Raw genomic sequence first — 72,089 nt, 5'->3', positions numbered from 1 at the left:
ATGTACTTTCATGGTGTATGATCAAAATCCATAAAAAATGGTCAAGGCAAAAAGTCAATTTTCAAGTGGATTCATGTGTATTTTTGGCATGGCATAGTGAATTTGAGTTTTACAAGGCCAATGGACATGAAACCAATTCCAACACACTCCAAATGAAAAATAGAACTTGTGTGAACATTCATTTTACTGTTCCATTGGTTATTTGAAGAGGTCATTTTTGGACTTTCACATAAAACCATATTTTCACTAATCACATGATTTTTGTTAATTTGGATTAACAAGGTGATTAAGGAGTGAGTATATATCATTAATCATAACAGAATTTGTTAACAACATTTCATATTCCAAGAATTGCAACAAACTTTCCCTCCATTTTCTCTCAAATTCTCTCAAGAACTTCATCACTTTTTTCATCAAATCTTCATCAAATCTTCATCAAATTGAATGATTCTTCTTTGGTTCATCTTCTACAAGCCTTAATCCACATCTGTTTGCTGAATTCGTGGCCAAGACCATCAAGAATCACGACTGTTGGAAGTAAGCTCAACAATGGCAAATTGATGAATCTCGCAACTGGAGCATCCTCGAGCTAAGCTAGCTTCTCCATTCACCTTCCTCATCGTTGTGCTACTTCTGTTTTGGTGAATTACACGTGGAAACATCAAGATTCATCACTGCTTCATCATAAGGTGATTTTTTCGAATTTCACCATTGCTCAAATCATGATATGCGTTTTAAAGATCTTTCAATGTAGGTTAACGTGCAACTCGTAGTTTTTAATTTGGTTGAGAATTGAATGAGTAATTGTGATTTAAAGTTTGATGTGCACTTCTATTTTTGATCGATCTCGTTGCTATGCTTAGAGTTAGGTTGAATTGGTTACATATTCATGATCCTTGTTGGAAGACGGTTCTAATGGTTATAAGTTTGTCAATTTTGGTTGAGATTTTCGTTTTTTCATTTTTCTAGAAATTGGTTCGAAGAAGATGATGAGAAACGTGTGTTTGATCTTCAATTTCCCTTGCCTGAATTTGAAATGTGTTTACCGCGCGCCTGGACCAATGAGAGAGCGCCATGGCTTTTAATTAAAACTACGTCGTTTTGGCCGCGTGCTTTAGTATTGCAAAAATGCCACTGGTTCATTTAATTATATATTATTTCATTTCTTTTTCATTTTTATTTTACATTTTGATGCCATAACTTCAAAAAATCCTAGAGGATTCATTTTTCATCCAAATTGAGTGAGACTTTTTTCATGATGATCCTTATGATGTGTAGAATTTAATCATGATTTTTATTATTTTTGTGCATGTGTGGAAAATTAATTGGCTTAGGGATTGATTCAATGTGTCACATTTGAACATGTCTTACCATATCTTTCATGAAATGATGATGCCTTCAAAGAAATGGATGAAATTTTTTGTGCTTGTTTTGGACTCATTGATGGTGATTTTCATGTAGAGTTTGCTAATTTTGGATACTTGGTGGATGAGATATGAATTTTTGAATTGAGGTGTGACAATTTGTGTCACACCAAGCTAGGTCAACTTCATGATTTTATTTAAAATGCTTAGGGATGTTGAATTGAGCTGAAATTTTGCATGTTTGAGCATTGATATGTTGAGATCACATGTGATTTTTTCTGGATTTTTTGATGACATTTTCTAATTGATTTGGATTTTCTCTTCTGTTGGCTCATTTGGTGACATTGTGTGACACATGTTGGCATGTTGCTTGTGAAATTCTCATAGTGTATTGGATGAATGTGAAATTTGGTATGAGCATTGTAGACACATTATAGGTCATTTGGTTTTGATCCCATTCATTTATCTTGTTGTGTCACTGTTTTATGATTTTTGGAAGTTGGTGCTTGTGTTGATTCCTTGTGTTGGCTTGTTTGAAATTGTCTGAACTTCTTGATTTTCATTGACCTACTTCCTTTTGTCCAATTGAGCTGAAATTTGATATGCTATTCATTGAATGTGCCCTGTTTAGGTGTGAATTTGTGTGGAATTAATTGAATTGTTTTGGTATGGATTTGATGTTGATCATTCTGTTTGGTCATTTGAGGTTGCAAGTTGCATGTTTGATACTAAATTATGCATAAAATGATAATGGTGATTGATATGAGCATGGGACCAATTGCATTTGCTTTTGATTTGTTTGAATGTGATTTTGGATAATTTTCACTTGCTGTTTTGATTTTTTCATCTCCTTTGGACCCTAGGCTTGGCCTAGTGGTCTAGTTTCTCATGTTTGGTTTGGATTTTCAGGTTGAAATGCAAAAGGCTTAAGGAGAACAATGCAAGTTGTAAATTGACTTGTGAATTGATGTTATGAACTAACATTGACTTTGTGTTGTAGGGTTTGATGCTTGAGTTTGAGCTCATGGCTTGCACTTGTGTGCATTAACTTGTGTTTGACTGTACAGATTAACATTTGTTGTTTACTGTTGGTTTGTCTGAGTACTGATGATACTTGATTGATTTCAGGTACATTTAGTTGCTTACAGTTCCTTGAGAACTTGCTTGCTGTTGCTTGGTTATTAAACCAATTGAGGTAGAATTCCTATTCTCCATGTAGTCTGGAAGACCTGGCCTGTTACTTGGCCAGGCAATTGTCTGAAGTCCTCCTTAAGAGGCGATGTTTGTGATTGTTTAACTTTGTCCCCAAGCAGGTGAAGACCTTGATTAAGGTAATCGGTGGATCATAGAGATATGCAGTCTATCTCCCACTATTCTGTTGAGTCGTCCCTCTGCTCACACCACTGTGTTGATGCATTGGGACACAAACCCAAGATCTTGTACATTGTACAGTTGTGTCAGAGTCTTGAGTGTAGAAGGGTTCGTCCTTTCTGAACCCACACTCCTTTGTCTGAAGCTCTCCCTGGACAGGGATAAGAGCTGTGAAGTCTAATCTTCACTCACCTTTCATCTGGCTTCACCCTGACTCTCAATGTCAGGGTTAAGAGCTAACACTACCCTTGTACAGATGACTTGCCTTGGCAGTCGAACCCTTTGTTTGAGCTTCACTTGACTGGATATAGTGTGTGCTATCTGAAATGTGAATGTTTGCTTTGTTTATGCTTGCATGCTTGCTTTCTTCCTGGATAGGATTAGCTTGCTGTTGTGCAAGTAGGTAGAAACCATAACATAGGGCAATGATGCAGGATAACACTAGGCTCGAGTACAGCTCCCTGGTAGTGTATCTTCCCTTGGTTTCTGGCTAGTCTTTCTCCCCTGTTGGGGGGAACTACGTCGCCCTGATCCTCATACCAGATGAGGTACGTAGGCAGGAGACCGTGCGAGGTCTCTCCGGGCACTTTTTTCCTTTTTGTGTGTGTTTGTCTGACAATTGCTAGGCTCGAGTTCCCGACTCCTTAGCAACTTGTTGTTTGTTTGTTCTTGTTGTGTGCTTGGAAGCCGGTGTAAGTCCATCAAGTGGCATCTGGGTTCCAGTTTGTGTTTGTTTGGTTCGGAAGCCGATGTAAGTCCATCGAGTGGCATTCGGGTTCCATGTTTGCTTGAGTTTGTGTGTGTCTTGTTTGGCGTGCGTGAGCCGAACTACAGTAGCTCTGATTCTCGTTCCAGACGAGATATGTAGGCATAGGATGCGATGTCCTAGCGAGCCCTCTTCCTCTTAACCCCACCCGTGTTCCTTGTGTGTATGTGATGTTTTAGCAACCTGTTCTTTCTTTTAGAACGTGGATCCCGTCGAGTGCGACGGACGTGAGGGGTGCTAATACCTTCCCCTTGCGTAACCGACTCCCTTACCCTTTCTCTTTGGTCGCGAGACCATGCTTTTTCCAGGTTTCTCTGAGCGTTTCCTTTCCCTATTTTGGGATAAATAACGCGCAGTGGCGGCTCTGTTTGTTTTTGTTTTAGCCCGCCGGTTGTTTTTCGCGGATGCGACAATAATCATGGCCTGAATGCCGCTCATCAGTCTGAATACTGGAAATGACTTCAATCTGAACATCGGAAGATATGAGATTATTAATATCGGTCTGAACACCGAGAGGTTGGCCTGAAAGCCACAACTTGCGTCGACCTGAATGTCGGAAACTTCTTCGATCTGAACATCGGAAAACTGACCCGAATGCCACTTCGATCTGAATATCGGAAAATTGGCCTGAATGCCACTTCGATCTGAATATTGGAAAATTGGCCTGAATGCCACAAGTTGCATCGACCTGAACGTCGGAAACTTCTTTGATCTGAACATCAGAAAACTGGCCTGAACGCCACTCCGGTCTGAATACCGGAAACTGGCCTGAATGCCACTTCGGTCTGAATACCGGAAAACTGGCATGAACGCCACTCCGATCTGAATATCGGAAAACTGGCCTGAACGCCACTTCGGTCTGAATACCGAAAAAACTTCATGCCTGTCAGCATCGGCAGAAATAGGGAAAGATAATAGAGGCGGCGCATGGGCCAATGACACTTGTTGGGGATAATAAAGGTAAGTCATGAACAATCTTTAGTCTGAGTACTGGAAACAACTTCTGGCTTATCACTTGAGATACCGAGAATGTTTTATGCTTTACATGCGTATGTTTGAATTTTTCAATGGCGTAATGCTCCATGAAAATGGAAATGCTACGCGATTTGGGAGGATGCAATGCAATATGATTCTACATGCAGGGATGCGAAATGCTGGGTAGAATGCCAAGCCGAGGCAAGGGAATCTGCTGGGGAAATGATCACCATCTTCTAGACCCTGACAAGGTTGTTGGAGATGCACAGCGCAAAGAACTCTGTGGGGAAATGACCCGCCACACGGTGTTCTAGCAATGACGAAATACCGAGACTCTGACTGGGGAGAGAACGGCACTGAAAACCTGCTGTTGGGGAAGCGACGGTGGCTCTGGCAACCATAATCTGCGAGAGAGACGACTCAGCAGGGGAAGCTAACACCGATACGGTACCGATATTCTGCTTCAAGCAAAGAGACCATGGATTTGGCGTCGAGATCATCGATCTGGCATCGAACCCTGAGGAGCAGCCATTTCTGCTGGGAAGATACAGTCTGGCACTGTCAACTCCGTTGAGGATATACAGTCTGGCAATGGCAACTCTACTGGGGAGTGTATATTCTGAAACCATCGCTTGGGGGAGGTACAACAGTGAGAGCCTACTGGGGATCGAAGAATCCAATGCTCTGATCGCTCTGCAGGGATAAGATACCAACTTTGACTGTTGGGGTAAAACATTCGCGATCATCGGCTGAGAACCTTAAGGAAATGCCCCGAGGGTACCTGTTCTGAATAGACGATCTAAAGCACTTAACATTTACAGCAATTTTAAATGTTTATTAAGCATGTACCTGTAAAGCTCTTATGTTTCATGATGCAATGTTTATCAAAAATTCGGACGTCATTTTTGCAAACAAAACAGTAAAATGAAAATGAAAACAGAGATATACTGAATAACATGATTTTATTGATTGAATGGCCTCTGAATAGGCATTTACATCAGGAAGCAATCCCTGGAAAGAGGTAATCGCACAAAAGATAAAAACAGAAATTAATCTAATGACAATGTGAAATAGATTTCTATTGGGTTCCAATTCTGCTATGACTTGCTCGTCTTCAAGATCCTCCAGATGATCAGCTTTCTGAAAAGAGTGATTGGACTGTTTCCTATCCTTCAAAAGTTTCCAGTCATTGACACGAGATGAGATTCAGAACTACTCAGAACGCAGTCATTCGTTTAATCCCTAATTTTGCTTGGATCGCCCTTTTCGGGTTTTCAATCCACCGGGATACCCATTTTTGCCTAAGTTGCCTTTTCAGGTTTTCAACTTACCGGGTGTACGATCTTTTCATTTTTAATCCCTAATTTTTGCCCGAACCTTTTCATTTTCTTGGTTCGTCGGGATGCCCATTTTTGCCTGGACTATTCTTTTTACTGTCCAGCGGGTCTATTTTATGCGAAGTATTTTTTAACTGCGTCTGAGTTCACAGGGGAAGTGAAGTTTTCACCATCCATAGTTGCAAGCATTAAGGCCCCACCATCAAAAACCTTGGTGAAAATATACGGTCCATCATAGTTAGGAGTCCACTTGCCCCTGTGATCTGTCTGAGGAGGAAGGATCTTTTTCAACACCAAATCTCCGACCTGGAAGCATCGAGGACACATTTTCTGATCAAAGGCTCTCTTCATCCGACTTTGATACAACTGCCCATGACAAATGGCTGCCATTCGCTTCTCTTCGATAAGACTCAACTCATTGAACCTTGTCCGAATCCATTCAGCTTCGTCTAACTTGACATCCAACAGGACTCTTAGAGAAGGAATCTCCACTTCAACAGGTAGGATTGCTTCCATACCATACACAAGGCAGTAAGAGGTTGCCCCGGTCGACGTACGTACTGAAGTACGGTACCCATCCAAGGCGAAGGGTAGCATCTCATGCCAATCTCTGTATGTAACAACCATCTTCTGCACAATCTTCTTTATGTTCTTATTTGCCACCTCAACAACATCGTTCATCTTAGGGCGGTAAGGGGAAGAATTGTGATGCTGAATGTTGAAGTTCTGGCACAACTCCTTCATCATTTTGTTGTTGAGATTAGAACCATTATCAGTAATGATTCTTTCGGGAATCCCATAGCGACAAATGATTTCTTTCTTGATGAAACGGGCAACCACATGTCTGGTGACATTCGCGAATGATGCTGCTTCGACCCACTTGGTGAAATAGTCGATGGCAACAAGGATGAAGCGATGCCCATTGGAGGTGGTCGGCTCAATCTTTCCAATCATATTGATGCCCCACATAGCAAAAGGCCATGGCGAAGACATCATATTCAAAGGATTTGGCGGCACATGTACCTTATCAGCATAAATCTGGAATTTATGACACTTCCGAGCATATTTGAAACAATCAGATTCCATGGTCATCCAGTAATAACCCGCTCTCAACAATTTCTTAGCCATTGCATGTCCGCCGGCATGAGTACCGAAGGAGCCTTCGTGAACTTCCTGCATTAACATGTCTGCTTCGTGTCTATCCACGCATCTGAGCAAAACCATGTCGAAGTTCCTCTTATACAGCACATCGTCTTTGTTCAAGAAGAAACTGCCTGCCAATCTTCTCAAAGTCTTTCTATCATTGTTGGATGCCCTTGCAGGGTACTCTTGATTCTTCAGAAAGCGCTTGATGTCGTGATACCAGGGCTTGTCGTCAACTACCAGTTCAGCAGTAAACACATACGCGGCCCTGTCGAGGCGCATCACATCGATCCTGGAAGCGTGGTTCCACCGAATCACGTTGATCATGGAGGATATAGTGGCAAGAGCATCTGCCATCTGGTTCTCATCACGAGGTATGTGATACAGCTTTACTGTTGTGAAGAAAGTCAATAGTCTTCTCGTGTAATCTCTGTAAGGGACCAGATTGGGCTGGAGGGTGTTCCAATCACCATTCACTTGATTGATCACTAGAGCTGAATCTCCGAAGATGTCCAGAGTCTTGATTCTCAAATAAATGGCTTGCTCAATACCCAAGATACAGGCTTCATACTCAGCTTCATTATTGGTGCACTCAAAAGTTAGACGAGCGGTGAAAGGCATGTGGGCACCTTTCGGAGTAGTAATGACAACACCAATTCCACTTCCTTTGGCATTGACAGCCCCATTAAACAACAAAGTCCACTTTTCGTCTAGATCAGGTCCCTCCTCAACAACTGGCTCTTCACAGTCTTTCATCTTGAGGGACATGATGTCTTCGTCTGGAAAATCAAACTTCATCGGCTCATAATCTTCAACCGGCTGTTGAGCAAGATAGTCTGACAGAATACTCCCTTTGATGGCTTTCTGGGATGTATACTGGATATCGTACTCTGTCAGTACCATTTTCCAACGAGCAACCCTTCCGGTGAGAGCTGGCTTCTCGAATATGTATTTGACTGGATCCATCTTGGAGATCAGTAAGGTTGTGTGAGACAACATGTATTGTCTCAAACGCTTAGCAGCCCATGCAAGTGCACAACATGTCTTTTCAAGCATCGAGTATCTCGACTCACAATCTGTGAATTTCTTACTCAGGTAGTAGATGGCATGCTCTTTCCTACCTGTCTCGTCGTGTTGACCGAGAACACAACCCATGGAATTGTCTAGTACTGCCAAATACATAATCAGCGGTCTCCCTGGGACCGGAGGCACAAGGATATGAGGATTCTCCAAATACTCTTTTATCTTTTCAAAAGCCCTTTGACAATCATCATTCCACCTGATAGCCTGATCTTTTCTCAGCAATTTGAATATTGGCTCACACGTGGTTGTTAGGTGAGAGATGAACCTTGCAACGTAGTTCAACCTCCCTAAGAAACCACGGACTTGTTTCTCTGTTCTTGGCTCAGGCATTTCCTGTACCGCTTTCACTTTGGCAGGATCCACCTCAATCCCTTTTTCACTAACAATAAAACCCAGTAATTTTCCAGATCTCACCCCAAAAGTACACTTGTTCGGATTAAGCCTCAGCTTGAATTTTCTCAAACGCTCAAACAATTTCTGCAAATTCACCAAATGTTCTTCTTCCGTCTGAGATTTGGCAATCATAAAACATAAATCTCGATTTCATGATGAATCATATCATGGAAAAGAGTCATCATCGCTTGTTGATATGTTGCTCCGGCATTTTTCAGACCAAACGGCATCACCTTGTAGCAGAAGGTGCCCCATGGGGTTATGAATGTTGTCTTTTCCATGTCTTCTGGTGCCATCTTAATTTGATTATAGCCAGAAAAGCCATCCATGAAGGAGAATACCGAGAACTGAGCTGTGTTATCCACCAAAACGTCGATGTGAGGTAATGGGAAATCATCTTTACGACTAGCTCTGTTCAGATCCCGGTAGTCAACACACATTCGTACCTTTCCATCCTTCTTAGGTACTGGAACAATATTTGCAACCCATGGCGGATAATTTGTGACTGCTAGAAACCCTGCATCCAACTGTTTTTGCACTTCTTCCTTTATCTTGACAGCCATCTCTGGTCTTGTTCTTCTGAGCTTCTGCTTGACCTGAGGACAACTTTCTTTGAGAGGCAAACGGTGTACCAAAATATCTGTGTCAAGCCCTGGCATGTCTTGATAAGACCAAACGAAGATGTCAACATATTCTTGCAGCAATTCAATCAGCCCTTTCTTCACATTATCTTCCAAAGCAACCCCTATCTTGATTTCTCTCTTGGCGTCCTCGGTGCCGAGATTAATCACTTCAGTAGACTCTTGATGCGGTTGAATGACCCTTTCCTCCTGTTTTAATAACCTGGTAAGTTCTTCCAGGAGTTCACAGTCTTCATCACCCTCTTCTTCAGCTTGAAAGATTGAATTTTCAAAGTCGAAGCAAGCCATAGCAGAACCGTTATCAATAGGATCCGGTGATGTGCATCTGTATGAGTGATGGTATGTGCTTATGAGTGTGAAAAAAGTGAAAACTAAACAAAACATTGCCAAATATGTTTTGATTTTTGAAAACTGCAAAAATAGAAAGACAGTGAACGAAATATTTGAATGCAAAAAGACGTCTTTTATTGATGATAAAAAATGCAAGTATCCACATAGAGGAGCCCTACAATGAGTCATTACGCCCTGGGCGGAACGTAAGACTTGGACATGCATGAATAAACAAAGAAAATTACTCCTCTAGAAAAGTGACTTGGACAATCTCCTTAGAAGACCAATTGTTGATGACTTCACCCGGGATCCTCGGACGCACCCAGTTATCGATGTCGCAATCACTATCCCCATCTTCATCGTTGACCACAGAGACCTGACCATACTGAATAACGCCAGCGCTGGAGAAAGTAATCGGCCCCTGACGACGGGTACCGTATCGGTGAATGCCTAACTCAGCTATCTTGCTAGTGGAACACCAAATAATATAAGAACACCGCAGCGGTACCTGTTATGCAAGACATGCTAATGACTATGCAAATGCAATGACATGTTTATCAATTCCAAAAGGTATTCTACCCCCTTGATTCCAGTCTCACATCAGATAAAATATCCCTTTTCAAAAGTACCAGAAAACCCCGACTAGAATCAAGAAGAAGATATAAACCCCATAGAAATGGATAAACATGTGTTAAATGATATGAATGCAGAATGATGTGATGCAATGCAGTGATGTGCAAATCAAGGTTGCTGTATCTGCTTGAATATTTGTTGGGTTGCACTATCTGAAGAGAAACCCACTGAAGAATGTAATACGAGATCAAAACTCTGCTCCAGAAAACCGGGTTGGTTGTATATCACGAGGCACAGGACCAGAACTTCAGCATGAATTCGGAACCGAGAGCCATAGAACACAATCATCGACTTAGAACCCATACTTCAGAACCAACGGTCACCAACAAGAATCAAACAAAAGTCACCAACAAGACACGGTCACCAACAAAACAAGTCACCATCAGTACCTGTAAATGATCATTCCCGCCCCACTCACGGGTGTAATCTAGGCCAGGGTAAGGTCAAGAGAAACGCAGGATAAACAATCCTTTCAAGAATATCACCATATGCACACCAGGTGTATGCAACGATAATACCCCATCAGAATCTGAACTGCTCGTGATACCATGTTCCGCTAAGTGGCACCATACCACCCGCTTCCCATGAATCACTATTTTCCTAGGTGTCCTAAAGTTTACTCATAGCCTGTGTATTGGGCCTTTTACCTCTTGTGATTCCCACCCAACAGTGAAACAGATATACAGTCAGCACAGTATGCATGAGACAATAAAGCGCACATAGGATGCAATGCAAGCAGATAAGTATGCGAAGCAATAAATAAATAACACACAATAAACAATAACCAAACAAACGCTAGGAAAGGCCCACTAGGGAAAATAAATCCCCAGCAGAGTCGCCAGCTGTCACAACCTGAAAAAGGAGATGCGAAAAAACAACCGGCGAGAAAGAAATGACAGAAGAGTCGCCACCGTGCGTTATTTATCCCAAAGGAACGAAAGGAAACGCTCGAAGTAAACCTGGAAAAAGAAAGGAAAAGACAAGGTCTCGCAACCAAATCTCGGGTTCGGGAGTCGATTATGCGAAGGGAAGGTATTAGCACCCCTACGCATCCGTAGTACTCTACGGGATCCACGCTTGTTGTTCTTGTCTAAAGGGTGTGGGTTTATCTAATGTACTATTTACTAAAAGAGGGGTCAAAAGAAAATGACTCGCACGGATGTTGCATCCACTGCATACGTATCTCATCTGAATATGAGAATCAGAGTCTTCGTAGCTCGGCTACCTATGGGGTTAAAGAGGAGTGTGTTTTGGGCGAACGACGTTACTACGTAATCTACCGGATGCTCGACCTTTGGAGACTTACTCGCCTATAGTAGAAGGAGTTAACATGTTCTTAGGAGAAGAAAAATCAATGAGTTTCTTTGTGTTTTAGGAATGCTCATGCAAAAAGGAAGTCCTAGACGAAGGAACAATGCTACCTTAATTGACATGCAGACGGGAGACTATACGAAGCCTAGCATCCTATGGGGAGACGATCACACCACACAAAACATGTATCGTAAAAGTAAACGCGCCAACCAGGGGACTCAAACATACATGGGTAGGGCTTTAGTCAAGAGGGGTCATATCAACCTCGACAAACAAGCCATGAGAAAGGTAATCAAATGGGCTCTTAACCACTGACATTGAACGTTAGGGTGAGCAGATCAAAAGGGTAATGAGGATAAGACATCATAGCTCTTAACCCTGGCCAGGGTGAGCTCATGACAAAAAGTGGGGATTCAGAAAGGTGGAACCCTCTCCACTGACTGACCGGACAAAAGATCTTGGGCTTTTGCTCTGAAGCATCGACACGTAGTGTGATCTTAAAGAACGACGCACTGAATAACGGGGGATTGACTACTAATCCCTTTTATCCGTCAATTTCCTCTTCATGGAGGTCTTCAACAATGGTGCCTCTTCTGGGAGGTCTTTGGGCTCAAAAGTAAACACACAAAAACATTGCCTCCTATCGAGGTCTTCCAGCTAAGAAAGCGGTAAAATGAGGGAAAAATAAGGGGATCAAGAGATCTACCACACGGATAAAGATCCGAAGCAACAACAATTAAAGAAACAAGAAACCCAAAGATCTCTCAAGCTAGCACCATCAAAGAAAGCGAGTCAGTACAGGTAATCGAAATGAATCTCCCAATGGTATCCCACAAATAAAGTGGAATGCCAAGCAAGTTATCCTTTCAGGAGTCATGTGAGCCCTCACAAAAAAACTCAACAAACAGGTTAGAGTGACAAGATGGGGCGCAATCAAGAGTTGCCCCAAATCAAAATGTAACCACATGAATCATGCCATTAAAATTCACAAAAAGAGCTCACAAAAAGCAACCAAGTGTAGGAGGCCTAAACCTCTTGTCAAACACATGCATCAAAATGGTATCAAAATTCAAAGGTTGAAAGTATAAAGTAGTGGAAATAGGGCAAACCTGATTGGAGAGATCGAATGAAATTGAATTGCCCGGTTGGGTTTGCAAAGCAATCTGAGGGTTTATATGAGAGGGAATTGGTTCTTTGCAGATGAGTTCCCTTCAGTCTCTGGAGGTTACTCTGAACTCTGTTAGCTCTTCTCTCACTATCTTTTTCCCAGGGTTCTTTGGGAGATGGAAGTCTAGAATTTATAACTTGATTTTTGTGACTTTGTGGGCTCAAAAGAGAGAGGTCCAAGTCCAAGATTTTTCTGTTATATTTTATTTATTTATTTTTTTATTTTCGTTTTTTTTCGTTTTTTTTTTCGTTTTTTTTTTCGTTTTTTTTTTCGTTTTTTTTTCTTTTCAAAACGCGTGGGCTTCGCGTAGCGAGCATGACAACTCATGAACAAACTTTTGCTCCTTCAAGATTAACGTTTTGACTGATGAATAGACCCCATTTGAACATGTTGGAAGTATCTCAAGTCATTCCCTTGTGTTGATTGATCACCCAGATAGGACCCACAAAGTGTCTTGGATGATATTCAAGCTTCTTGGATCTAATTCCGATTGACATGATGAAATGCAATATGAAATGTTAAATGACCTAAAAATGAATGCATGAATGAGGGGGGCAAATTTTGAGGTATTACACCAAGCTCAAGTTCTTAGTCTCTCCATTTGCAGGTACACATATGTTACCATTTCTTCCCCATTTTTTCTATTTATGGAGATAATTAGGGATTTAGACGAGAGTGGCAACCAAGTGGAGTCTTTGACTAGTAATGAGAGTATATCCATGTGGAATCACTGATATAGACACGCCAAACATCCTGATGAGAGGGTTGACTAAAAATTAAGGAGATAGGCTTGTTTGATAGTTCTGAGAGTTCCACAAGCTCTGATAGTGATGATAACGATAGTGACTCCTTTTTCCCTATAGTTTTCTTAGGAAACAAGAAACTAATGGTCGCCTATGATCCCGAGCACAAGGGAGTCGAGGATTTTACCTATTATATTTGTGAGGATAGGATAACCTTATTTCAATAACATGTCAACCTTTCCTCCTTATGTGATAAGTAAGAAGTCATCCTGAAGGTGAGCTCTACGACAGAGAGAGCCAATATGGCACCTTTTGACGATCCTCGAGCACATATTTCTACATTTGCCTCCTTGTTGTCTGTTGTAATATCTAAGGCCAAATAGGGCGGAGAGTGGATGTAACACTCGAGGGCGAATAGGGTAGAGAGTGATCGTCGAATTCACATTGGAATGAGAGGGATCTTAAGGTTGTGCAGGGATGAGACTTCATGGTTGAAGGAAGGCTTATAAGGATTGATTGATATTACCTATACCAATAAGATGCATCTTCTTTTTGGTAGCCTAACAAATAAGAACCCCATAGGTAAGCGTACTTGACTTGGAGTAGTATTTGGATGGGTGGCCTTCTGGGAAGTTTCCAGGAAAACGTGTGAGTGAGGATAAAGTATGTTGAAAAGACCAGTATTAGTTTGTGGGGTCAGTCGGTAATCCTGAAAGCAGTCTGGGGCGTTACAAATGATATCAAATCCAGACCTCTCCCAGTACGATGTGGTTTAGGGATGAACTAAGCAGAAACTGGTGAGAATTTAACACCTGAGACCGAAAAGGGCGGGGAGTCGATGTAACACTCAAGGCTGAAGAGGGCAGAGAGTGGTCGCTGAATTCACATTGGAATGAGAGGGATCCTAAGGCTATGTATGGATGAGACTGCATGGTTGAATGACAACTTATAAGGATTAATTGGTATTACCTATACCAACAAGATGAATCTTCTTTTTGGTAGCCTAACATATAAGAAATTTATAGTTAAACGTGCTTGACTTTGAGTAGTATTTAGATGGGTGTCCTTCTGGGAAGTTTTTTGGAAAGCGTGTGAGGGAGGACAAAGCATGTTAAAAAGACCTGTGTTAGTTTGTAGGGTCATTCGGTAATCATGAAAGCAGTTTGGGGCATTACATTTGTGACCTAGGGGTTCTAGTTCCCTTTACCCCATTTGAGACGGAGGTTCTAAAGGTGATTAATGTTACCATATTCCAGATCTCGACCAATGGTTGGAACTTGATTCAGGTGTTTGGGATCATATGCCAACGAATGGCATTCCATCTTATCATATGAATGTTTTTTTCCTTCTATGGCACCAAGATTGACCTTAGAGGTAGTTGGGTGACCTTAGGCTCCATGAATGGAAGAGCCATGTTCAAACCATATTCTAATGATTACAAAAACTTGGAAATACAAGTTTGTGAGAGTGAGAGGGAGAGATGACACCTATATAGTTACTATTGGGACAAATGGTGTTCCTCGCTTTCCTCTAGCCTGGACCGAAAATCTAGTGGCGACCACTAGGTATGACTTTGACTACATCACACCTGATAAGGTGGGGGTGGTTCAGCTTTTGGATGAATTCGAAGTAATGGGTTCTCGTACCATGATCATCTTGGACTAGGGGAATGATGGTGACACAAACAAACATATAAGTAAATTTGATATCATAATGGCTCTTGTTTGGTTTTTTTACAGGTTGCTTATATTTGTCCTTCCTCTTTTCTGTAGAGAAAATGTCAAAAATCCCTTTGGCTGAAAGAAGGGAATGCATGACCAACTGATGGAGGAAGAAGAGATTCCACCCTCTAAGAAACTTGACACCTTCCATGATGAGGGTGATCATATTGAGCCTAAGGGAGACAAGGTATATGCAGAAGAAGCTCTCTAAGAGGATGCAACTCGCAATGAGGGTATTTCTGAGGAACGACTTGTTCCATAGAAGGGCTAGTGATTTTGATGGTTTTTACGTTTCCTTTTGGTGCTTTGTGGCTTATTTTGTAATCATTCCCTTAGAGGCTTATTTTGAATATGCCTTGAAGTGTGTTTTATGTAAAGATGAGTTGCACCCTTGAGGGCTTGCATGTCCTTGTTTATTTTTACGTGCATTATCAAAGAATATTTTTTGAACATGTTTCGGCCTTGTTGTGGTCTTTTAGGATGTCGATTCCCTCCTAATGATGATAATGTTGCCACTTAGGCACAAGGATTCCTCCATCAGGATCCAACATATGTGACCACCTTTATGGGCGACAAGGGTTCCTTCATGAGTATCTAACATGTGTGATCGCCTTGATGGGAGGTAAGGATTCCTCCATGAAGATTAAACATATGCCATCGCCTCTAAGGGAGGAAAGGGCTTATCCATGAGGATCCAACGTATGTGATAGATTTATGAGCAGTTTCGATAAGGTTTCCTTCAATATTCAGTTCATCCAAGACAAAGCGTTAGAATTCTAGAATATATAAGATAACATGAGACATCTCATTAAAAAATCTTGCGCCTTATTGCCAATGGAGGGAAAAAGAGTACTCCCTTCAAAACAAAATGTGTCACTTGAATTCGACCATACAAAAAACAAAGATGGTACATCGCCTTAAACAAAACAAACATGTATATTAAACTAAACTAAACATGGCTTAACGCCTACAATAATTAAAGGTTTGGAACATGTATCATCTTTTGCCACCTTTGTGCCCTCCTGGTTAGCAGAAAAATCTTAATCCTCAAGAGTTACCCCTTATGGCTTGACCCTTAATTTCATATATACAATTTTCACTCCCTGGGCATCCGCTTGTTAGGAATGGAACATGGACATAATCATCTTTAACTTCAGGCTCTCTATGTAACATTTCTTGGCAATCTCTTGGTTCCTTTAGATAAATCCAACTCGCCCATATGAGAGTGAGTATTTCCTAGATAGATACATTGTAGATATCGAGACCCCTAACTGATAGAAAATAGGTTGCACTACAATCATGTTATATGAGGGAGGTGTGACTATAACCATATATATTACCTTGATTAGTCCGACGTTCTCCTCAGCTTCAAATATGGTCTTCGTGGTAATACAACTTTTAACTTGCACTTACTCACCTGAGAATCCTACCAATGAGCCTTTGAAGGCTTTAAGTTCGTCTAGGTCTAGGTGAATCCTTTCAAAGGTGTCACGGTAAAGGATATATGCAAAGCTTCCTTGATAAATTAACACTCTTTTAATCTCTCACTCATCACACCTTGCCGTTATAACTATAGGGTCGTTATCATATGGATAGATGCCTGATAAGTCCCTTTCAGAGAAAGTGATCTCAGATTCATAACTCCTTTGTCACCTGGGTCAAGATTCACAGGTAAGCCCTAAATGGTCAGAATTTGGAAAGCATATCTCTTACGGGAAAAATCATTCTCCTCACCCTCGGAGAATCTTCTTGATATGGTATTAAGGGTGTGGTGCATAGTTATGTCTTTTCCCCCCTTGACGGGTTCCTTTGCCTTCTTACCCCTAACATATTTCTTCAAATGGCCCTCTTGGATGAAGAGTTATATCTTCTTCTTAACTTGATAGCAGAATTCAGTGTGGTGTCTCTCGACCTTGTGAAACATGCATCACCTACTGGACTCATGCCCCATGACATTTAACTTAGGTGATGGCGAAAGTAGAATGTCACGCGTATGGAGAACTTCACGACATATCTACTCACAAAGAGTGTTCATGCATGTGAAGCTCTTTATACTATGTTATATGAAGGCAACAATCTAGAGAGGGTGCATAGATCACAATAAAATTTTCTTTAATTACAATTTTTTTTTTAAAAACATTTACAATGGCAAGCAGAAGCAATTCTGAATCGACAATCGTCTATCCTGAACCGTTACTGGAAGAATCGGATATGTGTTTAAACCGTTACAAAATGTATACTAAAGATGAGAAAGAAAATCAATATGTTTTACAAAACAATCGTTTCAAGAATATCACACTTTGTAGTCAATTTCCAATGAATTAGGAAACAAAATTTGACACAAACAATTTATCAAACACTTGGTGTGCAATAATCACCAAGCTAATTTTCCTTTGTGTTGAAGATATGAAAAACCAATTGCAATTGTTTATATTGCAATTATCTTTACAAAACAGTTTGAATTACTTCAACAAACCCAGAAAATTCAGTTTATCAAATTGCATACTAAGAGTATTATCAAAATGTAAAGAGAGTGAAAGATATATATATATATATATATATATATATATATATATATATATATATATATATATATATATATATATATATATATATATATATATATATATATATAGAGAGAGAGAGAGAGAGAGAGAGAGAGAGAGAGAACACCAAGATTTGTTTAGGCAATTCCTGAATTGTTCTCGCTATGTGTAACACCCCGATAAAAATAAGATAATTATTTAATTTAAGTTAATATTATATTTATTAATTTAATTAAATAATTGAAATTTATTGGATTATTATTATTATTATTATTGGAATAATAATTATTGGAATAAAAGTTGGAATTTAGAAAAGGTCCCATTTGGTAAAAAAGTTTATTTCCACGTGAAAAGGAAAAAGAGACAGAAAAGTGGAAAAGGGCAAAGAGAACCAGAGGACAAGGGTTGAAGAGAGGAAGAGCTTGAAGCGGAAAGATTCGCCGGATTAACTCAGGTAAGGGGGGTTTATCGTCGATTAATGGGTATTATGGGATAACATGTCATGGGTAGTGATATACTATTGATTTGTCCCTGATTTGACTGATGCATGATGAAAATTGTAAAAGATTGGATGAATGAAAATTGAATTATGATTGAAAGGAATTCGTAGAAATTAGATGTAAAAGTGTTAGAATTGGTGAAATTGAATAGGGTATGATTCGTGTTAGAGGATGTGAACGATTATTGTGTAAAATTGGACTGAGGAAGGTTGAATCGGATAGATCTCGTAGCAGAGAAAGCCATTGCAGATCTGGAAATTCTGGTTTCTGGTCATACGCGTATGGCACTAGGCAATACGTGTATGAGATGGCATGGTACGCGTATGGCACTAGGCAATACGCGTATGGATGAGGAAGATGATGTTTTGAACGTAGTTTGGTCTCTGTTGGTACGCGTATGGGGAAGTGGTACGCGTAGCATACGCGTATGAGATGGTTTTACGCGTATGGGATTTTGCCAGGAGATGGGCCATACGCGTATGGGGTTAGGCAATACGCGTATGGGCAGGATTGTGATTTTCCTGAGCTGTTGTTGTGCAGTTTTTAACTGTTCAGCTGAGTAACGTAATTCAGATGATGTATGATATATTAGGGATCATTTCCCGTTGTTTTGAGTAGTATAGGTATTAGTAGAGTGTGCTAATACTGTGGTTGTTATTTGGCATGATATGATATGCTTATGTGATAAAATACTGATGATGTGTGATAGTATGCATGATGCTGTGAATGTATCAGTTATGTGTGCATTTGTGAATAGACTGTTTTATGGCTTAGAGTGTGAGCATATATCTATTCTTGAATTGTTGTTGATGATGTAGCATTGCTAGGTGATTAGCATGCATGTTGTGGCCTTTATGGTGGTAGCTAATTCCCATGGTGAGGAATTAGTGATGAGTTATTGTGGATTGTTGTTGATGTTTGCATGCTAGGTGATTTAGCGTGCATAGCATAGCCCTTGGGGTGGTAGCTAATTCCCATGGTGAGGAATTAGTGATGTGAGTCACTAGGTCTCAAATGAGTGGGACTAGTGAGCTTGGTAGCCGTACCTGGATTTGGTCGGTGAGGTTGAACTATATGTTCACGAGTAGTCGGTACCGCATGCATGGAGTCTCATTGCATAATATATGTGTGTATGGCGTATAATATGAATGGATGCATTCCAATATTATACGTGTGTTTTATGGTTGTTTTGAGTTTGAGTATGATGATGGTGATGATTATAAGTTGATATTGCCGTTGCTGAATATGTGTAATTTGATTAGGGTGATGATATGTGTTATATTACTTAGCATTACATGATATTTTATAATGCTTATTGTAACACCCCAAATAAAGTAAAAGAATTATTTAATTAAGTTAATAATATATTTAATAATTTAATTAAATAAATTGAATTATTGGATTATTATTATTATTATTATTTTGGAATAATAATTATTTGGAAAATATATATAAGTTGGAAATAAGAGAAAAAGTCTCATTTTGGAACAGAAGGGTTTTACGTGAAAAAGCAGAGAAGCATCGTGAAAGAGGAAAAGGGCAAGAGAAGGAGCAAGAGCAAAGGTTGGAGAACGGAAAAGCTTGAAGCTCGAAGAGTTGCCGGATTGTTAAGGTAAGGGGGGTTTATCGTCGTTTAATGGGTATTATCGATTAACATGTAATGGGTAGTGATAAGCCGTCGATTGACCCTAATTGGGATTTAGAATGCTGAGAAATTATGTCGAATAAGTTGTATTAAAGCTGAAATTGAATTTGTGTTTGAGTGTATTGTGAATTTCTGAGCGTATAGCTTTTTACGGAAGTTGAATCGGAGGTCCGGAAGTCCTCCAACGGCGGAAAATGCGGAAACTCTGCATTCTGCCTTGTGTTAGCGCAGGAACTGCTGTTTTGTCTGCGTTAACCGGTTAACCCAGGGCGTTAACCGGTTAACACTGTTATAAATTGTGAAAAATGTTGAGTTTTGCCTGCGTTAACCGGTTAACCTATAGCGTTAACCGGTTAACACTGTTGCGTTTTGCCTGGAAGTGTAATTTTCCTGCGTTAACCGGCTAACCTATAGCGTTAACCGGTTAACACTGTTGCAGTATGTAAAAATGGTTGATTTTTATGATGTAAGTGTAATTGGTGATTGACCTATTGTATCCAATTGTGATAAATAAATTCGTGGAGTCTATGTTGCGAAATGTTGATGCAAATATGTTGATAAGTTATTTTTGTGGAAAATATTAAATTGTAGGCTGATGAGCCAAAGTTGAATATAAGTTGTTTTGTTGAAAATGCTGAGTTGTAGGCTGATGAGCCAAAGTTGATTTTTTTAGTTGTTGTTGCTGAAAAAGCGGTTATGTTGTCGTTGTTATTATGTTGTGGAACTTTCAAGTCGTACATGCCATATACATTCATATGCATTAAGTCGGGGCTTTTGCTCACACCACGTTGGCCTGGATTGGCAAAATTATGGGGCTTTTGCTCACACCACGTTGGCCTGGATTGGCAAAATTATGGGGCTTTTGCTCACACCACGTTGGCCTGGATTGGCAAAAATTTTAAGTTGAAAGTTGAAGGCTTATGCCTTGATGCCCACTAAACTGGCAATGATTTTAAGTTGAGAGTTTTACTCCAAATGGTACCACATGCATGAAGAGTCGAGTCTCATTTTGAGTTGCATTTACGTTGTGTTTGAATATGATGTTGAGTTGCATATGCTGCTACCGAATGCATGATATGATGTGGGTGATTAACGTGTAAAGTTACTTAACATAACATGATGATTTATAATAATTGTTATATCGATTGAGGAACTCACCCTTACAGTTATATTTTTCAGGTAACGAGCAGTGAGTTGAGTAGAAGCTAGTGCTTGAAGTCTAGAGTGGTTTTAGTGGGTCATGCTCTGATAGATGTAACATCGGGACGGGATGTTTTATTTGTTGAATAAATGTTAATTTTAAGATATTACAGATGTTGAATGTTTCTATCCGCTGTGAATTTTTAAAGAAGTGTTTATGTTGGATTAAATAATGAGCATGACTGATTTTTACGGTGAATTATGTGAAGTATTATGTGACACCCTTGGTGCATGATTACTCTGATATTGATTTATATGCTGTTGTTTTAATTAAATATTTGGGGTATTTAGAAGGGTGTTACATTAGTGGTATCAGAGCAGGTCGGTCTGTCCGGCCAGTTGTCGTGTCGTTACTGTCTAACAATTGCGTAATTGTTATTAATCTAACGTTAAGTTGTGTTGTATTGATAAGTTGAAATGGCTGGAAGGAATGACGCTGCAATGGCTGCCGCAATGCAAGCAATGGCACAAGCGGTGCAGAACTTGCCAAATGCTGGTGGTGATGCTGGATCACGTAGCTTGGCGACTTTTCAGAGAGAGAATCCGCCGGTGTTTAAAGGGAAGCATGATCCAGATGCAGCCTTGGGATGGTTGAAAGAGATTGAGAGAATCTTCCGTGTTATGGATTGCACTCCAGCTCAGAAGGTTCGGTATGGTACTCACATGCTAGCAGTCGAAGCTGATGACTGGTGGCTAGAGACTCACGAGAGGTTGACCGTGGCAGGTGAAGTCATTACTTGGGATGTATTCCGTAGGGAATTTCTGAGGAAGTATTATCCGGAAGATGTCCGTGGTAAGAAGGAAATTGAATTCCTTGAGCTGAAGCAAGGAAACATGTCTGTCACTGATTATGCTGCGAAATTTGTGGAGTTGTCCAAATTTTATCCTTATTACACTGGTGGTGGTGCTGAATTTTCGAAGTGCATCAAGTTTGAGAACGGATTGCCCTCTGAAATTAAGAAGGCTGTTGGGTATCAGAAGATACGCATTTTTACTGATTTGGTTGATAGCTGCAGGATATTTGAAGAAGACAATAATGCTCATTACAAGATTGTCAGTGACCGCAGAGGCAGGCAACATCAAAACCGTGGCAAGCCGTATGATGTTCCAGCTGGAAAAGGGAGACAAAGAGCTGCTCCGGCTCAGAGAGCTAGTGGGGGAGGTGCTCCTACTGGTATAGTTTGCTTCAAGTGTGGTCAGGCTGGTCATAAGAGTAATGTATGCACTGCTGAAGTAAAGAGGTGTTTTCGCTGTGGTAAGATTGGCCATGCAATAGCTGATTGCAAGCACAAGGAAGTGATTTGTTTTAATTGCGGAGAAGAAGGGCATATTGGAAGTCAGTGTCAGAAGCCGAAGAAAGGGAATCAGTCAGGAGGCAAGGTCTTTGCTTTATCGGGTTCTGAGACTTCTGCAGATGATCGTTTGATCCGAGGTACGTGTTATATTAATGGCTTTCCTCTTGTAGCTATTATTGACACAGGTGCGACTCATTCCTTTATATCTTTGGATTGTGCTGTGAAACTTAAGTTAGAGATATCTGAGATGTTTGGTAGTATGGTGATTGATACTCCTGCGAAGGGTTCAGTGACTACTACTTTGGTTTGTTTAAACTGTCCTTTGAGTATTTTTGGTAGGGACTTTGGAATGGACCTGGTGTGTCTTCCACTAGTGCAGATTGATGTTATTCTGGGTATGAACTGGTTGGTGTTTAACCGAGTTTCTATCAATTGTTTTGATAAGACTGTGATATTTCCTGAGAGTGAGGAAGGAAAGAGTTTGTTTCTATCAGCAAGGCAAGTGAATGAAGAAGTAGCTGATGGGGCAGAGTTGTTTATGCTGTTAGCGACTTTGGAGGCTAAAGATAAACTGGTGATTTGCGATCTAGCTGTGGTGTGTGATTTTCCTGATGTGTTTCCGGAAGAAGTGAATGAATTGCCGCCAGAGCGTGAAGTGGAGTTCTCTATTGACTTGGTACCTGGTACTAGGCCGATATCGATGGCTCCGTACCGTATGTCTGCTGTTGAGTTGACTGAATTGAAGAGTCAGTTGGAAGACCTGTTGGATAAGAAATTTATTCGTCCGAGTGTGTCACCGTGGGGTGCACCAGTGCTATTGGTTAAGAAGAAAGAAGGTACTATGAGGTTGTGTGTGGACTACAGGCAACTGAATAAAGTGACGATCAAGAATCGGCATCCTTTGCCGAGGATTGATGATTTGATGGATCAGTTGGTTGGTGCAAGTGTGTTCAGTAAAATAGATTTGAGATCTGGGTATCATCAGATCCGTGTGAAAACAGAGGATATTCAGAAGACTACTTTCAGAACAAGATATGGACATTATGAGTATTCTATAATGCCTTTTGGTGTGACTAATGCACCTGGAGTATTTATGGAATATATGAATAGGATTTTCCATCCGTACCTAGACAAGTTTGTTGTGGTGTTTATTGATGATATTTTGGTGTATTCGAAATCTGAAGAAGAGCATGCTGAACATTTGAGAGTGGTTTTAGAAATTCTACGAGAAAAGAAGTTATTTGCTAAACTATCCAAATGTGAATTTTGGTTAGAAGAGGTTAGTTTTCTTGGTCATGTGATTTCAAGAGGTGGTGTTGCTGTTGATCCTTCTAAGATAGAAGCGGTATCTAAGTGGGAAGCTCCGAAGTCTGTTGCTGAGATTCGAAGTTTCCTTGGTTTGGCTGGTTATTATAGGAAGTTCATTGAGGGATTTTCTAAGTTGGCGCTACCGTTGACGATGTTGACTAGAAAGGGGCAAGCGTTTGTTTGGGACTCAAAATGTGAAGAAGGTTTCCAAGAGCTAAAGAGAAGGTTGACTACTGCTCCTATTCTGATATTACCGAGTTCGTCGGAATCATTTGAAGTTTATTGCGATGCTTCATTGTTGGGTTTGGGTGGCGTGTTGATGCAGAATAAGCAGGTTATAGCTTATGCTTCAAGACAGCTGAGGGTTCATGAGAGGAACTATCCGACGCACGATTTAGAGTTGGCAGCTGTGGTGTTTGTTCTGAAGTTATGGAGACATTACTTGTACGGGTCAAGATATGAGGTTTTCAGTGACCACAAAAGTTTAAAGTATTTGTTTGATCAGAAAGAGCTGAATATGAGGCAGAGAAGATGGTTAGAGTTTCTGAAGGATTATGACTTTGGGTTGAATTACCATCCGGGTAAAGCAAACGTAGTGGCTGATGCATTGAGTCGGAAATCATTACATATGTCTATGTTAATGGTTAAGGAATTGGATTTAATTGAACAGTTTAGAGACTTGAGTTTGGTGTGTGAGAGTACTCACAATAGTGTTAAATTGGGAATGTTGAAGTTGACGAGTGGTATTCTGGATGAGATCAGAGAGGGTCAGAAATCTGATATGCTTTTGGTTGATAAGTTGACTCTAGTGAATCAAGGTCAAGGTGGCGAATTCAGAGTTGATGAGAATGGTATTTTGAAGTTTGGTAGTCGGGTGTGTATTCCGGATGTTACCGAGCTTAAGAAGAGTATTCTTGAGGAAGGACATCGTAGTGGTCTGAGTATTCATCCTGGAGCTACGAAGATGTATCATGATTTGAAGAAGTTATTTTGGTGGCCGGGAATGAAAAGAGAAATTGCGAGTTTTGTCTATTCTTGTTTGACTTGTCAGAAGTCAAAGATTGAGCATCAGAAGCCGTCTGGGCTAATGCAACCGTTGGCTATTCCAGAGTGGAAGTGGGATAGTATCAGTATGGATTTTGTTTCTGGTTTACCGAGGACAAGTAAGAATTTTGAAGCTATTTGGGTGATTGTTGACAGATTAACAAAGTCGGCTCATTTCATTCCGATTAGAATGGATTATCCGTTAGAAAAATTGGCTGAGTTGTATATTGAGAAGATTGTAAGTTTGCATGGTATTCCGTCGAGTATTGTTTCGGACAGAGATCCTAGATTTACATCGAAGTTCTGGGAAGGTTTGCAGAGAGCTTTGGGAACTAAGCTGAGATTGAGTTCTGCATATCATCCGCAGACTGACGGTCAGACTGAGAGGACGATTCAGTCATTAGAAGATCTTTTGAGAGCTTGTGTTTTGGAAAAAGGAGGTGGTTGGGATTGTTATTTACCGTTGATTGAGTTTACCTACAACAATAGTTTTCATTCGAGCATTGGTATGGCGCCGTTTGAAGCTTTGTATGGTAGGAGATGTCGGACACCGTTATGTTGGTGTGAGTCCGGTGAGAGTGCTGTGGTCGGACCGGAAATTGTTCAACAGACTACAGAAAAGATTAAGATGATTCAGGAGAAGATGAGGATGGCTCAGAGTCGTCAGAAGAGTTATCATGACAAGAGGAGGAAGTCACTTGAGTTTCAAGAGGGAGATCATGTGTTTCTTCGTGTTACTCCGATAACAGGTGTTGGTCGGGCTTTGAAGTCGAAGAAGTTGACACCTCGATTTATTGGTCCTTATCAGATTTTAGAGAGGATAGGAGAGGTAGCCTATCGTATCGCTTTACCGCCGTCACTTGCGAATTTGCATGAGGTTTTTCATGTGTCTCAGTTGAGGAGGTACATTCATGATCCGTCGCATGTAGTCCAAGTGGATGATGTACAGGTGAGAGATAACCTGACTATTGAAACATCGCCTATGAGGATCGAGGATCGAGAGTTGAAGCAGTTGCGGGGTAAAGAGATTGCCTTAGTGAAGGTAGCTTGGGGAGGACCAGCAGGTGGCAATGTGACTTGGGAACGGGAGAGTCAGATGAAGGAGTCATATCCAGAGTTATTTGTTTGAGGTATGTTTTCGAGGACGAAAACTCTTTTAGTGGGGGAGAGTTGTAACACCCCAAATAAAGTAAAAGAATTATTTAATTAAGTTAATAATATATTTAATAATTTAATTAAATAAATTGAATTATTGGATTATTATTATTATTATTTTGGAATAATAATTATTTGGAAAATATATAAGTTGGAATAAGAGAAAGAGTCTCATTTTGGAACAGAAGGGTTTTACGTGAAAAAGCAGAGAAGCATCGTGAAAGAGGAAAAGGGCAAGAGAAGGAGCAAGAGCAAAGGTTGGAGAACGGAAAAGCTTGAAGCTCGAAGAGTTGCCGGATTGTTAAGGTAAGGGGGGTTTATCGTCGTTTAATGGGTATTATCGATTAACATGTAATGGGTAGTGATAAGCCGTCGATTGACCCTAATTGGGATTTAGAATGCTGAGAAATTATGTCGAATAAGTTGTATTAAAGCTGAAATTGAATTTGTGTTTGAGTGTATTGTGAATTTCTGAGCGTATAGCTTTTTACGGAAGTTGAATCGGAGGTCCGGAAGTCCTCCAACGGCGGAAAATGCGGAAACTCTGCATTCTGCCTTGTGTTAGCGCAGGAACTGCTGTTTTGTCTGCGTTAACCGGTTAACCCAGGGCGTTAACCGGTTAACACTGTTATAAATTGTGAAAAATGTTGAGTTTTGCCTGCGTTAACCGGTTAACCTATAGCGTTAACCGGTTAACACTGTTGCGTTTTGCCTGGAAGTGTAATTTTCCTGCGTTAACCGGCTAACCTATAGCGTTAACCGGTTAACACTGTTGCAGTATGTAAAAATGGTTGATTTTTATGATGTAAGTGTAATTGGTGATTGACCTATTGTATCCAATTGTGATAAATAAATTCGTGGAGTCTATGTTGCGAAATGTTGATGCAAATATGTTGATAAGTTGTTTTTGTGGAAAATATTAAATTGTAGGCTGATGAGCCAAAGTTGAATATAAGTTGTTTTGTTGAAAATGCTGAGTTGTAGGCTGATGAGCCAAAGTTGATTTTTTTAGTTGTTGTTGCTGAAAAAGCGGTTATGTTGTCGTTGTTATTATGTTGTGGAACTTTCAAGTCGTACATGCCATATACATTCATATGCATTAAGTCGGGGCTTTTGCTCACACCACGTTGGCCTGGATTGGCAAAATTATGGGGCTTTTGCTCACACCACGTTGGCCTGGATTGGCAAAAATTTTAAGTTGAAAGTTGAAGGCTTATGCCTTGATGCCCACTAAACTGGCAATGATTTTAAGTTGAGAGTTTTACTCCAAATGGTACCACATGCATGAAGAGTCGAGTCTCATTTGAGTTGCATTTACCTTGTGTTTGAATATGATGTTGAGTTGCATATGCTGCTACCGAATGCATGATATGATGTGGGTGATTAACGTGTAAAGTTACTTAACATAACATGATGATTTATAATAATTGTTATATCGATTGAGGAACTCACCCTTACAGTTATATTTTTCAGGTAACGAGCAGTGAGTTGAGTAGAAGCTAGTGCTTGAAGTCTAGAGTGGTTTTAGTGGGTCATGCTCTGATAGATGTAACATCGGGACGGGATGTTTTATTTGTTGAATAAATGTTAATTTTAAGATATTACAGATGTTGAATGTTTCTATCCGCTGTGAATTTTTAAAGAAGTGTTTATGTTGGATTAAATAATGAGCATGACTGATTTTTACGGTGAATTATGTGAAGTATTATGTCACACCCTTGGTGCATGATTACTCTGATATTGATTTATATGCTGTTGTTTTAATTAAATATTTGGGGTATTTAGAAGGGTGTTACACTTATTATATCGATTGAGGAACTCACCCTTACAACTATGTTTTCAGGTAACGAGCAGTGATTTAATAGAAGCTAGTCCTTGGCGTCTAGTGTAGTCCTTAGTGGGTCATGCTCTGGTAGATGTAACATCGGGATGGGATGTCTTACTATGTTTTCTTTCAGTTGTTGAACAACTTTACATGTAATGTAGTACATGATTTGGGTGTTGTTATTTTTGTATCCGCTGCGAATTATGCAAAAATGTCTTATTTAGATTAAATAAATGAGCATGACAGGATATTTTGATGATTGGTGTGAAATGATTGTGTGACACCCTTCAGGGCATAATTACTCTGATTGATATTTTATTATTTTAATTAAATATTTGGGGTATCTTTTAGAAGGGTGTTACATTAGTGGTATCAGAGCATAGTCGGTCGAGTCGAGTCGTAATTATTCTGTTTCCTTGTACGAGATAGGTGTTGTGTAACCCTATCAGTACTTATTGTTTTAGCTTGTTGGGTTTTCAGAATAGAGATGGCTGGAAGAGGTAGAGATGATGCTGCGATTGCTGAGGCTCTGGGTATGCTAGCTGGAGTACTTGGAGGGAATCCGAATGTTGTAGGAATGGGAGCTGCTCGTCAACTGAGTGAGTTCCAGAAGAACAATCCTCCAATGTTCAAGGGAGCATACGATCCAGATGGCGCTCAGAAGTGGTTGAAGGAGATCGAGAGAATCTTCCGAGTGCCTGAGTGTGCCGATAACCAGAAGGTCAGGTTCGGTACGCATATGCTGTCAGAGGAAGCAGATGACTGGTGGGTTGCTACCCGCACTGAGTTGGAATCTGCTGGGAATGCTGAGATCACTTGGGCTGTATTCAGAGAGAGATTTCTGAGGAAGTACTTTCCAGAGGATGTCAGAGGAAAGAAAGAGATAGAATTCTTGGAATTGAAGCAGGGTAACAGGTCTGTTACTGAGTATGCTGCTAAGTTCACAGAGCTGTCAAAGTATTATACTCCCTATAACGAGGCTACTGGGGAATTTTCAAAGTGTGTGAAGTTTGAGAACGGGTTGCGTCCCGAGATCAAGCAGGCTATTGGGTATCAGCGGATCAGAGTGTTTTCTGATTTGGTGGACTGTTGCAGAATTTTTGAACAGAATTCCAAGGCTAGAGCAGAGAGCTATCAGCAAAGGGTTGATAGGAAAGGCAAGAATCAGAATGATCGTGGGAAACCGTATGCAGCTGGCAAAGGTTTCCAGAGACAGAGTGGGATGAAGAGGCCTAGTGGGGGAGACTCCAGTGCCCCTGCTAAGTGTTACAGATGTGGTCAGGCTGGACATCGTTTCCATGAGTGTACCAGTGCTGAGAAGAAGTGTTTCAAGTGTGGCAAGGGTGGTCACTTGGCTGCAGAGTGCCGGTTGAAGACTATGACTTGTTTCAACTGTGGAGAGGTGGGTCATATCAGTCCGCAGTGTCCTAAGCCGAAGAAAGAGAACCAGTCGGGAGGCAAAGTCTTTGCTTTATCAGGTTCTGAGACTTTTGCAGATGATCGTTTGATCCGAGGTACGTGTTATATTAATGGCTTTCCTCTTGTAGCTATTATTGACACAGGTGCGACTCATTCCTTTATATCTTTGGATTGTGCTGTGAAACTTAAGTTAGAGATATCTGAGATGCTTGGAAGTATGGTGATTGATACTCCTGCGAAGGGTTCAGTGACTACTACTTCAGTTTGTTTAAATTGCCCTTTGAGTATTTTTGGTAGAGACTTTGGAATGGACCTAGTGTGTCTTCCATTAGTGCAGATTGATGTTATCTTGGGTATGAACTGGTTGGTGTTTAACCGAGTTTCTATCAACTGTTTTGATAAGACTGTGATAATTCCTGAGATTGAGGAAGGAAAGGATTTGTTTCTATCAGCAAGGCAGGTGAATGAGGAAGTAACAGATGGGGCAGAGTTGTTTATGCTGTTAGCGACTTTGGAGGCTAAAGATAAACTGGTGATTGGCGATCTAGCTGTGGTGTGTGATTTTCCTGATGTGTTTCCGGAAGAAGTGAATGAATTACCACCAGAGCGTGAAGTTGAGTTCTCGATTGATTTGGTACCTGGTACTAGGCCGATGTCGATGGCTCTGTACCGTATGTCTGCTGTTGAGTTAACTGAATTGAAGAGTCAGTTGGAAGATCTGTTAGATAAGAAATTTATTCGTCCGAGTGTGTCACCGTGGGGTGCACCAGTGTTGTTGGTTAAGAAGAAAGAAGGTACTATGAGGTTGTGTGTGGACTACATGCAACTGAATAAAGTGACGATCAAGAATCGGTATCCTTTGCCGAGGATTGATGATTTGATGGATCAGTTGGTTGGTGCGAGCGTGTTCAGTAAGATAGATTTGAGATCGGGATATCATCAGATACGTGTGAAAACTGAGGATATTCAGAAGACTGCTTTCAGAACAAGGTATGGACATTATGAGTATTCTGTAATGCCTTTTGGTGTGACTAATGCGCCTGGAGTATTTATGGAGTATATGAATAGGATTTTCCATCCGTATTTAGACAAGTTTGTTGTGGTGTTTATTGACGACATTTTGGTGTATTCGAAATCGGAAGAAGAGCATGCTGAACATTTGAGAGTGGTTTTAGAAGTTCTACGAGAAAAGAAGTTATTTGCTAAACTGTCTAAGTGTGAATTTTGGTTAGAAGAAGTTAGTTTTCTTGGTCACGTAATTTCAGGAGATGGTGTTGCTGTTGATCCTTCTAAGGTAGAAGCGGTATCTAAGTGGGAAGCTCCGAAGTCAGTTTCTGAGATAAGGAGTTTTCTTGGACTTGCAGGTTATTATAGGAAATTCATTGAGGGATTTTCTAAGTTGGCGTTACCGTTGACGATGTTGACTAGAAAGGGGCAAGCGTTTGTTTGGGACTCAAAATGTGAAGAAGGTTTCCAAGAGTTAAAGAGGAGGTTAACTACTGCTCCTATTCTGATATTACCGAGTCCATCGGAACTATTTGAGGTTTACTGTGATGCTTCATTATTGGGTTTGGGTGGTGTGTTGATGCAGAATAAGCAGGTTATAGCTTATGCTTCGAGACAACTGAGGGTTCATGAGAGGAACTACCCGACGCACGATTTAGAGTTGGCAGCTGTGGTATTTGTTCTGAAGTTATGGAGGCATTACTTGTATGGATCAAGATTTGAGGTTTTCAGTGATCATAAAAGTTTAAAGTATTTGTTTGATCAGAAAGAGCTGAATATGAGACAGAGGAGATGGTTAGAGTTTCTGAAGGATTATGACTTTGGTTTGAATTACCATCCGGGTAAAGCAAACGTAGTGGCTGATGCATTGAGTCGGAAATCATTGCATATGTCTATGTTAATGGTTAAGGAATTGGATTTAATTGAGCAGTTTAGAGACTTGAGTTTGGTGTGTGAGAGTACTCACAATAGTGTTAAATTGGGAATGTTGAAGTTAACGAGTGGTATTCTGGATGAGATCAGAGAGGGTCAGAAATCCGATGTGCTTTTGGTTGATAAGTTGACTTTAGTAAATCAAGGTCAAGGTGGTGAATTCAGAGTTGATGAGAATGGTGTTTTGAAATTTGGTAATCGGGTGTGTATTCCGGATGTTACCGAACTGAAGAAGAGTATTCTTGAGGAAGGACATCGTAGTGGCCTGAGTATTCATCCTGGAGCTACGAAGATGTACCATGATTTGAAAAAGTTATTTTGGTGGCCGGGAATGAAAAGAGAAATTGCGAGTTTTGTTTATTCTTGTTTGACTTGTCAGAAGTCAAAGATTGAGCATCAGAAGCCATCTGGGCTAATGCAACCGTTGACTATTCCAGAGTGGAAGTGGGATAGTATCAGTATGGATTTTGTTTCGGGTTTACCGAGGACAAGTAAGAATTTTGAAGCTATTTGGGTGATTGTTGACAGATTGACAAAATCGACTCATTTCATTCCGATCAGAATGGACTATCCATTGGTGAGATTAGCCGAGTTGTATATTGAGAAGATTGTAAGATTGCATGGTATTCCGTCGAGTATTGTTTCGGACAGAGATCCTAGATTTACATCGAAGTTCTGGGAAGGTTTGCAGAGGGCTTTGGGAACTAAGTTGAGATTGAGTTCTGCATATCATCCGCAGACTGATGGTCAGACTGAAAGGACGATTCAGTCACTAGAGGATCTTTTGAGGGCTTGTGTTTTGGAAAAGGGAGGTGCTTGGGATTGTTATTTACCTTTGATTGAGTTTACCTACAACAACAGTTTTCATTCGAGCATTGGTATGGCACCATTTGAAGCTTTGTATGGTAGGAGATGTCGGACGCCTTTATGTTGGTATGAGTCCGGTGAGAGTGCTGTGGTTGGACCGGAGATTGTTCAACAGACTACGGAAAAGATTAAGATGATTCAGGAGAAGATGAGGATTGCTCAGAGTCGTCAGAAGAGTTATCACGACAAGAGGAGGAAGTCACTTGAGTTTCAAGAGGGAGAACATGTGTTTCTTCGTGTTACTCCGATAACTGGGGTTGGTCGAGCTTTGAAGTCGAAGAAGTTGACACCTCGATTTATTGGTCCTTATCAGATTTTAGAGAGGATAGGGGAAGTAGCCTATCGTATCGCTTTACCGCCGTCACTTGCGAATTTGCATGAGGTTTTTCATGTGTCTCAGTTGAGGAGGTACATTCCTGATCCGTCGCATGTGGTCCAAGTAGATGATGTACAGGTGAGAGATAACCTGACTGTTGAAACATCACCTATGAGGATTGAGGATCGAGAGTTGAAGCAGTTGCGGGGTAAAGAGATTGCCTTGGTAAAGGTAGTTTGGGGGGGACCAGCAGGTGGCAATGTGACTTGGGAACTTGAGAGTCAGATGAAGGAGTCTTATCCTGAGATATTCACTTGAGGTATGTTTTCGAGGACGAAAACTCTTTTAGTGGGGGAGAGTTGTAACACCCCGATAAAAATAAGATAATTATTTAATTTAAGTTAATATTATATTTATTAATTTAATTAAATAATTGAAATTTATTGGATTATTATTATTATTATTATTATTATTGGAATAATAATTATTGGAATAAAAGTTGGAATTTAGAAAAGGTCCCATTTGGTAAAAAAGTTTATTTCCACGTGAAAAGGAAAAAGAGACAGAAAAGTGGAAAAGGGCAAAGAGAACCAGAGGACAAGGGTTGAAGAGAGGAAGAGCTTGAAGCGGAAAGATTCGCCGGATTAACTCAGGTAAGGGGGGTTTATCGTCGATTAATGGGTATTATGGGATAACATGTCATGGGTAGTGATATACTATTGATTTGTCCCTGATTTGAATGATGCATGATGAAAATTGTGAAAGATTGGATGAATGAAAATTGAATTATGATTGAAAGGAATTCGTAGAAATTAGATGTAAAAGTGTTAGAATTGGTGAAATTGAATAGGGTATGATTCGTGTTAGAGGATGTGAACGATTATTGTGTAAAATTGGACTGAGGAAGGTTGAATCGGATAGATCTCGTAGCAGAGAAAGCCATTGCAGATCTGGAAATTCTGGTTTCTGGTCATACGCGTATGGCACTAGGCAATACGCGTATGAGATGGCATGGTACGCGTATGGCACTAGGCAATACGCGTATGGATGAGGAAGATGATGTTTTGAACGTAGTTTGGTCTCTGTTGGTACGCGTATGGGGAAGTGGTACGCGTAGCATACGCGTATGAGATGGTTTTACGCGTATGGGATTTTGCCAGGAGATGGGCCATACGCGTATGGGGTTAGGCAATACGCGTATGGGCAGGATTGTGATTTTCCTGAGCTGTCGTTGTGCAGTTTTTAACTGTTCAGCTGAGTAACGTAATTCAGATGATGTATGATATATTAGGGATCATTTCCCGTTGTTTTGAGTAGTATAGGTATTAGTAGAGTGTGCTAATACTGTGGTTGTTATTTGGCATGATATGATATGCTTATGTGATAAAATACTGATGATGTGTGATAGTATGCATGATGCTGTGAATGTATCAGTTATGTGTGCATTTGTGAATAGACTGTTTTATGGCTTAGAGTGTGAGCATATATCTATTCTTGAATTGTTGTTGATGATGTAGCATTGCTAGGTGATTAGCATGCATGTTGTGGCCTTTATGGTGGTAGCTAATTCCCATGGTGAGGAATTAGTGATGAGTTATTGTGGATTGTTGTTGATGTTTGCATGCTAGGTGATTTAGCGTGCATAGTATAGCCCTTGGGGTGGTAGCTAATTCCCATGGTGAGGAATTAGTGATGTGAGGAATTAGTGATGTGAGTCACTAGGTCTCAAATGAGTGGGACTAGTGAGCTTGGTAGCCGTACCTGGATTTGGTCGGTGAGGTTGAACTATATGTTCACGAGTAGTCGGTACCGCATGCATGGAGTCTCATTGCATAATATATGTGTGTATGGCGTATAATATGAATGGATGCATTCCAATATTATACGTGTGTTTTATGGTTGTTTTGAGTTTGAGTATGATGATGGTGATGATTATAAGTTGATATTGCCGTTGCTGAATATGTGTAATTTGATTAGGGTGATGATATGTGTTATATTACTTAGCATTACATGATATTTTATAATGCTTATTATATCGATTGAGGAACTCACCCTTACAACTATGTTTTCAGGTAACGAGCAGTGATTTAATAGAAGCTAGTCCTTGGCGTCTAGTGTAGTCCTTAGTGGGTCATGCTCTGGTAGATGTAACATCGGGATGGGATGTCTTACTATGTTTTCTTTCAGTTGTTGAACAACTTTACATGTAATGTAGTACATGATTTGGGTGTTGTTATTTTTGTATCCGCTGCGAATTATGCAAAAATGTCTTATTTAGATTAAATAAATGAGCATGACAGGATATTTTGATGATTGGTGTGAAATGATTGTGTGACACCCTTCAGGGCATAATTACTCTGATTGATATTTTATTATTTTAATTAAATATTTGGGGTATCTTTTAGAAGGGTGTTACACTATGGATACGTCTGCCCCCAATTCCATAGAATTGAGATATGTGTAATTAAGCTTTACAAGAGTTGTTTACAAGAGAAAAAGTAGCAATCCAAACCCCCAAACCTTATGTTTGATGTTGATCCTAACTTCTTTTATCCCCTTGATATTAAGAAAGATCAAGTGACCCAAGACTTCCAAGTTGATCCTCTGGTTACTGCTACTCCTTTGACAGAACCTCGTTCTTCAAAGCCTTCACACAACTGAATCCTCATTGTGAAATCTTATACAAAAACCTCAAATCAATCCTTGATCTTTGAGGAAAACCCTTAACTTATTTTATCAAGGAAACCCCCAAATAATACTCAACCCAATTATGATTACAACAATCCTAAATTGGACTTTATCAATCTAATCTAGATGACACTAAAAAAATGATTATGTGTAGTTATTGAATGTATGAAGAGAAAGCTTGAAGATGAAGAGAAAATTATTTGTATGTTCTTGGTTTCTTTTTTAATAGAAATGATGCATGAATGTGTATTTATATGTATGTGTGTGTAGGAAAAATGACAAATAAAACAGATTTTTAGCCAACAAAAATTACAATAGAAGGCAAATTATTTGTATGTTCTTGGTTTCTTTTTTAATGGAATAATACATAGATAGGATGTAGTGCTACATAGATTTTATGTATCGACTCAAGTCTCCTATGTAGAGCTACATAGAAGGCATAATCTTTTGCTTGCAAAAACTCTTCAACATGAGCCACTACATATAACACAGATGTAACGCTACATAAGTTGTATGAATCAGCTCCAAGCTCTTATGTAGCGCTACGTAGAATAAAAGGCAAACAATTTGTTTTAATGATCATTCAATATGTATCAACTCATAGACTTAATGTATCAACTTATTCACCTATTTTTCATGAAAAAACATAATTTTGACTTATAATGGCCTATCTAAACTGATTTTAAGTGTCTTATTATGATAATGCACATCTAGACATAGACAATAAGATCCAATGTACACAAAATACTAAGTGACCTAGTTTTGACATCATTCAAAATATATCTAAGAGGATAGTGCAGTCACATACTACCTTTTTTTTTACAATGGCAAAACTTACGAAGCATTTGATGTCTTGATCATACCTCCCCCTGAATATGTGCATCATAACACCTTGTACTTATCCCTCTTTGACATCATCAAAAAGAGACAAAGATATGAAACGTGAAAAGTATCATCGAAAATACACAAAAACATATAAATCACTCAGAGGTGTTGCAAAGATTAAAAGATTCAGCTATAATGTGCACTCACATAGAATTACGTCAAATTGAAACAAAACATACACATAAATACACAACCAAATCATAAAAAATAGATGAAATGCATTACGTAATTTTCATAAGGTCACAATAGAATAAAACATTAAAAAAACATGAAAGCAGAAATGCATGCCTAAGAAATTGTGTCCACAAGTTCTTTTGCAACCGACCCCACCCTTGTGGGTATTCATGTTCATTTGTAACATGTTGCTAATCTTGATTATCATCATGGTGAGTATCAACCATGTATGCGTCCACATTGTGAGCTTGCTCTTTAACCTATTGCTCATCAATAAAAGTTGTACCAAATTCAGTCGGATCATCATAGTTATAGATGACCTTACTAGATCCCTTCATCTTATAGAAATAAACCTTGATCTTAGTGTCCCAATGGTAACCTAGGTGTCTCATGGTGGTCATGTTAAACTTCTGACTTTAACTGGGTGATATGCAAGGAATATTTGGCACAACAATACCAAAGTGCCTAAGAATCTTTGCAATCATCGAAGCATAACATAAGGAGGACCCTATGTTACACTCTCTAACAGAAAACACTCATGCCACAAAGTAGTTTGACCAATTTATTCTAAAGAAGGTACAAAAGATGAACCTCAGCTTGATCAAGTCGAGAATGACCTCCTTTCCTTGGACACAACACATGAGTTACAATCTAATAGAGAATACGAGGAATTCTCTTCAAAAATTCCATTGACATGATATCGACGCAGTCATCCGGCCTTTGTGATTTTAGACACAAGTTTAGGTAACTCTTCAAATCAAAATTAGGATGATAAGGATAATCAAAAGAAGTGGTATGCCAAGAGAGTATAGAAATACCAAACACTTCTCTCCACTGTCTTACATGGCATAGTAAGAGTCTTTGCCCATCTTGAAACGAAATAAATATTTTTCCCTTGATTGAAACCAACATAAAAGACTCGTATGATGTCTTCATTATAATTCATTATATGAGCCGTTACATACTGAAAATCGAATTTAACAAAATTGAATATTTATCTATGTATCAACTTCAAACCTCCATGTATCAACTTAAAACCTCTATGTATCAGCTCATACTGAGCAGAAAACAAACCAAAAAATAATGAACACATTTTTTAGACGTAAGATGAATTTAGTCAAGGCATGCATTATGGACCTAGTAGAATTTATGCAAAAATGACATTTTTCATGTAAGAATAAGTAAACAACATGCTCAAACACAAATATCATTAAAATACTTAAATATAAATAATTAATGACATGAAATACATATGATGAAGAAATCAAACATGATGTCACTATAAACATATAGATTGAGAACACTTAAGGGTTGTCAGTGAAATTTTTGGAAGTGAACAAACATAAAATTTTATCATACATCAAATATATCACATAATCTTGGATCATAAACATGCAATCCAATAAACGAGTCATAAATAAGTAACATATTACATAAAAACTTAAGAACAAAGAGATAATTTGAGAACGATATTACCTCGTAGGATGATAAACGGAGAATGCACTCACATGAAATAAAACTTTCGAATGAAGGTTAAAACAAATGTAAAGAGTGCATGCAACAAAATATATTAGAAAATATTTGAGATATTGAGAATTCCCAATTCCCGACGAATATTGAAAATGGCTCAGTCGCAAGAGGTTTTGTAAAAATATCGGCAAGTTGATATTTACTATCAACGTGTTCAAAAAAGACATCGCCGTTTTCAACATGGCCTCATAGGAAATGGTGACATGTCTCAATATTTTTCGTATGAGAATCAATCACTGGATTTTTGGTTAGGTTGGTTGCACTAGTACTATCGCGCATTATCGGAATACATTGAACTTTAATATAAAAGTAAAGTAGTTATTGTTTGAGCCATAAAATTTGAGCACAACAACTACCGACTGCAATGTATTCCGCCTCGGAAGTTGACAAAGCAACAAAGACTTGCTTCTTGCTATTCCAACTAACTAAGAAGTTTGAAAAGATGTGGCAAGTTCCAATAGTACTCTTCCTATCCGATTTGCTATCGGCAAAATCAGAATCAGAGTAACCAACCAAACTACAGTCACTACCCTTGGAAAACCAAAGCCCATACTTGGAAGTACCATGAAGGTATATAAGAATACATTTTACAACTTTTAAATGTGATTCCTTATAAGTGGATTGATATCGAGCACACATGCATACACTAAAATAATGTCAGGCCTAGATGTAGTAAGATATAAAAATGGTCAAATCATACCTTTATACCTTTTGACGTCAATATCCTTACCATTTTCATCCATGTCCAAGTTACCATTTATGGGCATTGGAGTTTCAATTAACTTTCCATCTACCATTCCGAAGCATTTAAGTAACTATTGGCAGTACTTAGTTTGACACATCCCTTATTTAAGTTGCATGATTTGAAGTATGAGAAAGTAATTCAACTCCCCCATTAGACTCATCTCAAATTCTCCATACATAAGCTTAGAAAACTCTTTGACTAATTGCATGTTAGTAGAACCAAATATGACGTCATCGACATAAATTTGAACTAGAAGAGAATGTTTTCCTTGATGTTTAATGAAACGTTTTGTATCTAACTTCCCTCTAGAGTATTATTGATCAAGTAAGAACTTACTAAGTCGCTCATACCAAGCCTTAGGGGCTTGTTTGAGACCATACAAAGCTCGTTTTAGTTTAAAAACACGATTAGGATACTCATCATTTTCAAAACCAATAGGTTGTGAAACATACATTTCGTCATTTATATAGCCATTAAGGAAAGCACTTTTCAAGTCCATTTGAAATAATTTTAAATCTTTAAAACATGAATATGCTAGTAAAAGGCATATATACTCGAGGTGCGAAACCGGAGCATAAGTTTCCTCATAATCTATGAGCTCCTCTTGGTTATATCTTTAAGCCACTAGTTGGGGCTTGTTCCTAGTTATCACTATGTTTTCGTCTAGTTTATTTCTAAAAATCCACTTGGTGCCAATGATTTGATGATCTCGCAGAGGTAGGACAAGGTCCCACACATCATTTCTTTTAAATTGATTTATCTCATCTTGCATGGCCATTAGCCGATGCTCATCAATCAAGCTTCTTTTGCATTCTTAGTTTCAACTTGTGAAATGAGTGCAAAGTGATAACAAAAATTACTTAGCTTAAAGCGTGTTATCACGCCTTTGGTGATGTCTCCAAGAATGTTGTCGATTGGATGGTCTTTGGAAGACCTCCAAGCCAAAGGAAGATAATTCACTTTAGTTTGACTCTCATCCTTCTCCTTTTCAAAATTGCCATTTTCCTCCTCCTCAGGTTTCACCGTTTCAGGCTGACCAATTCCTTTTTTGGTGTCTTTGAGTATGTCTTCTAAAGATTCATCTGCATCATGAAAAGAAATACATTTCCCAACATTTCTAGTAGGGGTGGCAAAACGGGTCGTGGCCTGCCGGCCCGACTCGCGCACCCGCCAAAAAATGGTGGGTTGGGTTGGGATTTTGTGTTCGCCTACCCGCTTTGTCCGCCTCTCTTTAGGCCCATCCCGTCTTAAGCCCGCCAAAAAAAGGAGCGGGTTGGCCCGCCATCCCGCCAACCTAGTTATCAATCACTCAAAATATTTATTTTCTTTGGTTTAAAGTTAATACTTGAACTATAGTTTTGGAATACTTGTTGATGATTCTGTTTCATACATTTATTTGTGAATATATGCAATACTTTTTAAAGTAAAATTTGTTAAAAAGATGCTTTATTAAAAACTGTTCTAAAAAATAAGTGAAAAATCCAATATAAATGAAAAAATAAGCCTATTAATAAATTAAAAAAAATGAAAAATAAATATATAAAAAATAGGCGGGCAAGCCCGCCGTCCACCAACCTGCCACCTTGGCAGGACGAGCTAGATTTTTAAGCCCAATTTCATTTGGCGGGCTTGCCCGTCCCGTCCCTTTTTTGGCGGGCTTAAGGCGGGGCAGAGCGGGCGACTCGTTTTTCCACCTCTAATTTCTAGGATAAGATTCATCAAAAGTGACATGGACAAACTCTTCAACATTAAGTAATCTCTTATTGTACACTCTGTAAAATCTGCTTGACTGAAAGTATCCAAGAAAGATACCTTCGCCAGCTTCTGCATCAAACTTTCCAAGGCTATCCTTTCCATTATTTAAGACAAAACATTTTCATCCGAAGACATGAAGATGTGATAAATTTGACTTTCTACCTTTTAAAAGTTCATAAGGTGTTTTATTCAAAATAGGACGAATAAGTATCCTATTTAAAACATAACATATTGTGATAATAGCATCAGCCTAAAAATATTTTGGTAGATTACTCTCATTGATCATAGTTCTTGTCAATTCCTCTAAAATTCCGTGTTTGTGCTCTACAACACCATTTTGTTATGAAGTTCTTGGAGCGGGAAAATTATATCCAATGCCATGTTTATCACAATAATCCTCAAAGAGGTGGTTTTCAAATTCACCTCCATGATCGCTTTGAATAGCAACTATGTTTGAACTTAGTTTATTTTGGGATAATTTTGCAAAAGATGTGAAAGGTGAAAAAGTCTCATCTTTACTATGCAAAAAGATAGTCCAATAAAATCTAGAATAATTGTCTAATATAACAAAACCATACTAATTACCACCTAAGCTTTTTGTCCTAGAAGGACCAAAAAGATCCATATGGAGAAGCTCAAGAGGTTTAGAAGTTAAAATAATATTTTTGGATTTAAAAGAGACCCTTGTTTGCTTTCCCATTTGGCATACATCGCATAGGTGGTCTTTTGAAAATTTAATTTTCAATGGACCGATAAATAGATCTTTTGAGACTACTTTATTGAGTAGATCAAAGTTAACATGTGCTAAGCATCTATGCCATAACCAAGAGTCTTCACTCATGGTTACTAAACACTTAGTACTTGTTAATAATACATCCTTCAATTTAAGCATATATATATATTGTTAACCCTTAATCCCTTAAACGAATAATATTTCTTCATTATGTTCAATTATGCAACAACTATTTAGAAAAGTTATTTTATAGCCTTTATCCCATATTTGACTAATGCTAAGCATATTATGTTTAAGACCATCAACAAGTATTAAGTTAGATATAGTAGTATAATAGGTATTATCTACACTACCTTTACCAAGTATTTCACCCTTGTTGGTGTCTTCGTAGGTCACAAAATCATTCTTCTTTGGTGTGAAGTCAATGAATAGGAAAATGTCACCCGTGATATACCTTGAGAAACCACTATAAAAAAACCACATTCTTTCCATGGAGCCAAGACATTCAACCTACAAGATGATAGGTACCCAATTTTCATTGGGTCCTTGAGAGTGAGTGGAAATATTGTTGCATTTGGACAACCATTGAAATACACCTTTAGGAACCAAATATCTCCTAAATTTGCATTTAGTAATGGTATGGCCTTTCTTAAAACAATAGTGACAAGTCAAATGATGATGTGAATGAATTTCGCTATTAGATTCCCTTACAATAAAATTGTACTTCTTGTACGACACATTTAAAGATCTTTTGAATTTTGTATGATTAATAGTGAAAGTGGCATTTGGTTCTAAAGCCTTATTTAATTTGGTTTTTATAGTATTAACCTCTTTTTTTCAAATGTGACAAGTTTCACAACCAAACCAAGAAGATTTCTCTTCCTCAACATCAACTTTTGAAGCATCTAACATGGATTGATTAAGAGCTTCCATTTGTTTTTCAGTTTCTAAAACTTTGGCTTCTAAGCATGAAAAAAGAATTATTTGAAGCCAACCTTTTAAAAGCATATATGGCTTCACCATATATATTTTCAAAAGTAATTTGTAATTCATTATAAGACATTTCATTAATAGGTTCATATTTAGAATGACTTACATTTTAATTCTTATAATGATGGGCTATGAGGCAAAAAAAATCCGCTTCATCACATTCACTTGTGCTACCTTCACTTGAGGATTCACTATAAATTTCCAAAGCAATGTATGCTATTATAGGCTTGATAGACTTCTTGTATTGAACCTTTCCTTTATCATTCTTAAGAAATGGAAAATTCGGCTTATAATGACCGACTTTTCTGCAATTGAAGCATGAACCCTTTGATTTTCCTTTCTTATTCTCATCTTGCTTTGAAGATTTTTTTTTGTATTTTATAGTTGATGAGATTCTTGTCGAAGTTCTTCACTCCATTTCTCTTAATGAACTTATGGTATAGTTTAACAAACAATCACATTTCCTCATCATTCATACATTAATCATCACCTATTCCACTATCATCTTGCTCATTTGTAGAGGACTTAAAACTAGAAGCCATTAGAGTAATTGGCTTCTTATCCACCTATTTCTCCTTGTTCTTTTCTTTCTTAACCTTCTTCTCATGCTTCTCTAAGAAAATGAGCTCTTGCTCATGTTTTTCAAGCTTACCAAACAAAGTAGTAGTGTCTAATGTCAATAGGTTGTTAGCTTCCTTGACGGCGGTGACCTTAGTTTTCCATTCCCTATTAAGACATCTCAAAATTTGTTAGTAGCAATTTCATTGGAAACCGGCTTACCAAGTGAATTCAAACGATTTATAAGATGAGTAAATCTCTTTGGCATATCAGCAATGGTTTCACCATGCTTCATATAAAAGAGTTCAAACTCTTGGTTTAAAGTATTGATTCTAGCTTGTTTGACCTCATTTGTACCCTCATGGGCAACTAGTAATGAGTCCCGGATAGCTTTAACGGTTTCGCAATGAGAAATACGATAATATTCATCAAATCCTAAAGTCGAGATTAGAATATTCCTTGCTTTCCAATCACAAGACCACCTTTTTTCATCATCCGCATTCCATTGTGGTTCTGGTTTAGCTACAACAACACCATCCGCATTGGTCATGGTAATCTCAAATGGACCATTTTGGATGGTGTTCCATACATTCATATCAATAGAATTGATATGGATATGCATATAATTCTTCCAATAACCATAGTTTTCACCATTAAAAACATGGACTTAATTATACGCCCCTTTAGGTTCAGAAGCCATAATCTAATAAGCGAATTTGAAGCACAAGATAAACTGGTGCTCGTGATATCACTTGTTAGACGAATGCAACGATCTAGAGGGGGTGAATATATCAAAATAAAATTTTCTTCGATTAAAATTTATATTTTTAAAATATTTACTATGGTAAGCAGAAGCAGTTCCGGATCGACACTCGTCTATCCCGAACCGTTATCGGAAGAATCAGATATTCATTTAAACCGTTACGAAATGTATACTAATGATGAGAAAGAAAATCAATATGTTTTACTAAATATTTGTTTCAATAATATCACATTTTGTAGTCAATTTCCAATGAATTAGGAAAAAAAATTGACATAAATAACTTATAAAACACTTGGTGTGCAATAATCACCAAACTAATTTTCCTTTGTGTTGAAGATATGAACAACCAATTGCAATTGTTTAGATTGCAATTATCTTTACAAAACTATTTCAATTACTTCAACACAACCAGAAAATTTAGTTTATCAAATTGCACAATAAGAGTATTATCAAGATGTTGAGAGAGAGAGAGAGAGAGAGAGAGAGAACACCAAGATTTTTTTATGAAGTTCCGTAATTATTCTCACTATGGGTATATCTGCCCTCAATTCTAGATAGAATTGAGATATGTATAATTAACCTTTGCAAGAGTTGTTTATAAGAGAAAAAATAGCAATTCAAACCCCTAAACCCTATGTTTGATGTTGATCCTAACTTATTCTATCCCCTTGATCTTAAGCAAGATCAAGTGACCCAAGTCTTCTAAGTCGATCCTCCGTTTATGGCTACTCCTTTGACAGAACCCCGTTCTTCAAAGCTTTCACTCGGTCGAACCCTCGTTGCAAAATCTTGTACAATACCCTCAAATCAATCTTTAATCGTGGAGTAAAAACCCTAACCAATTTTATCAAAGAAAACTCCAAAGAATACTCAACCCAATTATGATTACAAAAATCCTAAGTTAGACCTTATCAATCTAATCTAGATGACACTAAAAAAATGATTATGTGTAATTGTTGAATGTATGAAGAGAAAGGTTGAAGATGAAGAGAAAATTCTTTGTATGTTCTTGTTTTTTTTTGTTGAGAAATGATGCATGAATGTGTATTTATATGTATGTGTGTGTAGAAAGAATAACAAATAAAATAGATTTTTAGCCCAAAAAAATTACATTTTTTGTAAAATGGAACAATATGTATCGCTACATAGACAGGATGTAATGCTACATAGACAGGATGTAGCGCTACATATACTCTATATATCGACTCAATTCTCCTATGTAGCGCTACATAGAAGGCAAAATCTTTTGCTTGCAAAAACTCTTCAACATGAGTTGTAATACCCCGAATTTGATTAATTAATTTAGTTGAATTACTTAGAATTTTATTTGATTAATTGGTATTTTTAAATTATTGTTGTGGGATTGTGGGGGTAAGTATCCTTGGAGTAGAGGTATAGAGAGAGTAAGAGTTTAATATGGTGGTTTAGAATCAACTAGAATTCTAATTAATTATTAGAATAAATAGTATTTTATTCGAATTAATTAAATAAATAGTAAAATGATAGAATTAAGCCATTTGTGAGAATTGCTGGAAATAAGTGGTAAAAATAGAGATGCTATTTTTAAGTTGGGAAAACTTCATAATTAAAGAAAGTAGTGAGAGAGTATATATTCTAAAATTAGAGAAAGAGCTAGGTTTTTAGAGAAATATCAAATACGTAGTAAAGAGGCAAAAGGGAGAAAGAGCAAAAGCTAGGATTTTGAATAAGGAACCATAGAGATTGCTTGATTCATCATCGATTGTTGGAAATCCAAGGTAAGGGGGCGAAAGAGCATCCAATATAGGTGTATTGTATGATGGTGGTAGATATGAGAAGTACTGAATCTCATTAGGGTTCTAGGTTTTGGTTTGATAATGTGTTATATGATGAAATTATGAAAATTAGTTGGTTGATTTGTGTTTATATGTGTTGTTATACTTGAATCCATGTTTGAATAACCATGAGTATGTATGTATGAGGTTATTCCATTGATGAAGATATGAAAGCTTGAGTTTGGTTCATGATGATGAGAAAAATTATTGTTGAAATTAATGATGAAATTGCTATGAATTATGTTGAAATAAGTGATTTATATGTTAATGATTATGCTAGTATAGTTCACTGTTAAAATCATGTTTGGGTCTATTAAATTTGTGAGAAATAATTTGGAATGATGTATGAGGGTTTTGAAAGGAGAGCGATAAAGATCGTAGGAGAGAAACTAGAATTTTTGAGAAAAATTGTAGTGTCAATCGATTGCACCAGATTGCAATCAATTGCGTGCCTTAAAAAAAGTGAAAAATTAAGTTGTGCAATCGATTGCAGGGGGATTGCAATAGATTGCAATGCTTGGAAGTGTGATTTTTTCAAAGTCAGTAGCAAAATGTGATTCTGTGCAATCGATTCACCAATTGCAATCGATTGCACTAGGCCAAATAGTGAAAAATTAGGCTTTTGTTTTTGTTGCATTGTCCGACGATTTTGGCTGTATCTTTTGATTCATAGGTCTAAATGTCATGTCGTTTAAAGCGTTAGAAAGCTAATGAGCAGAGCTACCTCATGTTAGTATTGGGTAAAATGTTTGAGTTGTATTCAATCAACTATTCTGGGTATGTTTGTGATGATTTTTATTATTGGTTAGCGAACTGTTATGTTTATACGTTGATGAGTTGTTGTTTTGGTGAAGTAACATAAATGAAAGCCTATGAAGTCATGTTTGATAAGTTGCTACTGTTGTTGTTATTTATTAATGTTATAACATGAATTGATTGTTGCATATGTTGAATGATGTGATACATAAATGGTGAGATGTGTATGTGGATCCTTTTGGTGAACCTTTTTGTGATAATGCATGTTTGTTATCAATTTGATTTATTAAAGGTTTTGTCAGTGGTGACACCTTAGATTGTCGTGTAAAGCTTAATGTATAAGTTTTGGGGTTTAGAATGTTACATGAGTTGCTACATAACATGGATGCAGTGCTACATAAGTTGTATATATGAGCTCCAGAGTTTTATGTGGCGCTACAGGCATAATTCTTGTTTTAATAATCCTTCAATATGTATCTACTCATAGACTTAATGTATCAACTAACTCACCTGTTTTTCATAAAAAAATTATAATTTTGACTTGCAATGGCCTATTTGATTTTAAGTGTCCTATTATGATAATGCAGATCTAGACATAGACAATAAGATCCAATATACACAAAATACTAAGTGTCCTAGTCTTTACATCATTCAAAATATATCTAAGAGGATAGTTCACTCACATACTATAGTTCATCCTAAGTGCATCCAATCATGCCTTCATTTGTTTGTGATTGGATAATGGTTCATTTTGAGTATTAATTGATCTATTTCCTCTTTTTCTGGAACCACACTCAAATATTGCATTGAACTCAATCTGATTCATATTATCAATCAATTGTTTTACCACAATGGCAAACTTTGTTAGCATTGTGCATTTAGATGAATCATCCAAGAGTAGTTGCGACTCTTCATGAATTCCTTTTTAAAGTATTGTACATGCTTCAAATGATTAGTGTAATACGAATGACAGGGTTTAATAATTAATTTGTACATTTCCCATGCATCATATATAAATTCAGTATCTCCTTTCTTGAATCATGTGATGTCAGACATCAGATCTACAAAGTTGTTTATAGAGTAAAATCTTGATAAAAGACTTATCTAATTCCACCCATGTATTGATTGTTTTACTCAACATTGCTTCAAGCCAATCCTTAACTCCCCCGTTAAATTTTATTGGAAACAATCATAATATCTTGTCGCTTTCAAATACTTTGACCGAACTGCAAAAAAAACATGTCTTTTAACTTTGCCAAATGATCAATATGGATCTATCAGAGCACTTTCGTCAAATGGAATATCTCTCAAACTTAAAAGAACATAATCTTTAATTTCTAAATAAATTAGATTAGTTGTTTGCAATCCTTAAGTTAATTTTTCGTTAGTTGTTTGGAGTCCAAAGTCGCCTAGAGTATGAACAACTGGTTCAACCATCTTCTTTTCTCATTGTTTAGCTACTCATGTAGTTGGACGAATTTCTCTTATGGTTCTTTCGATTTTTTGATCAAACTGTAGATTTTCCAATCACGCATTATGCATAAACTAAAGAAACAAATACCTTGAGTAGTATATAATGAGATTAAATGAAATTAGAAAATAAAATAAAAACATAAAGTAAAGTACGCTATAACTCAATTACAATCACCTACTGTTACCTTGTTGAAATGATCAATAATCCATGTTAACAACATCATTTTGTTGGACTAAAAACATTTGTCATAGTAACTATGCCAACAAAAACCACAATGTGGCAAGTTAAATTATCGTATCCACAAGAATTGTGTTAACCTCGTACAAAGACAATATGGTCGCACTTGTGAATTCAATGCAATAAGTGTGTAACGATAACGGGGTGTTCGCAGAGTGAAATTGATTGGTTTGTGTGCTTAACTATAAATCTAAAATGCTAACTAATGGTTGAAAAATATAACTATTAAAGTGATTAATTCCCCTCTAAAATCATCTATCCATAAATGTGATAATTCCCATGATTGAATATATAATTAATTTGTTTTAGTTGTGACCTTTTATAAACCATAGAGTTACAACCTCGTGGCCTCTTATATGCTGGGATTATTTAATCATAAGGCGACCCTCTTCATCAAAATAAACCCCTCATACAGGAGTCTCCAATCGCAACAACAAAGGTTTTATGACACGTAAAATAAGAAGACAAATTTATAAAATACAAAATTACAACCTTGCAACCTGCCATATATTGAGAGTCTCCAATTGAAAGGCAACTCACTTTGTTAGAAGCAACCCCCCATATACTGAGATTCTACATTAACGACCAATAATATTCCTTTTGCAATGCGAACTATCATTACAATCTCATAGTTTTACCAATCAGATGAACAGTTTACCGTTAATTCTTAGTTGCCATCTAAATCAATTTTCCCAATTTCCTAGACGAGAGAAAGCATTAAACTCAAATAAAACTATATAATCATTAAAAAAAACTCAATACATAAGCACCCACATAGAATTATATAAATCACATGTTTAAGAAAGAATCATCTATATAGAACATAATCTAAGAGGACTAGTCATTCATCTTTAAGAGATTCATAGTTTTAATAATAAAAAAGTAACAATAAAGACTGGCAATAACTAGGAATGGGTTCCTAATGGCATACTTTTTTTTCATTCTCATTAGTACAGAAAAAGACTCTCTAAAAATTGAAATCTTAATGACTAAACACGTTTATCTATATATAGGAAAAATTATAAAAATGCGTGATTGTATTGTCATACTACTTGGGTGCGTTGTGATTGCTTGATTTCTAAGGTTCAGGGTTTGGCGTATATTTTGGATTGCTATATTATGTTGAAGAACGTACCCCATTTTCCTTCTAGGGTTTGATATCGCCACGATAATGTTAGAGTGTGTTGTTATTGACTCTTTCATGTAATTTTCTATGATTTTAAACTATTCTTCTTGTTCTATTCCTCTCTTTGATTCTTGATCGTAAATTTCATAATAAAATACTAAAATTGTTCTGGTTAGAATGATTTCAACACAGTTTTCTCTTTTTCATGAATTTTTGAAATATTTATTAAAACCTAAAAAACAAAAAGTGCATTAATAGTAAAAAAATAAAACTCCTAAAAAATATTGAATTTAAGTACTAAAATTATGGTGTGATGGACTGTCATCACATGTAACGAGAAAAACTTTATTGAAATACTAAAGCAAAAGAAAATTATATGAAAATAGCAAGACGAAAGCATCTCAAATTTCATTATATAAATTGTTTTTAGCAAAAGGCCACTACACGTCATCATATAAGAGACTAAGTACAAAGATACTAAGACTTAACATTTGCATGGATAATCTTCCCATTCACAGCTCCCTGATCAAACTTTATCTTTCCTCAAGATATCTTGACATTGGGATGAAAAAGCTTCATTTGCTCTAGTGTATTATCGAAGGAATCTTGGAGAAAAACAAGACTCTCTTTAACAACCTCATTATAGTATTTCTCAGCTTTCGCCTTAGTTAACTCTGCCACAACTAGGATAAAATTTTTCTCACTGATGGCTTTACAATGCTCAATGACAACCTTTGCGATAAATAGATAGATAGAGATAGAGAGACACATCATTTTCTTTCAGCTTAGAGGAGGATTTGAATTCTTTGACCTCCTTGTCCTACTTGTCAAGCCGACCACAAAACTCTTTATTGGATTTCTAAGAAGCCCTAATCTCTCTCTCTCTCTCTCTCTCCTCTCTCTCTCTCTCTCTCTCTCTCTCTCTCTCTCTCTCTCTCTCTCTCTCTTTCTCTCTCTCTCGAGTCTTCATTAGCTCCTTAGAATCTTTCACATTTATGTGTCTCAAACTTCATCAAAGCTTTTCCATGCTCTTCTTTAGGGTCTTCCATCTTATTTCTCAAAACACACATCTTCTCACACATCCTGTGGAGCTTAAGACTTTACTCTAACTACTAGCCATCAAAGAATTAACGACATAGATCCTTTGTAGATGATGGAGAGATTTTGCGACTAGGTCCCAAAAACTAGGACTTTCTATATTAGACAAGAGGTTCAAGTTACTTTTTGCAATAACACCTCAGGTATCTTTCCCTTTCTTGGGGGCATTGCAGGAAAACATTGCTAACATGCGATATTTGTCTTATGCCTTTTTCCAACATGCTCCTCGATCAGAGGTTGTTAACCCTCTTTTTTTACTCGATGCCACCTTGACTCTGAGCAGGGGAACCCTAAGTGGGTTGAGGAGCCTCCTTCAAGATTACATCATCCCCTCCACGTCAACTTTGACATAGGATTAGACGATGACCCTATAATGGTAGGATACAATGTAGATTTTCCCCTTTCTTCCTCAAGAGCAATTTCGTCAAAGTGTGCATATCATGTTTAAAAGAAAACTTGATGCATTAAAATACAAAAATGCCAACAAGCTTAACAACAAAATGGAAAAGAAAAAGTAGTAAGGCCCCTCCTCACCAAAATAAAACGCTAACCTTTTTTTTTCAGGTACCCATCGTTATCATACCAAATATTCTACAATAGTCTTCACAACCATATTAGTTATCAACTATTTTTTATTCTAGTACGTGAGACATTCCATATATTCACTTTGTCATCCAATCAACTTTAAGTAATTTAATATCATTTGTATTAAAAAAAACATCAAAAAGCAATATCAAGCAAAATATCGTTATCAAACAAAATTTCATAATTTAAAATTCATTTTTTCTACAAAATATGGATATGAAACAAATCTTTAGTACATGTATATTTTTTTTACTTAAACTAATTTATTACTATAATACATGAATGGAATTATTTATAAGCAGATATTGTCTAGGAAGATCCAACAGCTATTACACCCCTAAATTTGAAATATTCAAAAATAATAATATCATTGTTTGATTATGTCAAAGTAAACATCAATGGAAATGTTTTTTTGCTTTCACTCTAAGCATATTCACGTACATTAAGTGACATATATGAAGTTACAACTCAAAACTTAATAGCCTATAAATTGAAGACCTGCATCAAGGAAGAATGGTGGATGTCAATTTCTTCAACCATAAAGGAAAAATGTATATGTCATATACTCATTTGAATGCGGTTTTATTATGATCCGTCCAAAGGCGTGACTACCGGAAATGGAAAGTCTCATAAACCGTACGATACTTTGCAGCAGTTTCGTTTTTCTCTTTTTGTCAGAACTTTACTAGCGCGTGATCCGGTCAGTTACTCCATTATGGTATGCCAGCTAAGTGGGGAATGATGGTTTTCCAACCCACAAAAAAACAAACAAACTATTAGAGTAATTTTAATTAACATTGTCAAGTCAAATGTTGCTCTAATTTCCCTGTCATGCTGTAATGTAACCAAAAAAAGTTTCCATGTCAAATTGGGTGGAATGCTAACTTGATTTGCGGAGGGGTTTTGTTTTTACTACATTTGTGGAGGGATCAAAGATAAGTTAGTAGATCGCACAAATGGGTGACCATGGTATAATTTTGATTGTCAAAAAGTTACTTTTAAAATTAAATAATATCAATATTATAAAATTATAAAATCAGAAAACAATCTCTTAAAATATTTCAATATCAATCAATACCAATAAAAATTAAAAACATATAACACTTTAAGAATTTTTTTCTTTTTCTTTCTATTTCAAAAACATATCTTCTGGGTGGAGATTAGACCGATTTATATTCTATCAAGGGTATGCATGAGAGATTGGTGCATGAGGAGGAACTTCGTGATAATGGTAGATGGTAAAAAATCTGGGAGCTGCAAGTTTAGGAAAAAGTGAGGTGTTTTGTCGGGCTAATTGGACACGATAGGATTCTTACAAATCATCATAAAAGTTTGAAAGGAATAGGGGAAGCGGGTCGCAAGTTGTGTGGGAATGTGAACGGAACTACCATTCATGTGCTTCGAGATTGCAATAAGGCGAGGCGGTTATGGCTGAATGTTGTTCCTGACAGCATAAAGAATGAGTTCTATAGTATGGATCTCTTTGATTGGATTGATTTGAATCCTAATGAGTGTTGGAAATCCACCACAAACTATGGAAAATTTTAATCAATCTTGATGAACAAGATTGCTATCATCCGAACAATAACAATAACAAAAAAGAACAATGGAGAAAGAAAGAAGGTAAAGAACGATGAAGGAGAAGAAGAATTAAATTATGCAGAGTTTCTCTCTACCCACAAACTGTGGAAAACTTCTTATTCACTTTGCAACTGCAAAATACTGTGAATACAATGTTATGAATACTCTATTCACTTCATTACAAGAATAAGAGTTACTTCCTCTATTTATAGATTTAGGTTAACTTGACCTCAAGCCAAAGCCCAAAACTATAAAAGCCTAAAATAGCTAACACTACTAAAATAGGCATAAAGTCGAAATCTTGTGTGAAGCAACATGCTTCGATACTTCGACACACTAACACAACTCAACATGCCAGGTGGTTTGACACTTCCTTGTTCTGTCGAGCAACCTGCTTCGACACAAGGAATTACAATTCAACACACCACCTAATTCATTGTGTCTAAGTTATCTACATTCATCATAGCTCTTAGTCTTCTGAACACTTTGACTTGCACTCCCTTTGTCATGATGTTTGCAATCTGATTCTCAGTTCTACAGTGTTCCACATTCATCTTCCAATCTACTACTTGCTCTCGAAGATAATGGAACCTCATTTCGATGTGCTTGCTTCGACCATGTGCTATCGGATTCTTCGCCAGATTGATAACTGACATGTTGTCGATCTTCATGGTAATTGCTCCATGACTCTTCGCTGTTATCTCTTCACCAGATTCACCATCCATGTTACTTGACATGCACAAAGAGAAACAGCTATGTATTCTGCTTTGCACGACGATAATGTCACTACTAGCTCTTTTCTCGAACTCCAAGCAACTGATGCACCACCTAGCATAAACACATAGCCAGTTGTGGATTTTCGATCCTCGGCATCACTACACCAACTTGAGTTGGTGTATCCCACTAATTTGAATTCTTTTCCTTCATCAGCTGCAGGAAACAAAATACTATGGTCGAGAGTTCCTTTCAGATACCTTAGTATCCTCTTCGTCGCTTCTAGATGTGATACATTTGGCTTCTGCATGAATCTACTCACCATACCTACACTGTATGCTAAGTCAGGCCTTGTATGACAAAGGTATCGAAGTGACCCAATAAGTCTTATATATTGGGTTGGGTCGACATCATCTTCATCTGAATCTTTCAAAAGTTGTAATCTGGGCTCAGCTGGAGTCGAAGTTGGGTTGCAATCTTGCATCTCAAATCTCTTGAGTATTTCGCCTGCATACCTTCTTTGGTGCATCATCAAACCTCTACCACTCTTTTAGAATTCGATGCCAAGGAAATATGAAATATCACCCAGATTTGACATTTCAAATTCCTTATTGAGATCACCTTTGAAGTCTTCGATCTCCTTCTTGCAACTAGATGTTATCAACAGGTCATCAACATAGAGGCATAGTATAAGCAATTCATTCTTGCTTCTTCTTACATATACTCCATGTTCAGATTTTCACTTCATAAATTCCTTGTCCCTTAGAAAACCATTTATCTTCTTGTTCCCAGCTCATGGAGCTTATTTAAGTTCGTACAGGGCTTTATGTAGCCTGTACTCCTTTCTTTGTTCGCCATGTTTCATAAACTCAGCTAGTTATGCAACATAAACTTCTTCTTCTAAGTGGCCATTTAGGAATTCACATTTCACATCCATCTGGAACATCTTCCAGTTGTTTATGTTTTCTAGACCAACAACTAACCTGATTGTTTTAATCCTAGCAATAGGTGCAAAAACTTCATCGAAGTCGATTCCTTCTTTCTGAAGAAATCCTTTCGCCACAAGTATCGTCTTGTGTCGAGTCACTTCTCCTCCGGGATTCAACTTCACCTTGTATACCCACTTCACATTAATTTCCTTCTTGTCTTGGGGAAATTCGATAAGTGACCAAGTGTTGTTGACTTCGATTAACTTCAGCTCTTCGTCCATTATTTTCATCCACTTCGAATCTTTCAATGCCTTAGCTGCATTGACAGGTTCGACATCTGCGTAGAAAGCATAATGTACCATCTCTTCTTCATTGACCACATCATCTGATGTAATCACACATTCTTGCAACCTTGCAGGCATGTGTCTTGTTCTTTGAGGTCTGCTTGGGCATGCTTCACCTCTGACTTCTTCCTGTCGAACTTCTCTTTCGACTTCATTAGCTGGTTCATCACAAAATATTCTCACTGAATCTTTCTTGACATTCTCAGTCTAATCTCACTCCTTAAACTCATCTATGATTATGTCCCTGCGGATTACCACTTGCTTATTCACTGGGTCGAACAACTTGTATCCTCTAATCGAATGATATCTTATCAGGATATCTGATTCGACTTGTCATCAAGTTTTCTTCTCAACTGATCTGGAACATGTCTATATGTTATAGATCCAAACACCTTCAAATGACTCAAACTAGGCTTAACACCAGACCAACATTCTTCCTGCGTGATTCCTTCTAGCTTTTTCATCGAATATCTGTTCAGGATATATGTCTCAGTCGACACAACTTCTCCCCATAATTATTTGGGTAGATGCTTGCCTTTCAACATACTTATAACCATATTCATAATTGTTCTATTCTTCCTTTCTGCGACTCCATTTTGCTGTGGAGTGCAGGGTGTAACACCCTTCTAAAATACCCCAATATTTAATTAAAACAACAAAACATAATTCAGAGTAAATATGCAATTAAGGGTGTCACACTTGACACTTCACACCATGTTCCAATTTAACTCGTCATGCTCATTTATTCATCAAAATAAACATTTGCATAATTCGCAGCGGATAGAAATTAACAACAACATGCAAAACATGTAACACATTACATGTAAGGTTATTCAACAACCAAACCGAAAACAAGGCAAAACATCCTGTCCCGATGTTACATCTACCAGAGCATGACTCACTAAGGAACTACACTAGACTCCAAGGACTAGCTTCTACTCAATCACTGCACGTTACCTGAAACATAGTTGTAAGGGTGAGTTCCTCAATCGATATAATAAGCATTATAAAATATCATGTAATGTTAAGTAAATTAACACATTTCATCACCCTAATCATAACACATATTCAGCAACGGCAATATCAACTCATAATCATCATCATCATCATACTCAAACTCAACACAACCACAAAACACACGTATAATATTGGAATACATCCATTCATATTATACGCCATACATACATTATGCAAGGAGACTCCATGCATGCGGTACCGACTATTCGTGAACATATAGTTCAACCTCACCGATCAAATCCAGATACGGCTACCAAGCTCACTAGTCCCACTCATTTGAGACCTAGTGACTCACTCACTAATTCCTCACCATGGGAATTAGCTACCACCCCAAGGGCTATGATATGCACGCTAATCACCTAGCATGCAAACATCAACAACAATCCACACTAACTCACTCACTAATTCCTCACCATGGGAATTAGCTACCACCATAAAGGCCACAATATGCAAGCTAAATCACTTAGTCATGCAACATCAACAATCATCCACAATGGACATATGCTCACACTCTAAGCCATAAACAGTCCATTCACAATTGCATACATAATAGATACATTCACAATATTATGCATATAATCATACATCATCCACATATTTATCTCATAATCATATCATGCCATATAATCAATTACAGTATTAGCACACTCTACTAATACCCCTACCACTCAAAACAACGGGAAATGATCCCTATTATATCACACGCCAATATAGGCCAAACATCAAACATGTACACCACATTTAAATATAAATTTTTCACTTTTCACACAGTGTTAACCGGTTAACGCCCTGGGTTAACCGGTTAACGCAACACAGAACACGCTTCCTGGCAATTCACAACAGTGTTAACCGGTTAACACCCTGGGTTAACCGGTTAACGCAAACAGAACAGCAATTTACATAAATCACAACAGTGTTAACCGGTTAACACCCTGGGTTAACCGGTTAACGCAAGACAGACAGTAATATTTCACAATTCATAACAGTGTTAACCGGTTAACACCCTGGGTTAACCGGTTAACGCAAGACAGAAAGTTGTTCCTGCGCTAACACGAAGCAGAATGCAGAATTCTCCGCATTTTCCGCCGTTGGAGGACTTCCGGACCTCCGATTCCAATTCCGTAAAAAGCTACACTTTCGGAAAATCAAGACTCATCCAATTACAGATTCAATTACAGCTTTAACATAACTTATTCATCTCAATTTTTCAGCATTCAACATCCCAATTAGGGTCAAATCAATGGCTTATCACTACCCATTACATGTTAACCCATAATACCCATTAAACGACGATAAACCCCCCTTACCTGAGTTAATCCGGCAATCCTTTAGCTTCAAGCTCTTCCCTTCTTCAACCCTCGCTCTCTTGCTCTTCCTCTTTGCCCTTTCTCCACTTTTCTGTCGCTTTTCCCTTTTCACGTGAAAAAAAAAACCCTTGCTTTACCAAATGGAACTCTTATATATATTCCAACTTATTATTCCAATAATAATAATAATTCCAATAATAATATTCCAATTATTTAATTAAATTAATAAATATATTATTAACTTAAATTAAATAATTATCTTATTTTATCGGGGTGTTACACAGGGTGACACCACCTCATGCATAATCCATTCTTTCACACATAATGCATCGAAGTCTTTCGACACATATTCTCCACCACCATCAGTCCTCAAAATCTTGATCTTTCGACCGCTCTGTCTTTCGACCATAGATTTAAACTTGGAAAATACCTCGATTACTCGCTTTACTTCTTGATCAGGTAAGAGCATAGTTTTCGACTGAAATCGTCTATGAATGTAACAAAGTAGTTATTACCTCCAATCGAATCCACCTGGAGAGAACCACATACATCAGAGTATATGACTTCAAGAATTGCCTTCGATCTGCTTCTTGCATCCTTACTGAAGTTATTATTATGCTGCTTTGCCTACACACATTCTTCACACACTTTGTTTGGAATGTCGATTTCTGGTAATCCTGAAACCATATTTCTTCTCTTCAGATCTCTGATGTCTTTGAAATTGAGATGGCCGAGTCTATAATGCCATATTCATTCATCTATGATGGCTGCTATTGCAAGGCACTTATGCTCTATCACATTTATTTCAATCTTGAAGGTTCTATTCTAAGACATTAGAGCCTTCAAGATCAACCTTCCATTTGATTCGAGAACTCTCATCATCTTGTCTTCGATCAACACTCAATAGTTCTTTTCGACTAACTGCAATATGCTGAGAAAATTCCTCTTCATGCCTGGTATGTACAACACATTTGAAATTACTGGTCTCTTGCAATCTTTCCTCATAATCAGAACATCACTAACACCTTCAGTTGCTAGAGTGTTGTCATTTGAAAATTTCACCATGTTCGTCATTTAGGGATTTATGTTGACAAACAAATCTTTCCTTCCAGGCATGTGTGATGAGCATCCTGAGTCCAAGTACCACTGGTCCTTGAATCTCTCTTCATCTCTTGTTGTAACCATCAACAACGTCTCTTCTTCTTCATGCTTTGCCAACTTTGCATAAGTTTCTTGATTCTTCTGCTTTATGGATAATCACTAGAATAGTGACCATACTTCTGACAATTGTAACACTGAATGTGACTCTTGTCTGGCTTTTGACCATCACCTCTTCCTCTACCTGCAATACCACCTCTTTAGTTGCCTTGGTTCCAGGTTTTTCTCTTATTCAACCAGTTTCTTTCTTAGCGATTTTGACCAGTCGAATTGTTGTAGCCTCATCTGCCTTTGTTGCCATTCCAGCTTCATTTGCCTTTCCTTTCTTTTGTTGATTGCGCCTGCAAAGCCATATCACTCTTCGACTTTCTTGTAACTCTTTCAACCATTATTTGTTCATGAGATTCAAACGTCCCTTAAAGCTCTTCCTTTGTCAGTTTTGACAAATCTTTCGACTCTTCTATGGCTACTACCACGTGGTCGAACTTTGGAGTCAACAACCTCAAGATCTTTTCAACAACAGATCTTGATGTCAACATTTCTCCATATACTTTCATTTGATTCACCAGTTTCGTAACCTTGGTGAAGAAATCAGTTATGCTTTCATTGTCTTCCATCTAAAGTAATTCATACGTTCTTTTGTGAGTTTGTAACCTCACCTCTTTCACCTTCTTCGCGCCTCCAAATGATTTCTCCAGAATTTTCCATGCTTCTTTCACTGACTCTGCATCACTAACCTTTTCAAAATTTATCTGCATCAACACATTGATGGATTATAAAGAGAGCTTTATAATCTGTCTTCTTCAATTTTTTATGTGCAACATTTTCTTGATCTGTCGCGTCTTCTACAAGCATTGTTACTCCTTCCTTCATAAGATCCCAAAGATCTTGATAACAAAACACGACATTTTTCTGCTTGCATTAATTCTCATAACTGTTATTCTTGAGAATCAGAAGATTTGCTGGAAAATGTCTGTTTGGATGATTCATTGCCATGGTGATTTTCTTCCCACGAATCGATTAAACCAGAGCTCTTGATACCAGATATTGGAAATCCACCACAAACTATGAAGAATTTCAATCAATCTTGATGAACAAGATTATTATCACCTACACAATAACAATAACAGAAAAGAACAATAGAGAAATAAAGAAAGTAAAGAACGATGAAGGAGAAGAAGAATTAAATTCTGCAGAGTTTCTCTCTACCCACAAACTATGAAAAACTTCTTATTCACTTTGCAACTGTAAAATACTGTGAATACAATGTTATGAATACTCTATTCACTTCATTACAAGAATAAGGGTTACTCCCTCTATTTATAGATTTAGGTTAACTTGGACCTCAATCCAAAGCCCAAAACTATAAAATCCCAAAATAGATAACACTACTAAAATAGGCATAAGTCGAAATCATGTCTGAAGCAACATGCTTCGACACTTCGACACTTTGACACACCAACACAACTCATCATACTAGGTGGTCCGACACTTCCTTGTTCTGTCGAGCAACCTGCTTCGACACAAGAAATTACAATTCAAAAATGAGGACAAAAGTTTGAGTAGTTTTTAAGTGATTTGGTGCCACGGTTTATGGGGATGGTATAAAAGAGAGATACATGACGAGAAATTTAGTCGGTCTTTCCTTCCTTAAGTGCATATTTATAACGATGTTGGGATGATGAGAAAGCCATGAAGAATAATGAGGTTATGATGAGGGGAAAGACATCATTATGGTCGGATGGAAACCACCTGAAGAGGGATGAGTTAAACTCAATACGGATGGAGCAAGTGGGAGTAGATCGGGGTGTGGAGGGATTATTCATAATAACCATGAAAGCTTTTTGGGAGGATTTGCAAAGAATGTGGGTAAATGCAATGGCTATTAGGCGGAGATATGTGGTATCTACGAAGGCATAGCTCTCACCATAAGGCTAGGAATGATGAAAGTAGAATTGAGTATGGACTCTCAAGCCATTACTAAATTTTTGAAGACGGGGAAAATAACTAACAATGATGGGATTTCATTGGTGAATGGTATTTTCCACCTCATGAGAGATCATGAGAAAGTGAAAGTGGTCCATACATATAGGGAAACTAATATGTGTGTGAATGTTCTTGCCAAAATCGATTTATGTACCCATGGAGGTATTATGTTCTTTGATAGTACTCCCCCTCAAATTGAGTGTTTGTTAGAAGCTAACGGATTGGGTGTGTTACCCAAGATTGGTCCCCTTGTAGTTCTGTTTTTCTCTTAGGCTTAAGTCCTCTTGCTTAAAAAAAAACACATATTCTTTAAAATTCTTCTTCGTCTCTTTCAAAAATGAATAATGTTTATCCTCTATCAAATATCTCTCATTTTTATAAACTTATAAATTATTTTATTAAAAAGATCAAATGATCTATTTTAAACATTCATCTACTTCTCTCTTCATATTCAACTCATTGAAGAACACAAAAATCTCAAACACATGAAATCTTTAACTCATTAAAGAATACAAATGTCCCAACACATGAATTTTGGGTAAGAGTGTTAAACAAATTATTTAAATGTATGTATTTATTTTCTTCCTTTCCACCAATTTTTTTTAAAGTCAAGTCATAAATATTTTACTTTTAAAAAAAGACTCATGTAAATTTTTGCTATTTGAATTCCAAAATTATGGATTTACCATTTTCATTTTCATATTTTATTTCTTTGATTCTTATTCCTTTTTAGTATTGGTTTAAGAATCAAATGGTAGTTCATCTGATTCCACAAGATTAAATTAGTTTTGGATTTTTCTTGAACCAATATTGTTTTAATGCAAGTTTGAGAATTATGTTTTGAGTGTTTTTGGATTCACCTTAATCTTAAATTTGTTGAAGTGTTTTATGTATTTGAGAATTTTCTTTTTTAATTATTTCAATTTGATTTGGAATGAAGTTGAGATGAACATATCTGAAAAATTACTTAGAATTTTTTTGGTGTTGTTATTGTAATTTTCTTGATTTGAATTTTTAGAATGACAATAAATAGTGAAGATGAATAATTCCTTCAAATAACATATGAAGATGACTAAATGCTAAATCTAGTAAAATTGATCAGATTTCTTACTCCATCTCATTTTCATTGAAACAATGAAAAATTATTCAAATTTTGATTTCTAAATCATGATTTTAAGATGTTAGAAAGAAAATCAGTGTTAGGAAAAAGTGAAAATGTTTAAATAGGCATAAGATCAATTTTATTCAATTTCCTGTGTTATAATCTTTGTGTCCTTTAATGAAATTAAGATAAAGAGTATGATCGTCTTTGAGGTCGTGAAAGGCCGTTGACAACACAAGTCTTACATTTCTTTCATGATTAAGTTATGGAAAAAAGCACTTCTATACACATATTTTAAAATTGAATAGGACCCCTTAAAAATTCATGATTCAAATGAAACTAATTTCAACTTCTTACACAAAATCTTTCAAAAATTTGAGACAACTCTGATAAAGAGGTTGCATGTTTGAAGATGAAAAAAATAGATGTTTGAGAGAGAGGTTGAATGTTTGAAGATAAAGAAGAGGAATGTTTGAGTTTAATATGATTTTAGTTTTTGAGTTTTAAAAAATTGATTAAAATGATAATTCACATTTAATAGGTTTAAAGTTACACCGAAAAAATGTAATGACCCAGATTAATTAAAAATAATATTTAATATAAAAATATGAAATATTTAAGAAATAAAATCATTCTAATTTGTGAGATGATGAATAATCTTTATGTCTAATCCAGTACAAAATCATTTTCTACGATGGATTGTAAGAAAAAAGAAATATATTGATCAATATTGGTTCATGTTCTCTTGTAATATTAATTGATGAAATTATTTTATGCAATACATGCTTGTAAAAAGGTATAATGTTGTTAAGAAATCATGGATTGTTGTTGTTAATATTTATAACAACGACGACAACAACAACAACGTAACAACAAACATTACTAAGCTATATCCATGATTTCCTAACTACAATATCAAACAATTTTAACAAGCATCCATCAAAGAAAATAGTTTTAGAAATTACAAGAGAAGATACATTAAGAAGTCAACCTTAATACATTTATCTGCTATGCAATCCATCCTAGGGAATGACTTCAACTTCATGTAATGTTTTTATTATCATTGTGTTTTCAACCGTGTATGCAGGATCGCGGGTTAACACGTAAATTTGTATGATCTTATGTTCCAATAGCATGTTGACATGTTGTAATTCATGTGAGATCATATGCGCCAAACTCAGTGAACTCGTACGAGTTTACGAAGCAAACTCGTTTTGTTTTCACATATATGCCCCTTTTTAGTTTTTTTTTAAAACCTTAATTTTTAAAATGGACCCGACTCACATTAAAACTTTAATTTAATATTTTTTAAATAGGAATTTGGAAAGATATGCTCTCAGCATATCCTTTATTTTTCTTCTAAAAAATGTTACAATTATCATCAATTAAAAATCTTTTATTTTATCATAAAATCTAATTCTTAATCATTATTACTCTTTTCGTTTCTTTTTAAGTGTTGTTTTTGTAAAAAAAATTATGTTTCTTTTTAATTGTCGTTTTCAAAGTTCAAAATAGTAATGATTATAGTTTTGTCAAAATTATCTCTAACTATTTATTATGGAAGGAGAAAAAGTATATCAAAATAATTAAAAGTTAGGGGGTATTATAGGCATAAGAAAAGTCATAGTTTGAAAAATAACAACAACTATTTGCTTTCTTGGTAGGTGTAAAAAGTATAAAAAAAAGACAATTAAAAAGGAACGGGGAGAGTATTATTATTCCTTATTACAGTTAGAAACATAAACGTTTTTGCTGCCTTATTCTAAACACTACATACAACTTCCCCTTTTAAGCTTCCACATCCACATTTTTTCTATTTTTTCATTCCTCTATTTTTCATCTCTTTCGTTACTCTTTAGGTAATGACTTTAAATAACTTCAAATAATGGAAGTGCATCAATACCTCCAGTAACCAATAGAATAGTTCCAAAGAATACTCCCAGAAATAAGTATGATTCGTAATGGAATATGATATTTGAACTTGCTACTAATCATGGTCCAGAATTTAAACCACTATCCAATTATGAGGTTAGAGGAAAATATTTGGATTTTCATTTGAATAGGACCAATGATGAATTATATGAGCACATGGTTGTTTGGAAGAATTTAGGTTGCACCATAATGACTGGCGGACACGCGGATAGAAGGATAATAAATATACTGACTTTTTTGGTGAATAGTTCTTATTAGAAGTAATTCATATTTATTAGTCGTACTATTTTCTTAGCCCCTAAGTTTGTTAGAGGGTATTTTAGTATTTTATCCTATTCTAGTAACCCTAGTTTTAGCTTATAAATAGGGTGATAACCATTGTAACTTTTATCATGTTTTTGTAGCAATAGAACATTCCAAAGATCTGAGCACCATGAGAATTGAAGAGCTGCAGAGCAGTCTAGAAGCGCAAGAGTTGCGTTTGACTGAGAGAACTTCTGAAAGGGAAGTAGAGCAGCAGGCTCTGAAAGCAACTTCTGATAGGAGGTATCAGAAGCAGTCAGAAGCCAGGAGAAGATATGATGGTGGTCAGAAGTCAGAAAGCTCAACCTCTGATAGACAAAAGAATGCTCAGAAGGGAAAAGAGAAGTATGACAAGAAGAAGATCCAATGTTACTGTTGTAAGAAGTTTGGTCACTTTGCTAGAGACTGTTGGTCAAACAAGGAGAGAAAATCAGAAGAAGCAAATATAGCCAGAAGTTCTGATGACGAATATGTGCTATTGATGGCCTCTGAATCTGATGATATGGATCTGATAGACTGGTGGTATATGGACACTGGCTGTTCAAATCATCTTACTGGAAACAAGAAATGGCTGGTTGACTTTGACTCTGAAAAGAGGACAAAGATCAGATGTGCTGATGACAAATATCTTAATGCAGAAGGTATGGGAAATGTCAGAGTGATTCTGAACAATGGGAAAACAACATTGATTCAGAACGGGTGGTATGTACCTGGCATTAGAAGCAATCTGATGAGTGTGGGACAATTAATTGAGAAAGGTTTTTCAGTTATCATGAAGGACAATCTTCTGAAGCTGTATGACTGCAATCAGAAGTTGATTATGGAGTCAGAACAGGGAAGGAATAGAACATTCAAGGTGAATGTCAGAACTGCAGACTCAGAATGTCTTAGTGCAACAAGTGCTGAGAAGGAGAGTGAGTTGTGGCACAAAAGATTTGGTCATTTGAATTTCAGAAGCTTAAAACATCTGAATTCAAAGAAGTTGGTACATGGAATTCCTGCAATTAAGAAGCCTGAAAAGTCATGCAAAGTTTGCATGGAAGGAAAACAACCACGATTGCCATTTGCGTCAGAAACTGCTCCAAGAGCAAAACATGCCTTGGGAGTTGTACATTCTGATGTGTGTGGTCCATTTCCAGTAGCATCGATTGGAGGGAATAAATACTTTGTGTTATTTGTTGATGAATTCACAAGAATGACATGGGTATCCCTTATTAAGTTTAAACACGAGGTGTTTGATGAATTCAAGAAGTTCAGAATGAAGGCTGAGAATCAGAGTGGTCAGAAGTTGAAGATTCTTAGAACTGACGGTGGAGGTGAGTATAACTCCAAAGAGTTCCAGAAGTTCTGTGAGGAGAATGGAATTGAGCATGAGGTTACTGCTCCTTATACCCCTCAACACAATGGTCTTGCTGAAAGAAGAAACCGCACTTTGCTTGATATGGTGAGAAGCATGCTAAAGGAGAAGAAACTTCCTCAGAAGCTCTGGGGAGAAGCTGTTGCCACTGCAACGTATGTACTCAACCGATGTCCTACGAAGAAGTTGAAGGAAATAGTTCCAATACAGAAGTGGACTGGAGATAAGCAAAGTGTTAGTCATCTGAAGGTGTTTGGTTCTGTTTGCTATAAACATGTTCCAGAAGCCAGAAGACAGAAGCTGGATGATAGAAGCAAAGTGATGATTCTGATAGGGTACCACAGTACAGGTGCATACAAGCTCTATTGTCCAGAAACCAACAAAATTAAATTCAGCAGAGATGTGATTGTGAAGGAATCAGAATTTTGGAATTGGGATAAGTCTCAATCCGATTCTGATGTTAGAACCTCTGAAGAAAGGTCAGAGTTAAGAATTTCTAAAGTTGGAGTAAACTCTGACGTTGATTCTGATTCTGATAGTGATTCTGACTCTGGAGAAGACTCAGAAGATGAAGGTGACTCTGATGATCCAGACTCTGATGACCCAGACTCTGATGACCCAGACTCTGATGGTAATCCAGATTCTGGTGGCAATTCAGACTCTGGAAATATGCCAGCCCCTGAAGATGGTCAAAGCTCTGGAGGAAGTCAACCATCTGAAGCTAGAAACTCTGAAGCTCAAGACTCTGAACAAGTTCAGAGACCACAAAGAATCAGAAACATCCCCAGAAGATATGCAGAATTTGACATGCTGCAAGACACTGAAGTAGACTCTGAAGGAGAAGTTATTCAGTGTGCCATGTTAGTAGACTCTGAACCCATAAGTACAGAAGAGGCTCTTAAGCAGAAGCTCTGGCTGAAGGCCATGAAAGAAGAACTTGATGCTATAGAGAGAAACAAGACTTGGAAGCTGACAGAACTTCCAAAAGACAAGAAAGCCATCAGCGTCAGATGGGTTTTCAAGCAGAAGTTAAAGCCAGATGGTTCAATTGGCAAACATAAAGCAAGGTTGGTAGCCAGAGGATATCTACAGAAACCTGGGCTAGATTACTCTGAAGTGTTTGCACCTGTAGCAAGACATGAAACAATCAGAATGGTGATTGCAATAGTTGCTAACAGGAATTGGCCTCTGATGCATTTAGATGTAAAATCTGCATTTCTGAACGGTCCATTAGAAGAAGAAGTTTACGTGTCACAACCTCCTGGATTTGTGAAAAAGAATCAGGAAGGGATGGTGTACAGATTATACAAAGCTCTATATGGATTGAAACAAGCACCCAGAGCTTGGAATCAGAAGATTGATTCATTTTTCAAGAAGCAAGGCTTTCAGAAATGTGAGATGGAGTACGGTGTCTATGTTCAGCATACTTCTGAAGGAAATATGACTCTGGTATGTTTATATGTTGATGATATACTGCTGACTGGAAGTTCTGAACAGGAGATAGCCAAGTTCAAGAAAGTTCTGATGAATGAATTCGAAATGACTGATCTAGGTAAAATGACATACTTTCTAGGGATGGAATTCAGATACTCTGAGAAAGGTATTATTTTGCATCAGCTCAAGTATGAATTAGAAATTCTGAAGAGATTTAATCTGAAGAATTGTAAGATTGCTGTCACACCTTCTGATACAAATCAGAAACTGGATTCTGACTCTGATGGAAAGGATGTGGACGCTACAACCTTCAAACAGTTGGTTGGTTCTCTGAGGTATTTGTGCAATACCAGACCTGATATTTGCTATTCCGTTGGGATGGTTAGTAGGTTCATGAGTAAACCTAAGTGGTCCCATTATCAAGCTGCTGCCAGGATTCTGAGGTATATCAAGGGAACTCTGAAGTATGGAGTATTATTTCCTTCTGGAAGAAAGGATGAGTCAGAACTTCTGAGTTATTCAGATTCTGATTGGTGTGGAGACAGAGTTGACAGAAGAAGTACGTCTGGGTACTTATTCAAATTTCTGGGAGGTCCCATTTCTTGGTGTTCCAAGAAGCAACCTGTTGTGGCGTTGTCAACTTGTGAAGCTGAATACATTGCAGGTGCTGTTACTGCATGCCAAGCTGTGTGGATTCTGAATCTATTGCAGGATCTGAAGATTAAAGTAAACAAACCTCTGAAGCTGATGATTGACAACAAGTCTGCAATCAATCTTGCCAGAAACCCAGTGTTGCATGGGAGAAGCAAGCACATTGAGACCAAGTATCATTTTCTGAGACACCAAGTTCAGAGGGGAGTGTTAGAAGTTGTACACTGCAGCACTCAGAAACAGTTGGCAGATGTTCTGACGAAAGCTATCAAGACTGATCAATTTCTCAGATTAAGGGATGGAATTGGTGTTACAAGTTTTGATGGAATATGAATTAAGGGATGGTATTAGAAGTAATTCATATTTATTAGTTGTACTATTTTCTTAGCCCCTAAGTTTGTTAGAGGGTATTTTAGTATTTTATCCTATTCTAGTAACCCTAGTTTTAGCTTATAAATAGGGTGATAACCATTGTAACTTTTATCATGTTTTTGTAGCCGTCATTCTCTTAATAGAATAATTCCGTTCATCATTCATTCTACCTTTGCACCAACAGTTCTAAAGGAACTACTTTTTTGAAATCTATTGATGCATATGACATAAGCAATACTTCAGACAATGTGTTTAAAACGATTAATGATGTTGTTGAGGAAGTTAGGGAAGATAATATGGTTCATGTTGTAGTGAACAATGCAACAAATTACAAAGCAGTTAGAGATTTCTTGGTGCAAAAGTGGAAGCAAATGCATTGGACACCTTGTGCTGCAATTGTATCAACTAAATATTAAAGTATTTCGAGAAAAATATCACACTGCATAAAGAGAGGATTGCAAGCAGTAATAGAATCATAAACTTCATTTATGCAAGAACATGTTTAATTTTATCATTGCATAAATTTACTAAAGAAGGTGGTTTGATTCGACCTAACCTAACTCACTTTGCCACTTCATACTTAACCTTAAGGTTTTTGTATGAAAATATGTCATCACTAAAAAAATATGTTTATATCAAACGAGTAGAAATCTAGTAAACTTGCAAAGATAATGGATTTTTGTTGAAGGTTTGGTTACTGATAAGAAGTTTTGGAAAATGATGTCTATTACATATGGGATTCTTTTCCACTAATTAGGGTGCTTCACATGGTGTATTTATATGATAAACTATCCATGGGTTACATTCAAAGGTGTTGGTAACAGGTAAATATCCTATAATTTATTTGATTTTAAAATTTACACACTTCATTTCAAATCTAATTAATTTCCGCATTTCTTAAATACAAACCGATATGAAAAATTATTGATGAAAGATGGGATAAACAAATACATCGGTCATTGCATGTTCCTGAAAATTTTCTTAACCTTATCTTGCATTATGCTCCTGCATATGTTATTAATAATGAAATTTTAGACGAAATGTATGAATGTTTGAATATGATGGTATCGGAATTGGAAAAGTATTCTAAGATTGATTACCAATTTGAAAGAAAAAGATGGAAATTTTGGTTTTATTTAACCATTCTTGCACTTAAAACCAAAACACCAACACAATGGTGGGGGTCTTATGGAAGTGTATATCCTGAATTGCAGTGGCTTGCAATGCAAATGTTGAGTTTAAAAGGAATTGGAGTGTCTTTGAAAGGGTAAGTAAGATTTTAACTTGAGTATTCAACTTTTAATAATATTGAGTGTTTATTTTAAATTTTAATTTATTCAGGTTCAAACTAAAAAAAGAAATCGTTTAAAGCAAACAAAACTATGAATGATATAGTTTATGTGATGACTAATTCAAAGTTGGGCAAAAATAAGGAAGCTAGGAAATCATCTTATATCTTTTATAAATATATTCAATCTAAAGATGAATGACAAGAGAATATATATGGTACTGATCATATACATGAAGACATCATACTTAATATTAGAGAAGATGTCGGTAATGGTGTTGTTGTTGGTGATGATTTGGATGTTCCTCATGGTTCTATTAATGATGATACAGTTGATGAAGAATTATAAAAGAATGAAGATGAAGACATGGATGAAAACTATGCATATATGAGATTTGATGAAATTTTTAACGTCTAGAATTGTTGTTTTTAGATTGTTTTCATTTTGAACAAAGTCTTTTTGATTTATGGTTATGAATTTATGGTTATGGTGAACTTATGAATTTTTTTGTTATAATTGGAAACTTATTTTCTTTATATAAGATGATTTTGGGGCATGTGTATATAGTTATGCATATATGAATATATTTTTCTACTAGTAGTAGGATCTTAGGATTCGTGTTATGATTCTCGAGTTACGATTTTTTAATCATCTGTCATTTTTGTGAAAACTCTCGAGTTTTTAAATACTGGTTTTCAAGACTCTGCATTATACTTTCAAGATAAAGTTGTGATCTTTATATTTTAATATATTGGATTGGTGATGTTTCATGTGGATTGATGAGTTGACAATGTCTTGAATGATGTTACTTTATAAATGGACGAAAAAGATTCATTGGTTAAATAAGCAAACACACATGTTTTCCATATGTTGCTAAAAGAACTAAGGGAATAAATCATAAATAAAAATCTTTAAAATAAAATAAAATGTGCTAAAATAAAGTTGTTGGGATTTTAAGGGGGTTGATCAAAACCTTTTGCCTTTGTGGCCAGATGAACCAATGGAATAAGTCATAAATAAAACAATTTAAAAGAATAAAATACACTTAAATACAGTTGCTAGGATTTGAATGGGGGTTAATTATAACATTTCCTCTCAGTTGCCAGCATAGTTGAAAGAATAGGTAGTATTTTTATTTTTAAAAAATTGAAATGTGTCGTGTCTATGGTTTACACCTTGGTTTTTTGTTGCCTGAGGTGAAATATTTGTCATAAAATATATTATTTGCAATAATGATAATCCTATTATGTTGATATATGATACTAACTTTATTGATATGAGTAAATACAATAATGATAATCCTATTATAATTGGATTGGTGATGTTTTAATGTGACGTGGTAATACAAGTGACCTACATTTGAAAGTTAAAAGCCAAAATGCATGCCACTTAGGATTTTACTGTGTTAATTACCTCATTACATCATCATAACCTTCATTTAAATGTTAAAATTATTTATAATTTGGCTCTTTAAAAAACCATAGTTTTTCTTCAAAATACCATTGATGGTCATGACATCTCTAGCTCCCTCATTGATGTAAGTTCGCACCTTCCATTGCCAATGTAATTACGAAGTTAACTGTTTGGAGGATATCGTATTCTTTTTTTGATTGTAGTTGTGTACAAAGATTTTTGGTGTGGTCCTTGAAGTAGGTAGGGCAATAAAATCATTGAAAGTTGTGGTCCTTAAAGTTTTGTTTGGTATGTTTCATACAGGTTTGTCCCATACATCTATGTTTTTTATTTTATTTTAAATTGTTTCTTTTTGCTATGTCCCACAATTTTAGGGTTTCTTTATCAAAATAATAATGAGATTCAGTTTTATCCTGTTGAAACAATGGAATATAATAACATAACATTGGTTGTAGTTTTCATTTTACCTAAATTGCATTATGGTTGTTACATTTTGATGTTATATTGAATGAATATTTAATGCCCAATTTATACTTTCTTGACTGAAGTGTTGTAGTTATGTGAATCTTTTTTCCAAATTTACCCATTACCATGTGTGTAATCTGTATGAGATGGGCTTATTTAAGGTGGTATTTTACACTAAGAGTTGTTTTTGTAGAAGACCCTAAGTTAAGATATGAAGGTGAGGATGTCTATATATAGTGGATAAGACATTGATTACTTGTCCTTTTTTGAAGCTCGTGACCTAATTAAGGGGATGAATTCAGAGTTTAATGTTGATGGTGTAAAAATATGGTGGAAACATGAAGGTGATAGTTTGGAAAAAGATATCAAACCCTTTAAAAATTATGGGGATGCATCATTGTTATCTTTGTTGTCTAAGAAGAATCAGTGTGATGTTGAAATTTATACTAAGGGCAAACCATCTATAGGAGAGTTAAGATATATGGAGAGCTTAAGAGAGAAAAATAAGGGGAAACAAAGTGTTGAGGGTGATGAGGATGATGGTCACTGTAGTGAATCAAGTGATGAAACTATCAATGGTATACACTTTAAAGATAATGAATAGGAAATAATACATGAATTTGATAAAGGGTTTAGTTTTGGGTTAGATAAAGGTGATCATGTGAATGAGGATGTTTATGGTGTTGCCACCAGTGAAACACCCAACCTTACTTTTGCCACAAAAGAGATGGAAAAGGAATATGTCATAGAAGAAGATTACATGACTGATGAACTTGATACTAGGGCAAATGAAGATAGTTATGAGGACATGCTTTTAGTGATTAGGTTTAGTGAAAAAGAAGCAATGACAAAGGAAATCACATTCAAGATTAGAATGGATTTTTCCTCTCTAAAGAAATTCAAGAAGGTTGTACTAGAGTACAATGTTTTGAATGGTAGGGAGTTTATATTTGCAAAAAATGATGCCAGAAGGTGTAAAGTTGTATGTAAGCATAAGATGCATTGTAACTACATTGTTCTATGTGGCATGGTTTTAAGAAGCACAAAATACAAGGTAAGTACTTTGTTTCACAAACACAAATGTGACAGACAGTTCTTCAATAAAAGTGTCAATGCTGATTGGGTTGCTAAAATGATTGTAGACAAGTTGAAGAACAATAATAAGAAGAAGTTAAACGAAGTAGTGTCAGATGTAAAATTCAGGTTTGCAATTGAGATCACTGGTTGTAGGGATTTAAAATCTAGGTAGCTTGCTAGACAAATTGTAGAAGGGGACTCAAGTAAGAAACATAGTCTGTTATGGTCATATGGAGCTGAATTGAGGAGGGCTTTACTAGGAAACACATTCAAGTTAAATATTGCTGGACCAGGCTTGCAACCAAGGTTTGAGAGGTGTTACATGTGCTTTGATGGGACAAAAAAGGCATTGACACTGGCTTGTAGAACCTTTATAGGTTTAAATGTATGCCACTTAAAGAACATATATGATGGAATATTGTTGATTGTTATTGGAAGGGATCCAAATGATCAATGTTTTCCTATTTCTTTTGGGGTTGTAGATAATGAAACCAAGGACTTTTGGATCTAGTTTATTAAGCTACTTCTCGAAGATATTAGTGATAGTAGATGATGCTTCATTTTTTTATCAAAAAAGGCATGCCTAATAGTCTATATTTATTATCTCATATTCATTTTGGTTTTCTGAAAAATTATGTTATTTTCGTAGGGAGTTGTGCAAGTTTTTTAAGAGGAATGCCCTGGACATGAACTCAAGATTTTGTCTTAGGAATTTGTATGCTAAGTTCAAGAAGAAATTGGAAGGTGATACATTATTTAGAGATCTCATGATGGTTTCAGCAAATGTGAGCTACTATGAAGCACATGAAGCTAAGATGATGAAAATTAAGAAGGTGAGTTTAGAGGCCTTTGAATGGTTAAATGTTGTTCCCAAACACAAATGATGTAAGCATGCATATCCATTTTACTCTAGGTGTGATGTTCTAATGAATAATATTAGTGAATCATTTAATTCTATTATCTTGCTACAAAAGGATAAACCTATTATTACCATGTTTGAATAGATGAGGAATTACCTTATGGGTAGGTTTGCCACACTTAGGAAAAATCTAGAAAAGTACAAAGGGGAGATAATGTCTAAGCCACTTAGGAGATTAGATATAGATATTGAAAAAAGTGCAACTTGGTCTGCATCATATGCATGGAGATTAACATTTCAAGTAACACATGTCTTGTTCATTGATATTTTTGCTGTAGATTTGGAAAAACACACTTGTTCATGTAACTTTTGTGACTTAGTTGGGATCTCATGTAGACATGGTGATACTGCAATACATATGAAGGTTGAGAATCCAATTAAGTATGTACATAAGTGTTATCATATGTTTACATACATAAGTGTTATCAGGTATCTGTAACTCAGACACCTGTAACTCATGACCCTAAACCTCATGTAACTGATACTAAAATTCACGTACCTATCCCTGAACCTGAAACGTAGGTATCTATTGAACAAAATATTGGCTTGAGAAAGTTTTCTGGAATAGATCCTGAAACCTTAGCTTCATTGTTGAATGATAAATACTTTGGAGAGAATGTGATACTAGACATTCAACTACTTCGTATTATCACAAGTTCTACTAAACATCATACTCCTACAAAACAAAATACTCATGTCAAGGCAACATCAAGTGGTGTCACAACATTCATTGGTGTAAGACCCAAACTATCTAAGTATACTAAGTCTAATGAATTCAAACAACTAGAAGT

This window comes from Lathyrus oleraceus, chromosome 7, assembly GCF_024323335.1.
Source record: "Lathyrus oleraceus cultivar Zhongwan6 chromosome 7, CAAS_Psat_ZW6_1.0, whole genome shotgun sequence".
NCBI lineage: Eukaryota > Viridiplantae > Streptophyta > Magnoliopsida > Fabales > Fabaceae > Lathyrus > Lathyrus oleraceus.
This window is presented reverse-complemented; position numbering follows the sequence as displayed.